At 34.2% G+C, this 72,089-nt stretch overlaps 3 protein-coding genes across 3 annotated transcripts; all 3 read left to right on the plus strand.

The window, feature by feature from the left end:
• The first annotated feature begins 11,659 nt into the window (after positions 1-11,659).
• LOC141670810 (G-type lectin S-receptor-like serine/threonine-protein kinase LECRK3) lies at positions 11,660-20,539 on the plus strand. Its single transcript, XM_074476816.1, has 3 exons — positions 11,660-13,923; position 19,370; positions 20,186-20,539. The coding sequence occupies exons 1-3, from the start codon at positions 11,749-11,751 to the stop codon at positions 20,359-20,361; spliced, it is 2,352 nt and encodes a 783-aa protein (XP_074332917.1). The 5' UTR covers positions 11,660-11,748; the 3' UTR covers positions 20,362-20,539.
• Positions 20,540-21,046: 507 nt separating this feature from the next.
• LOC141670717 (G-type lectin S-receptor-like serine/threonine-protein kinase LECRK3) lies at positions 21,047-23,503 on the plus strand. The gene has a single exon (XM_074476699.1). The coding sequence runs from the start codon at positions 21,064-21,066 to the stop codon at positions 23,413-23,415; it is 2,352 nt and encodes a 783-aa protein (XP_074332800.1). The 5' UTR covers positions 21,047-21,063; the 3' UTR covers positions 23,416-23,503.
• Positions 23,504-38,479: 14,976 nt separating this feature from the next.
• LOC141675189 (RING-H2 finger protein ATL78) lies at positions 38,480-39,437 on the plus strand. Its single transcript, XM_074481901.1, has one exon. It carries the CDS (start codon positions 38,584-38,586, stop codon positions 39,262-39,264), a length of 681 nt encoding a protein of 226 aa, XP_074338002.1. The 5' UTR covers positions 38,480-38,583; the 3' UTR covers positions 39,265-39,437.
• Positions 39,438-72,089: the final 32,652 nt, after the last annotated feature.

The following is a 72,089-nucleotide window of genomic DNA, read 5'->3' on the forward strand; positions in this document are numbered from 1 at the left end:
ATCCCATACAAAGTCCTTAATATTTTTTAGTGACTTAAAGAATGATAGGTACTTGTCTCCTGACTTGGAGATGAATCGTCCCAGCGCAGCAACCCTTCTTGTGAGCTTCTGAACATCCTTGACAGTTTTTGGTGGTTCCATGTCCAGGATTGCCTTTATTTTATCGGGGTTAGCCTCGATCCCTCTCTTGGAGACCATCAATCCCAAAAATTTTCCAGATCCTACTCCGAAAGCACACTTTGTAGGATTCAACATCATCTTGTGGTACCTCAGGACCTCAAAAGCTTCCCTCGAATGGGTTATATGATCAGTCTTTACTAGACTCTTGACTAACATGTCATCAACATAGACTTCCATAGTCTTACCAATAAGATCCTTAAAAATTTTATTTACCAACCTTTGATAGGTGGCTCCTGCATTCTTAAGACCAAATGTCATAACAAGATAACAATAAACACCAAAGTCAGTGATGAATGATACCTTTGGAATGTCATCCTTGTGCATCTTAATCTGATTGTATCCGCTAAATCCATCCATGAAGCTCAGCATCTCATGCCCAGCAGTGGCATCAATCAAAGTATCAATTCTTGGCAACGGAAAATAGTCTTTAGGGCACACATCATTCAGATCAGTGAAGTCTATACATATCCTCCATTTCCCATTAGCCTTCTTCACCATTACAGGGTTTGCCAACCACTCTGGAAATTGAATCTCTTCAATGAAACCAGCCTCTAAGAGTTTCTCCACTTCCTGTTTTATAGCTTCTTGCCTTTCTGGAGCAAAACTTCTTTTCTTTTGTTTCGCCGTCTTCCGATTTGGGTCTACATTCAGCTTGTGAGTAATCAATTCCGGGTCTATACCAGGCATATCAGCTGCTGACCATGCAAAAACATCACTATTTTCTTGCAAAAACTTCACCAACTTCCCTCTAAGGGGCTCCTTTAATGTGGCTCCAATGAAAGTCATCCTCTCAGGATTCTCGGGGTCTAAAGGAATCGAAACCAAGTCTTCTGCTGGCTTCCCCTTTTCTCATCATTTTCTCGGATATCCAGATCTTCAATAGGAAGAACCTGGCCCCCAACTCCATCTGCCCTCAAAGAGGCCACATAACAGCTTCTTGCCATTTTTTGATCTCCTCTTTCTTCTCCAATCCCATCTCGAGTTGGAAATTTCATAACTGAATGATAAGAAGAAGGGACTGCCTTAAAGGCATGTATCCCTGTTCTTCCCATGATAGCGTTGTAGGTTGAACTAGCCTTCACCACCACAAAGTCCAACATCTGAGTTGTTTGTCTTGGTTCCTGCCCTATGGTTGTTGGCAACTTGATTATTCCTTCTACGGGGCATTCTACTCCTGCGAATCCATATATCGGCATGTCAGTTGGGGTCAATTGTGAGTCATTATATCCCATCCTTAAAAAGGTGTCATGGAGCAAGATATCCACTAAAGCACCATTATCCACAAGGACCCTTCTTACCGGGCTGTTCCCTATTATCGGGGTTATGACCAAAGGGTCGTCATGGGGAAATTTCACACCCTCCAGATCAGAATCATCAAAATACATTGTCACTCTTGTCCTAGCCCTCTTCGGGGCTTCCCCAACAATATGCATAACTTCTCGAGCATACGCTTTCCTGGAGTTCTTGGATAACCCTACAGCAGTTGGTCCTCCAAAAATTGTGTTGATTACAGGCCCTTGTGGGTGCGGTCCTCTGAAGATTGAATTTATCACCGGTCCCCTAGGTTGAGGATTTCGCCCCTAATCTTCTTGATCTCTCCTTCGGTCATCAAAGTTCCTTCTCACGTTGTTGTTTCTATCCCTTCCTTCTCCAGTAATTTGTTCAATCTTCCTTCTCGAATCAGAAACTCAATTTCGTCTTTCAATTGCATACACTCATCGGTGTCATGACCAACATCTTTGTGAAATCTGCAATACTTGCTCTTATCTAGTTTGGCAGGATCATCCTTCAAGGGCTTAGGCCAACAAATATCTCTATCTTTCTCGATCTCCATCAAGATCTGGCTTCTAGGAGCATTCAGCTTAGCGTATTCAGCGAACTTTTGTCCGGGTCCTTCCTTCTTGGGGGTTGAATCAGAGTTTTGTTCGGTTCTAGGATACTTGTCCTTAGCAATATACTCCAGATCAGTTTTCCGCTTCTTGCCTCCAGTGGGCTCATTACTTACTACGGTCTTCCTCATGCTTTCTTCAACTTTGATATACTTCCCTGCCCTATCCTGGAGCTGCAACATGCTTTCGGGGGGACGTTTGGCCAAGGACATCTTAAAAAACTCATCCCTAGTTCCTTGTTGCAGTGCTATCATGGCTACCTTATCATCAAGGTCTGGGACTTTTAAAGCCTCCTTTGTGAAACGATTCAGGTAATCTCTCAAGGATTCCTTTGTTCCCTGCACAATGCTCATAAGAGATGCTGAACTTTTCTCATGAGCTGTCCCACTGATGAATTGCTTAATAAAAGCCTGACTTAACTCTCTGAACGACCCAATAGAGTTTGGGGGCAAGCGACTATACCACCTTTGAGCCATACCCGACAGGGTTTGAGGGAAGGCCCGACACTTAATAGCGTCATTCACGGGTTACAGCAGCAGTGCATTAGAGAATGTCCTAACATGATTAGCGGGATCTCCTGTGCCATCATAGGCTTTGATAGTTGGCATCTTGAACTTCCTTGAGATATGGGTATTCATTATCTCTTCAGTGAAAGGCGGAGTAGGATCATCAGGATCTCCAAGGGGAAGAAGATTGCTTGGATCAGTCCTTGGGACAACAGCCCTTCTCCGTACCGGACCATCCAGGTCTATGACAGGAGGAGGATTTCAACCCCTAGGAGGTACTGGGGGTCTAGTGGTCTGGTACGCCTCCAAGTCGCGTCTCAGCCTTTGAATCTCAGCCTCATGAGCTCTGATTCTTTCCTGCACTTCTTGGGGATTCGTCCCTGGGGTGCTTTGAGGACGTTGGCCTCCATCAGCCATCGGCTCTTTGCCAGCACGCCTCCTTCTTGGGGCTACTTCATCATCCGAAGATTCGGAGTCTCTCTCAGTGTAAGGACCAGAAAATTCCCGATCCTCGGGGATAGGAGCCAAACCTCGTATGTAGGGGGCGATTGCCCTCGTGCTTCACTTCGCCCAGCATGTCCGCTTCCTCCAACCTCGGGGTAAAGGGGCATCCCATAAGGGGGGTTAGTAGTAACAACAGTTGAATATTCATACCCGACGGGTCGAGAATTCACAGGTACATGTACTTGTTGAACTTGAGGATTCGTACCTTGAATAGTCGGGGGAGTCGTCCCTTGTGGCTGAGGTTGAGTTGCCCCTATCTGGGCTTCCCCTTGAGTAGATGCATAAGTTGAGTGAGGGGGTATCTCCACAGTTGACGAAATCACCTGGGTTGTCCCCGATGGTATTCCTTCCTCCAGAGCTCTAATTGTTCTCCGTCTTCTCGCCATGGTTGTTGTTGTGCTTTCCCACAGACGGCGCCAAATGTTATGGATAAAAACTAAGACTATTATTTGATATATTTATTGCTAAGGTTCGGGAGCTCAAGGCCTTTAATGGCTGCTCTCGTGTTTCATAGCTTAACTCTGCCTTTACGAGATGCCTACGTATCTCTGTGAATTAGAGAATCAAGCCAAAAAACGTATTTCTGATTGGTGGGGTGAGGCCCCTTATATAGATGCTGGTGGTCCTTGAATTGGACCTGATATAGGAGACTTGGTGGGCAAGCCTCATAATTAGAATGGACTTTGGAGTCCTAGATAGTAGGAAACTGATTCCTTATCCTTTTAGGTCCCCTTGAGGCTAATCTGCAAGGATTTATATCCTTATCGGGACTCTTCTCAATAGCTGATTTTTCTCTTATTAATTAATTACGAAATTAATTAATATACAGGGTTTTTGGGCCTTCTTTGTTCCATCAGGCCTGATCTGGTCCATCAAGCCTGATCAATGTGTTGACCTTTTTGGTCTGAATGTCATACCTCTTCTTAGTGGGCCTTGCAGCCCAAACCATTTATAATTACTGTAATATTTAATTATGTAATCAGGATTTATTTATCTCTATCAAACACGATTCTGGAAAAAAACTCGAACAAAACCGGCGAGAATCCGGTGAGTTCAATTAATCGATTTCCAGGAATCGTCAGTTACTCTACTACATACCATTCGATTGCAATTTCAACAAGGATCACAACCATATCAATGAAATTAACAGATAACCCCTAAACAAGAAATTCCCAAATCGAATTTAGAACATTCAAACCCTAATTTTATTATCTGAGAATCAATCATCAATTTCTGTATGTTATTGAACTCAGTTTTTGACATGTAATATACCAAATTGACCAGAAAAATATTATCTACACGATGGAATCATCAAATCATATCAAAAATATCAAGAACAAAAATTCATAATTTAATCCATAATAAATTCTAATTAAAACAATTAGATTGAAGATTACCTGATGTTTCTGAGTTTGATTTGATGATTGATTATGATTCTATATTTCGAGAGCTTCGTTTTGATATATTATACGCTTGAATCGGAGTTCGGTAACGTCCTCGTTCGTGCGTTTGATTTTCAGGAACGTATCGGTTTCTAGGGTTTTTCTCTGTATTTACTGTATTCGTATTGGGTTCAAATGAATAAACTAATAAAATGAAATAATAAATATGCTATTTATATTTACGGAATATTGGTTCATTCTGGATCATTTTGGATCGTTAAATTATTTACTTAGCCACTAAGTAACTGCAAAAACGATCTGATTTAATACCTGTATTGGATAATTATCCTAACCGGGCTTTTTATAAAACACTTTATACGAAAATAATGTAATATTATCCCGTCTTTCGAGAATACGGGTTTTGTTGATTCACCGAAATGATTATCGTATCAAAAATTTTGCGTCGGGCCGCGCGCGGGTCAAACCGTAATCCGGATCGAAAAAGTCAAAACATGAAAAATGTCTGGAACGATCATATTAGGTTAGGAAGGAGTTTTCAGAAGAGTTTCGGGTTGTAAAAATATAAAAACAGTTGAGGTTGGGCGATTCCCGGCTTCATAAAATAATTTTATAATTATTCAGAAAATAATTAATAAATTCAAAAATCAATACAAAATCATATAATATTCCAAAAATTACCAGAAAAATTCCTTAATTATCTATATTTTATTCTGGACATAATAAAATTAACATACTCACATTTTATCACATATATACATCTAAATATTATTATCAATCAATAGATAATTTACCAAAATTTACATAATAATTATATAAAAATAATTTATTGATAAAATAATTACACGTGATATCCCGGATATTACACAAGGTACAAACCTCTAAACCCTAATGGGAAGCCTATAAAAGGCTGATCAAAGGGTGTATTGGGGATTACTGAATCTTTACTATCTACACACCTATACACACACCACTATCTATCTGTTTAATTCCCATTTTGTCCTTTTTTCTCTGATACCCCTTCTCATTCTCACGTCGGAGGTGCCGCGTGGACGACACGACACCCCTTCAGGCTTTATTTTGTAGAAGGTCATCCTACAGCTACACTGCCAACACCATCATTTCCACATAAATGGAGGCTGAGTCCGGGTAGAAGGAGAAGAAGATCCCGGGGTGATCTGGAGTTCTCGGTATCAATTTTTGTAAATTGTTTTCAAATTTTTACGTATAACATGTATAATTCATAAATTTCTTAATTTATACTATACTATAATAACCAGAATAGGATATAATTTGATTCAACAATTATTCCCTAATTTTGGCTATTACAAAAATAGATAAATAGTATTATATATCCGCTAAACTACTAAATTATTAAACTACTACACACATAGTCTACTTATCCTACTAAATTACAATCACAACAAATCATATTATTTAAAAATGGAATAAATAACGTTATGTATCCATTAAACTACTGAATTGTTAAACTACTATATAGTATACTTATCCTACTAAACTACGACCATATTTTATATATTTATTATTATTATATATTTATATAAATATTTAAAATTATAATATGACGGGCTAAATAAAAATTTAAAATATTAACGAGTACCCGTGCATCGCACGAGATTTAAGCTATTAACAATAATATGGAATTCACGTGTATATATATGTGCACATAAATTACATAAATTTAGTGTAATGTTATATTATTCGGGAGAAGTTATGAAAACCTACATAACACTACATTAGATGTTTGTAAATCATTTCGAGGAACGTAACTGATAGAGTATATTTTTATATATGTTTTATATGATTTTATTCTCATATTAATTATATTTTGCACTAATTTGGATATTTATTTAATAGGTTTTGATGTTTTATTGTAGTTTACAAAGAAATTATAGACTTGGAAGGATTTGGAGCAAAAAATCTTATTTTGGAGTGGAAATAGAAGAAAAATCGTAATATTGGACTACACGGGCTACCAACACTGTTTGGGCTGTATCTTGAGTTCCAGAAGTCCGTTTCTGACGATCCTACAGCTCTCGCGAAGCTCACAGAATTCTCTTTAATTCAGAGATGGTCCAGTAAAGAGAATCCAACTGGAGAAGCCCAGAAGCTGCAGCGAATAGACAGCTAAGAATTTTTATTGAAGAATTCTACTCGGTTTAGAAGTCTCACTTGTAATTTTATTAGACTAGCTCTATAGCCCGTGCAATGCACGTGCATGTTTTATAGTGTGTGAATTGATGTTATTTTGATTGTAATTATCGACGATATATTCATGTTATTTCAGGTTGGATCGATTAACTAAATATCTCTCTTTATGAAATTGAGATCGATGTCTTACTTAACGTATTTTTTCTCAAAATGAATTGAATATGCGGAAATAAAATCGAAATATACGATCAAAATATAATACAAATGAAAGCACACATATCTAATGAAAATAATTACAACTCATAAGAATGAAATATTGCGGAGTTAATTAAAGAGTTATTATAGTTGTTTATATGGTACAATTAGTGATACAAAATATAATGAATATGAGGTAATCTTACTTTTCATATTAGAAAATGTAATGATTGGATCTGAAAGCCGACACATTAAATATAATATTGTACAATTGATAATATAAATATATTTTTTAATATACATCATTTTTTATGATAAATATATTAATAGATAGGTATGTAATCACTGGTAATGAAAATTGAAAAATGGACTAAATTGGTTGAACTACTGATTTACGGTTTATCAAAAATCGAGAATTTATCAAAATGCTAAATCGAAATAATATCGAACATATTTTATATTCTTTTTAAAATATATAAGTAAAATAATTATATTTGAGATGTGTAAAATTGCATTTGTACATCCATACTAAGTTTTAACATTATTTTGGGTGCATTATTTATTAAAATAATAAGAGTCTTAATCATCTTTACGCATCTCTCTTCTTCTTCCCTTATCTTTTCAGTTTCTATTCGGCAGCCGTCTGATTTCTTCATTTAAAATCGTCATTCTTCACCAACTCGATGCTGAGTATATTTTTTCTTCCTTTTCTTCTCTTCATAGCCTCAAATCGTGTGTTTGATTCGTCAAATTTTGACTGGAAAATTGCCGATTTTGATCAAAAATGGCAAAAATATTGCATGCTCCGATTTTGCTCAATAGATTGTTTGGTTGTCCTGTAGCAATTTATCGGCAAAATTTTTGATTTTCATACCACTGCAGTAATCTTATAACACTTTTACTTATACCTCTGAAAAAACTTTAAATTGGTTAATGTAAGAAAAATGATTTACCTTACTATTGTAAAATATTAATGTAATTGTAATGAACTTGATATTTTAATATTTTATTATATATATTCAAAATCTTCAAACTAGTCTTAGTTTATATTCGATTTGGTCATATAATAAGAATCTCAACTTTATTATAAACTCCCCTCATAACCCACTCTTTTATCCATATACAAAGAGAATATCTATTTCTTGAATTTAATACTTGATACACTAACATTGTCATTTTCAGATTAGCTAACATATTAAATTTATTTGCTGAAAATAAATTTATTTTATATAAAGTCTTCAAAAAAAATAAGAATTTAGTATATATACAGACAAATATTATTAAATTTTAGATATCTAATTATAAGTTGTTAATATTCAGTGATAAATGGTAACATATATAAAATTATTAATACTAATGAGTTAGGTGTAATTAATATATATTAATAAATATGGCAATTATTTATATTTATTATTAAGGAATAATAATGACTTAAGTGTAATTAATACATGGTATTAAATTTGATAATTATTTGTATTTATTATTGAGGGGTAAATTAGTAATTTTGAATGAATTGTCTCACCCAACCCCCTATTTGCTCTATTATATATATAATAGATTAGAATAAGAAAACGCTTCTATAGGAGAAAAGGCATCAGATTTTATTTATTAATTGATACATATTAGACACACGTATGATTGTAGAGTAGGAAAAGTTAAGGTTTTATATACAGAGAAGAAATCTATGGATTTTGGGTCTGGTGACAAAATTGAATATTACAGGTTTTCTTATGTGATTTTCTTACGTGTTCTTATTAGTTTAATTATGTTTCTTTATTGTCTTAGTTGTCTTACTTGTTTAATCATTAGTGAGTAGTCGTTTCTAGGGCATAAAGCGGAAGCCATGTTTGCATGATAATACGAGCATGATTTTGATAGTAATTTAATTGATTATGATTTGCTCTAATTTTTATTATTAATTTATATAATCGGCCGATATCATTAATTAATTATATGCAATAAGGATAATAGATCGGGAGATTTTACTGACTAGATGCACATATACAATTAGCAGAATTGAAAGTGAGAGCGAGAGAATCATTGAATTTCTAAGAGCGTTAATGCTCGGTAGAGATTAACAGTTGCTCTAATTACCTAACTAATTAAATTACTAGTAGAAGTGATAAATTGTGTAAGATTTCGAGAGTGTTAATGCTCGGGGGAGATTAACATACTTTAGTTATGTATCACATTTATTGTTTTAGCTTAGATGCCAATTATTATGTAAGTATGGTGGATCTGATTGCCCTAAATTTTAATATTCCTTATTTAATGTCTTGTTAAGTAGTGTTAATTTAGTTATAGTTATTAGTTAGTTAAATATTCTTCACACAGTCGTTTTTCTCTTGAAACTGTCTTGATTAATTGAGTCTGCTGGTTATCTACGATATAAAAAAAAGATAAAACTTGTCTCCTTGTAAATAAAACCTGCACTTGCCACTTTATAGTAATAATAGACATTGTACGCTACGGTTAGATATAAAATAACACATCAATAACGGTCAATTTGATGTAAATAATATTATTCAACATGCTTATTATTTTTCAAAAATTCTTCGCTTCTATTAATAATAGAAAACATTGTTTTTTAGGAAAACCAGGGACCATTTCAATTTTCAACAAAGTAAAAAACGTCACATTAGAGGTTTTAATTTAACATATGTTACGTACAGGCTTTAGTTTCTTGACATTATTTATTAATACTCCTTCCGTCTCAATTTATATATCTTGTTTGATTTTTGATGTTCAAATTGACTCAATTTTGATCATAAATATAAACTTATTATTTCGTTATTTTAAAAAACTGAAAAATACATATTTAAGTAGATTGAATATACTTTCTAATTATAAATATTTTTGATTATATAATATGTGCAATTTTCAGTCAAAATTAGGTTAATTTGATCGTAAAAAATCAAACAAGACAAATAAATTGAAACGGACTAAGAGGAACCTCCTTCAAAGTCGCATCTCTAAGTCAATGGTGTTGATATTTCTGAGCCGGCCACACAAAAGCAAGGAAGTGTCACTCGTAGAGTCACAGTACATCCTCTGTATTATAATATTCTGCAGATAACATTGTTTTATGGAATCCAAATTTTACTGGAGTCCTAAGTGCATATACAAGTTATATATTACGTAAAATATTGTAAAAACAAATTATTTTGCTAATTAAATTATATATATTATAATTATTTTAATGGTAATATTACAAATTTCATATATTTTACAAGTAAATATTGCAAGAATTCTACATGAAATCGGAATTTAGAGTTGTAAACAAGTACCATATCATTAAAAATAATATAGAGTGCTACGAAATTTAAAATTATTGTAATTATAATATGATTCGAACAGTTTATTATATCAGTAGAAAATATAGAAATCTACGTAAAATATAAATATCATGATTTTAATAGTATTTCAATAATTTTATTATTTCGCTGAAAGTAATATAAAATTTTATGTTAAGTAGAAATTTAGGGTGAAGCAAAATATGGTGAAATTAAAATAAGGTGAAGTATTATCTAAAAGAAGTTTCAGTTTTTAATAAAGATTATTAATAACTACTCCCTCCATCCCATTTTAGTTGTCATATTTCCTTTTATAGAAGTCAAATTGATTAATATTTGACCAAAAATTACACATTACTCTTATATTATTTTAAAAAACTTAAAATTATATATTAAAGTAGATTAAATCTGCCTTCTGGTAATGTAATGTTTTTATTTTGTTCAATTTATCAATTATTAAGAAATTTCGGTCAAATTTAAATCCATTTGACGGACACAAATTTAAATATGATAACTAAAATAGGGATGAAGGGAGTAATGTAATCGACACATCCAAAAACGGCAGAAACGATAAACTATACACATTTCCATATAGTTAGGAATTAGGATATAGGGGGAGATCTGGGATAATATCAACAGAAGTTGAAATCTTATGTGCACACTTTTTATAAAAAAATATTTATTCATATATGAGGTCAACTGAGCAGTGAGAATATTGGATTGTTCATGAAATTAATGTGAAAATTAACTGTGAAGGTCTTGATTTTGAAGAATTGCGTTGAATTGCTCAGAAAATCATTATCTTTATTTTAAATTTCTAAAATAATTATATTCATTTAGTTAAGTAAAACAACTAATTATTTAACTCGTATATATATTTTTAGCTTGTTTGTATGATCAGTCGGGGATTTGCTATTATTGAGTATCTTTCATTTTATCAGTGAAATTAGCTTTAAATTTGACAAAAAAATGTAGTCGCACATCAAAAATGGCTAGGATGTTTGAATGTTCCGATGTTTGAATGTTCCGTTTCTGCGTATTTTTCAGCTATTTTTTTAAATTTTAGTAATACTCGATTTGTTAGTGTTATTGTGACGGTTTTAGTATCGGAGACGTACTAACTTTAATCAAACCAAGATATTTAAAATTGAAACCGAAATTAAAATCAAACTTGAACAGTATGTTAGATGGTTTTCAGTTTTTAATTTTGAAAATCGAAAAAATCACTTTAAAATAATAGGGTCGAGACCAAAAAATTATTATTTTAGCGAGTTTATTATTTTAACGGGGTAAAAATATACTGTATTTATTATGTTGGTAACAGGAAAAAATATTATTTTAACTAAATTATCACTTTATCTATTATTATTTTAAATTGGGACGACTTAGTCACACTAAAAACATTTATACCAAAGAAGTAGGGTTCTTTTTGTTGTTCCTTTCAATAGCAGGCTGGAAGCTTTGATTTGCTTTCTTTATATTGCTCATTCTGATAAAAAAATATAATACGTTAACCTTCAAGTCTACCAGTCGGATCCACAGTTGCAAATATATAAGGAGACCAGAGCTAATCCAGTAAGAAAACCAGACTAACAAAATAAACAACTTCATGGAAAACTTTAGCTTCAGGCTTCTTGTTCTGCTGTCTGCTACATATTTTGTAACAGCTCAACAAAATGCAACCAATATTATAAGCCAAGGCTCCTCTCTAACACCAACCGGGAACTCGTCTTGGTTGTCACCTTCAGGCTTATTCGCCTTTGGATTCTATCCGCAAGGCCATAACCGCTTTGGTCTTGGAATTTTTTTCAATGGTCTTGCTTTTAATAAAACAGTAGTTTGGACAGCCAACCGAGATAATCCTCCTGTCTCAGACGATGTTACCTTGCGTTTAAATGAAGATGGGAGGCTCATCCTTCAACAACAATCTCAAGATTCAACGACAGATGTTGTTACAACCGACCTATCTATTTCTTCTGCTTCCATGCTAGACACTGGAAATTTCGTGCTCTATGGTTCTAACCAAGAAAAGATATGGCAGAGTTTTGATCACCCAACTGACACCATCTTACCTGGTCAGATTCTTTCAAAGGATCAAGAATTATTTTCTAGCATGTCGAATTCTGATTATTCCACAGGAATATTCAGACTTAAAATGCAGAGTGATTCAAACCTAGTGCAGTACCCGGTGCAGACTACAGATTCTCCCCAGAATTCTTACTGGTCAACTGACACTTATGAAAAAGGTGGGATAAATGTGACACTGAATCTTGATCCTGACGGGCATCTTTATTTGCTTAATAATTCAGTTGCCATTCTACTAAATCTAACCAGCGGGTTTTCTGAGACGCGGAAACTTTACCTCATGAAAATAGATTTTGATGGTATCTTGAGACTGTATTCATTTGGTTTGGATAAAAGAGGCAACAAGTCGTCAATTGTATGGATATCTTCGGGTGACAAATGTGATCCCAAAGGATTATGTGGTCTGAACGGATATTGCATTCTCAATAATAATGAACCTAAATGTGAATGTCCACCCGGATTTGATTATGTTAGTCCTAGCAACTGGACTGCAGGCTGTCATGAGCGGGTTAATACTGCTGATAGTTGCAAGGACCTGGAGCCAAGGAACATATATAACATAACACAAATGGAAAATACTTGGTGGAAAAGTGATCCTTATTCTGTTTTAGAAGTAAAACTTAAAGACGAATGTGAAACGGCTTGTTTGGAGGATTGCAACTGCCAAGCAGCTATGTTTACAGATGGAGAGTGCAGAAAACAAAGGCTTCCACTGGAATATGGAAGAAAGTCATTGACTGAATCTAATATTGCCTATATCAAGTGGGCTTCCTCAACCCCAGAAATAGAAGCTCCAGCTGATCGTAAAACTGAGAAAAAGAGTGAGGGTCACTTACGTATGCTTCTCATTATTGTTTCCCTTGTTGCCTTTGCCTTTATGGTCCTTGTGATTTTTGGATTGTTTGCATATAATCGTTCATGGAAATTCAAAAAGATTTTGGTAAATGGAAATTTTGAACTGATGGAAGATATTGCTCCGAGATCATTTACTTTTGCAGAATTAGAGAAAGTGACAAATGGTTTTCATGAAGAGATTGGAAGAGGCTCATCCGGGACAGTTTACAGAGGGACATTAAACTTAACCAATCAAGTGGTAGCTGTCAAAAGATTAGTGAACATGTTAGAAGAAGGAGAGAAAGAGTTCCAGAACGAGATGAAAGTCATAGGAAGAACCCATCATCGTAACCTTGTCAGGCTTCTTGGCTACTGCAATGATGGACCACAAAAGCTTTTGGTTTATGAATACATGGTTAATGGATCACTTGCAAATATTCTTTTTGATGCCCAACACCCTCCTAGATGGGATGAAAGAATTAGAATTGCCCTAGAAATTGCAAGAGGTATCCTTTATCTGCACGAAGAATGTGCAACCCAGATTATTCATTGCGACATAAAGCCTCAAAACATACTGATTGATGAATACATGTCAGCAAAAATTTCAGACTTTGGATTGGCAAAACTCCTACAGGCAGACCAGACAAATACAAATACAGGGATAAGAGGTACGAGGGGTTATGTTGCGCCTGAATGGCACAGAAAGATGGCAGTTACAGCTAAGGTAGATGTTTATAGTTTTGGGATCATGCTTTTAGAGATCCTATGTTGTAGAAAAAATATCGTTCTCGACCTGTCAGAGGAGGAAGCTGTTCTTGAAGATTGGGTCTATCAATGTTTTGAGAATAATGAACTTGCGAAACTAGTAACTGTGAAAACAATCTGCGATTAATACAAATAATCAAACAAGTGTGTGCGTGAGTAAACGAAATCAAACGGAGGAAGAAAAGATATAAACAGAAGAGAGATCCTCGAGTCCAGTTGAAACTGTCTCCTTAAAGCTATTTCGCCTCTCACCGTATGTGCGAGTCGATAGCCTCCCAGGATAAAACGAGGTAGCGGCGGCGTTACGGATAACGAGCACCTTCAGCGAGCTTGAACGGGCACGAAACTATCACCGAGAGAGAGAGATTTGTGTTTAGAGACGAATATGTTTTTGGTGTGTCTAACCCTAACGCCTTAGAGGTGTTTATATAGGTGTAGATAGACTTGTGCGCTACTCTTTTCCATAATTAAATATCATTAATTATGGAATCGGTGTAATACTTGCAAGCTACTCTATTCCATAAATAATCTGAAACAGAATCAGATTGAATATATCAAGACATACACCATATCAATTAATCTGAAACAAAATCAAATTAATTTATGCCATAATATTTGAGCCAAATTCTAATGGAAAATAATAATTTCCATTATTAAGAGAATATCATCATATCTCACACATCTTTTAGTCATAATGCTCAAAAATATGACTTACCAATATGGGACTTATACCCATATTTTCCAACAATCCCCACATGGGTGAGATTGGTAATCTTAGTAGCACACACCAGACAGACAGACAGACAGACACGGAGTTTGACTTGGTGATAGTTTCTTCGATCAGATATAGCATACGATAGGTAGAGAATGCTCCTTGAACCTTCGCTCGAGTAAGCATACCGACTTTACTGGTAGACAGTAGACGTGCTTGTCCTTGAACTGTTCGACCGTTTATGTAAACGATGATATACTTATCACTATATCGTTTCTGACTCGTTCAGCTCTCATGAGTATGTCCATTTTGGCCATGGAACATCGTCCTGGTTCTGCAGAAGTTTCTAAAGAATTGTGCCTCGCAATTCTCCTTTGAAGCGGCCCCACTTCTCTCCCACATAGGTGATCTTTATCTTATAGAGTAACCCGCGTTTACTCAACTGAATTCCATGCGTTCACTCCTGAGCTCCACGTATTCATCAAAGATCATTAAAGGCTCAAAGCTTAACCTCGTACCTTACGGGTCTCACTGTTTCCTCATCATAGGAACAGGCCAGGGGTTACCCCCACAGTGATTTGGTCATCATGATTTAGTTGTCCCATTGAACCAAGTTCTTGGGATCTCCAGTCAGCAATGGTTGGGTGTCCACCATGATGCCGTTAAGCAATAGGCTTAAGGCCCATCCCTCTCGATGATTTCTCAACCACTTCTCTTGATAACCCTTTGGTTAGTGGATCCGCGATATTATCCTTTGACGGTATATAGTCAATAGTGATAATTCCGGTTGAGATCAATTGTCTAATGGAACTGTGTCGTCGTCGTATATGACGAGACTTTCCATTATACATCGTGCTCTGTGCTCTGCCAATAGCGGATTGACTATCACAGTGAATCCCTATTGCAGTTACAGGCTTTGGCCATCTTGGAATATCCTCCAGAAACTGACGTAGATATTCAGCCTCTTCGGCGCATTTATCTAGTGCCACAAACTCAGCTTCCATCGTGGAATGAGTTATCACCGTTTGTTTTGAGGATTTCCATGATATTGCCGCTCCAGCTAATGTAAACACATAGCCACTCGTAGATTTAAGTGCTTTCTTGCTAGATATCCAATTTGCGTCAGTATATCCTTCTAATACTGCTGGGTATCTGCCATAGTGCAGTCCATAGTCTCGAGTTCCCCTCAAGTACCTTAGTACCCTTATAATCGCTTTCCAGTGATCAGCTCCCGGATTACTCGTAAACCTACTCAACTTGCTAATTGAGTATGCAATGTCTGGTCTTGTACAACTCATGAGGTACATCAGACTACCAATTATCCTCGAGTATTCCAATTGGGAAACAGCTACACCTTTGTTCTTGGATAGGTGCAAAGTCATATCTACAGGTGTCCTAGCTTTCTCAAAGTCATCCTTAAGAAACTTCTCAAGGATCTTGTCAACATAATATGGTTGACTTAATGCGAGACCCTCTGATGTTCTAGAAATTTGAATTCCCAGAATTACATTTGCTAGTCCCATATCTTTCATGTCGAACCTTGATTTCAACATGTCCTTTGTAGATTTGATAACTTTATCATTGCTTCCAGCAATAAGTAGATCATCTACATATAGTGTCATCATGACATAGCCATTGTCATTCTCCTTGACATAGCTGTTCTCGTTATCCTTGTAATAGGCACAGCTATCACATTCATTGATTTTAAAACCATTGGCCAGCACGACCTCATCAAATTTTTCATGCCATTTCATAGGCGCTTGTTTCAAACCATACAATGATTTCACCAATCTACACACTTTCCTTTCTTGTCCTGGGACAACAAACCCTTCAGGTTGTTCCATATAGATTTCTTCATCTATGTCTCCATTTAGGAAAGCTGTTTTCACATCCATTTGATGTACAGTTAGATTACGCATTGCAGCAATAGCAAACATCATCCTTATGGACGTTATTCTCGTTACAGGAGAATATGTATCAAAGTAATCAAGGCCTTTTTGTTGCTTGTATCCTTTAATTACAAGTCTGGCCTTATACTTATCAATAGTGCCATCAGTTTTCAACTTCTTCTTGAAAACCCACTTGCTACCTAATGGTTTGCAACCAGTTGGCAAGTCCACTAATTCCCAAGTATGATTTTGCATAATTGAATCAACTTCATTCTTGATGGCCTCTTTCCACATAGGTCCATCAGGTGAGGTAACCGCCTCCTTATAAGTTTTTGGGTCACCTTCTTCGAGCAAATAGGTCATAAAATCAGACCCATAGGATTTCTCCGTTCGTTGTCTTTTGCTCCTTCTCACTACCCCCACATTTTCGTCTTCACTTTCGTCACTCTCATTATCGTCATCTACAGACTCATGAGATCGTTTAGACGTCGTAGGTTGTTGGTTTCCTGGATTACAGGGAAACATCGTCTCAAAAAATGAGGCATTTCTTGATTCCATAATGGTATTCTTTTGAATATCAGGAATCTTGGATTCATGAACAAGAAACCGATATGCAGTGCTGTGTGGAGGATATCCGATGAAGACACAATTCACAGTCTTAGGACCTATCTTCACCTTCTTCGGTGTAGGGATCAGTACCTTTGCAAGGCACCCCCACACTTTCAGGTGTTGGTAACTTGGTTTCTTTTTCTTCCACATTTCATAAGGACTTACATCCTTATTCTTGCGCATCGTAATATTTAAAATATTATTTGCGCTTAAGATGGCTTCTCCCCACATCGATTGTGGGAGCCCAGAGCTTAACAACATCGCATTCATCATCTCTTTCAGAGTGCGATTCTTCCTTTCAGCCACACCATTTGACTGAGGGGAGTATGGTGCAGTGACCTCATGGATTATACCATGTTGTGAACAGAATTCCCCAAACGGTTCAACATATTCACCTCCACGATCACTTCGTATCGTTTTGATTTTCTCAGTTTGTTGTGTCTCAACTTCTTCCTTATAGATTTTAAATTTATCTATAGCTTCGTCTTTGCTTTTCAACAAATATACATAGCAGTATTTTGTACAATCATCAATGAATGTAATAAAATACTTGTTTCCTCCTCTTGTTGGAGCGAATTTTAAATCACATATGTCGCTATGTATTAGGTCTAGCACTTTGGTGTTCCTTTCCACACGTTTAAATGATGATCTCGTTAATTTTGCCTCAACACAAGTCTCACACTTATGTTTTGGATCGATAGTAAGTTTAGGTATGTATTCTTTTGCACTTAAACGTCGTAAAGTGTCATAATTTACATGTCCTAATCTAGCATGCCATAAATTAGGAGACTCAAGCAAGTAAGCAGAAGAATTCTTCATTTCATTATCGTCCTTAACGGACATTACATTGAGCTTAAAAAGCCCATCAGTTAAATAACCCTTGCCTACAAACATACCACTCTTAGACAAAATAACTTTATCTGACTCTATTACAATGCGAAAGCCATGCTTATTCAACAGAGAACCAGACACAAGGTTCTTGCGAATATCAGGCACATAAAGTACATTCTTCAAAGTCAGATTCTTCCCAGAGGTCATCTTCAGGATCACCATGCCTTCACCCTCAATGGTAGAAGTTGCTGAATTCCCCATGTAGAGTTTCTCACCAGCATCGGAAGCTTTGAGGCTAGAGAAAACCGCCTTGTCTGAGCAAACATGCCTAGTAGCACCAGTATCAATCCACCATTCACGTGGATTAGAACCGACCAGGTTCACTTCAGAGACCGTAGCACAGAGGTCTATGTCACCCATCTCCTTGGAGATATTCTCTACCATGTTTGCTTCTTTCTTCTTGTTGGGCTTCTTGGGCTTCTTGCAGTCAGAAGACCTATGACCAACTTTATCACAGTTGTAGCACTTCCCTTGAAATTTCGACTTCGAAATCCCTCCCTTGGGTGCCAGCTTTGCCCCTTTACCAGAATTAGCCTTCTTGGGCTTGGAGCTTTGAGCATGCTCCACCATGTTTGCCTTCTCAGTGGCAACGTTAACTTTCTTCTCGGACCCTCTGTTGTCTTCTTCAATACGAAGTCTAACAATAAGATCCTCCATAGACATCTCCTTTCGCTTGTGCTTAAGGTAGTTCTTGAAATCTTTCCATCCAAGTGGAAGCTTTTCAATAACAGCAGCAACTTGGAAAGACTCACTTATGACCATTCCCTCAGCATGAATGTCATGAATGATCACCTGCAGTTCCTGCACCTGACTGACCACCGTCTTAGAGTCTGCCATCTTATAATCAAGAAAGCGGCCAACAATCCACTTCTTTGCCCCAGCGTCCTCGGTTTTATACTTATGGTCAAGTGACTCCCATAAGACCTTAGCTGTTGGCTTTGCGCTGTATACGTTATACAACGAGTCAGACAAACAATTTAACACATAGTTCCGACAGATGTAGTCGGAGTGCTTCCAAGCATCAGCAGCATACACAGTCTGCATGTTACTCTCAGCAGTGAGCAACGGTGGTTCTTCCTTAAGGAAGCGATCCATATGCAACGTGGTCAGATAAAAGTGCATCTTTTGTTGCCAACGTTTGAAGTTCGTTCCGTTGAACTTCTCAGGTTTTTCAGCATGTGCAGCAGGCACAGTTGGCATAACAGGTGCAGCAGGCACCACGGGTGGAACAGATGGTACGTGCGTCTGTACTACAGGTGTATGCACACCAGTAGGCACCGCAGGTATGATCGGAGGAGTGAATCCTGCCGATATCTGTCCAAGAGGAACACTAAACTGTCCAATGACAGTGTGTCCCACAGGCACATGTCCCGAAGGCACATGTCCCGAAGGCACATGTCCAACAGGCGTTTGACCCCCATCAGATCGTACGATCCGTGCGTTAGGGTTAATCGGCTGCTGGTGAACCCCATCAGATCCAGTGATCTGTGCGTTGGGATCAGCCGTCATGTTCATCGAATCGTTCACAGTTTGGTTCTCCATCGATCTGTTACTCAACAAAACAAGCAGATACAGATGTATCAGTCACAGATGTATATAAAATAAATAGCTTTAAGATTGTGAAAACAATCTGCGATTAATACAAATAATCAAACAAGTGTGTGCGTGAGTAAACGAAATCAAACGGAGGAAGAAAAGATATAAACAGAAGAGAGATCCTCGAGTCCAGTTGAAACTGTCTCCTTAAAGCTATTTCGCCTCTCACCGTATGTGCGAGTCGATAGCCTCCCAGGATAAAACGAGGTAGCGGCGGCGTTACGGATAACGAGCACCTTCAGCGAGCTTGAACGGGCACGAAACTATCACCGAGAGAGAGAGATTTGTGTTTAGAGACGAATATATTTTTGGTGTGTCTAACCCTAACGCCTTAGAGGTGTTTATATAGGTGTAGATAGACTTGTGCGCTACTCTTTTCCATAATTAAATATCATTAATTATGGAATCGGTGTAATACTTGCAAGCTACTCTATTCCATAAATAATCTGAAACAGAATCAGATTGAATATATCAAGACATACACCATATCAATTAATCTGAAACAAAATCAAATTAATTTATGCCATAATATTTGAGCCAAATTCTAATGGAAAATAATAATTTCCATTATTAAGAGAATATCATCATATCTCACACATCTTTTAGTCATAATGCTCAAAAATATGACTTACCAATATGGGACTTATACCCATATTTTCCAACAGTAACTGGTGAGGAAATTGATATGATAACATTTGAAAGAATGGTGAGAGTTGGCCTCTGGTGCGTTTTGGATGAACCATCAATTCGCCCATCCATGAAGAAGGTTCTTTTGATGCTAGAAGGCACCGTTGACATCCCAGCACCTCCTGTTCTCCGTACATATTTAACAGCCATTTAGTATCTATTATTTCCTTTGAGATTATACTCTTCTGTACAATTTCACATAATACTGGGAAAGATAGTTTGAATAAGATACTGTGACACTACTGTTATGTTCTTCATGCTCTAACTTCATCAACATAAAAAAAAAACCATACTTCCTTTTTTTTCTTTTTTTTTTGCTCTTCCCTTGTGCATCGATATCATTATAACCTCAACTCGTATTACAGTCAATAATTACTAAACACACAAGCTCGCTGGGATTATAAATTAAGATACTGAGCTAGTTGATACTAGTTTTTCTTTGCTTTTTGTAAGATGAGACTGAAGCATCTAGATGCCCCATTTTCATGGTAACATATAACTAAACTTGTGCATTTGGACCATTTCAACAACAACAAAAAGATCCTATGTAAACAATACGTAAAGAAGTTGCATTCCTATGACCTGTTCAAGTCATCGGTCTAGTTACACTTTTGTTTTGTTAAGGACCTCTGAAGATGTCGGTAGAAAGTCACCGAGTCGAAAGAGGCAATTTTTGCCTCCAGATGATGAACGCGACAACTTCAGTACATTTCTCATTAGTCTTGTCATCATCAGATATGATTTCTTGATTTTTAGAAAAATTTAAGTTGACCTTCAAATCTAGTGTTCTAGTCCACATTTGCGTTTTTCTGAGACCAGAGACTGGCGCTTTTATATCAAACAATAAAACATATTCATGACTAACTCTCTCCTTAGCCTTCTTGTTCTGCTGTCTGCTATATATTTTGTAACAGCTCAACCAAAAGCAGCTAGTAGAATAGGCCAAGGCTCCTCTCTAACGCCAACTGGAAACTCGTCTTGGCTGTCACCTTCAGGTTTATTTGCCTTTGGATTCTATCCACAAGGCGATAACCACTACCGTGTTGGAATTTTTTTCGCTGGACTTGCTGTGAATAAAACCGTTGTTTGGACAGCCAACCGAGATGATCCTCCTGTTTCTGATGATGCAACCTTGCATTTGACAACAGAGGGGAGGCTCATCCTCCAACAACAATCTCAAGACTCAATTACAGATGTTGTCACAGCTGATCAATCTATTTCTTCTGCTTCCATGCTAGACTCTGGCAACTTCGTGCTCTATGATTCCAACCAAACGATGATATGGCAGAGTTTTGATCACCCGACTGACGCAATTTTACCTGGTCAGATTCTTTCAAAGGGTCAAGAATTAATTTCTAGCATGTCGAATTCTGATTATTCTAAAGGAATATTCAGACTTATAATGCAGAGTGATTCAAATCTTGTGCAGTATCCGGTGGATGCTACCAGTAATTCAGAGCATGCTTACTGGAAAACTGACACTTATGGAGTAGGTGGGGTAAATGTGACACTGAATCTTGATCCTGATGGGCATCTTTATTTGCTTAATAATTCAGCCACCATTGTAATGAATCTAACTGATGCTTTTCCCGAGAAACAGAGAATTTACCTCATGAAAATTGATCCTGATGGTATTCTTCGACTGTATTCTTTTACTGTCGATAGAAGAGGCAACAGCTCATCAGTTGTATGGCAATCTTCCGTAGACCGCTGTGAACCCAAAGGAATTTGTGGCCTGAACAGTTACTGTACATTCTATGATAATGAGCCAAAATGTGAATGTGCACCTGGATTCAATCATGTTAGCTCTGGCAACTGGACTGCGGGCTGTCAGAGGAATTATACTAACTATAGATGCCAGAACAATGAGCGGAGAATCCAATATAGCATGCGATCATTGGAGAATATTTTTTGGGAAGATGATCCTTATTCTGTTCTCAAAGTGGTAAGTACAGAAGAATGTAAATCAGCTTGTTTGCAGGACTGCAACTGTGAAGCAGCCTTTTATAAAGACGGCGACTGCAAAAAACAAAGGCTTCCATTGAGATATGGAAGAAGGTCATTGAGTGAATCTAATATTGCCTACATCAAATGGGCTCCCTCAACACCCGAAAATGAAGCTCCGATTGATTCTGAAAATGAGAAAAAGAAAGAGCGTCAACTGCGTATTCTTCTCATTAGTGTTTCACTTGTTGCCTTGGCCTTCATGGTCGTTATGATTTTTGGATTTGTTGCACATAGAAAACAAGTATGGGCTTATAAAAAGATTTTGGCAAAGGGAAGCATTCAACTAATGGAGGATATTGCTCCGCGTTCATTTACTTATGCAGAATTAGAGAAATTGACAAATGGTTTTCAGGAAGAGATAGGAAGAGGAGCATCCGGGACAATCTACAAAGGGACATTAGAATTCAACAATAAAGTAGTAGCTGTGAAAAGATTAGAGAAAACTTTAGAAGAAGGAGAAAAAGAGTTCCACAATGAGGTGAAAGTCATAGGTAAAACTCATCATCGTAACCTTGTCCGGCTTCTCGGTTATAGTCATGATGGACCAAAAAAGCTTCTCGTATACGAGTATATGGTCAATGGATCCCTTGCAGACGTTCTTTTTGATCCCGAAGACCCACCAAGATGGGATGAAAGAATTAAAATTGCGCTTGACATTGCAAGAGGAATCCTCTATCTGCACGAAGAGTGTGAAACCCAAATCATCCATTGTGACATAAAGCCTCAAAATGTACTAATAGATGAATACAGGTCTGCCAAAATTGCAGACTTTGGATTAGCAAAGCTCCTAAAGGCAGACCAATCAAATACGTATACAGGGCTACGAGGTACAAGGGGTTACGTTGCACCTGAATGGCACCAAAAGAAGGCAGTTACAGTTAAGGTAGATGTTTATAGTTTCGGGATCATGCTTTTAGAGATCATATGTTGCAGAAAAAGTGTCGATTTCAGGCTGTCAGAGGAGGAAGCTGTTCTCGAAGAATGGGTGTATCAATGTTTTCAGAATAATGAGCTTGCTAAGTTAGTTACTGATAGAGGGACTAATATGATAAAATTTGAAAGAATGGTGAGAGTAGGCCTGTGGTGCATATTAGATGAACCGTCGCTTCGCCCATCCATGAAGAAGGTTTTGCTGATGCTGGAAGGGACTGTAGACATCCCAGTACCTCCCAGTTTTAATTCCTATTTAACAGCCATTTAGTATCTTTTTTTTAGTTTCCTAGTGATGAGATTCTTTTAGTTCATATTTGACATTTATGATATGAAATAAGATTCCTCGAATTTCTTTCTACAGATTCCAGATTGTTTTAAGCACAATAGAAAGAATTTGAACAACTGGATATTCTGTTCTACTGCATTCAAGTGAATGATGAATACAAGTACATAACAATAAGGGTAAATGGATGTAAACTGAAGTTAAATTCTAGCTTAAAGGTTATTAAGCATGGATAACAGATAACATAGACATTGATATAAAGAAACGGTTAGAGGCGAGCTTACTCGCAAAAGCAGTTATATCTCTGTAAAAAGCTTCCGAACACTTCTGTTATTAAACATTATACCCATCACCCAAGAAAAATCAAATTATTTAACCGGTGACAAGAAAACAGGAAATACATTACTGTCTAGCCTCTAGATACAAGTATAATATCACAATGAGTAATGTAACATACCCTAAAATATATCAGGAAAATATTTTCAAATGACACATAATGTTTTTTGTGGGATTCATATGTATGCAAGAAGGATGCATCTCAATTATAGGAAACTAGCTAATAAAATTGCAACAACTCAATATTTAAAAATGGTTTTGGGGAAGAATTCGGGAACTTCAGCATTTCTCTATCATTTCTCTATCAGAAGAGTGATGCTCATACCCCAAAATGAATCCCGAAAATATTCATAAATGACACATAACGTGTTTTTTTTCATGGGATTCATATATATGTACGAGGGGTCCATCTTGGAATATAGCGAATAAAATTGCAACAACTCAACATATGGGAACGGTTGTAGAAACGAATCCGGAAACTCTAGCATTTCTATACCAGAAAAGTATTGCTAGACACCTCAAAATGAATCCCGAATTTGATTGGAATTTGGTTCAAATCCATGAAATATAATCCAAAAATTTAAAATGTTAACTAGCAGTATTCAAATTACAAACTGCACTGAAAATTGACAACCAGAGCACATATCAACTAGGATTTCAGCATGCATCATCTTTGCGTGATAAAGAAGTTGCATTCCAAAAGAGCCTAGTTGTTCGAAATGCGCTAGTATTGGAGTAAATAGAGGCACTTTTGCCATCACTTGAACACTTCTTCATCCAAAATAGGAACCTAAATATACTCTAAACTAGTCAATGCCTAATTTTGCTTGCACTGGATTACTAATTAGCACGACTGATTCATGTAAATAAACATGATGACTTGGTCATACAGATTAAGGGTTTCAATATAATAACCATGTGTCCGGGTCCTCAACCAATCCTGAAAAGGGTTACCCAGTATTTCACCGTCATGATCCCTACTTAAATCCGTGCATCCACCGGAATCTAGGACCATGGATGGTTAGTCCCTAAACTGTAACACTATTCCTGACTTGGAAACTAACTTTTTAATCAATTTAAAAAATTAGTACTATAGATGATATTAGAAAAATTCTACCGTACTTGATACTTCAATAATTATTTTGAATTTTAACTACAATTAGCCAACCCACAAAATGGTTCTTAAAAAGAAATTAATACATAAGAAGTTAAACAGAAGTTGACCTCAAGTCATCAGACTGGTTCAGCTGGGTGTTTCTGAGAAGTAGACATGTTTAGGATGGAACTAGTATATAGATTGTTAAGTAGCAAGAGCAACAACACAAACAATTGTAATTCACATTATCAGACACTATCATCATGGCCACTTGTTTATTTACTCCTCTTGTTCTGCTTCTTGTTATGTTGTCTGCTACATCTATTGTAGGATCTCAAATTAATACTGATGGATCTGTTATAAGTCCAGGCTCCTCTGTGACGCCAACCGGAGACTCCTCTTGGTTGTCACCTTCAGGCTTACTTGCATTTGGATTCTATCATGTGCACCTTTATTTCTGGGAACTGGCCCGTATGAAGTCGCCTTCATTGCTGGTTTCTAGTCATTTGAATAAATGTAGTGTGCACCATGCAGGTGTATCACCCTTCTGTCTTTTAGTAGTTCTAGTCTCGTGTCTTTTGTATGCACTGTCAAGTGTAGTTAAGTCATTGTTCAGTTTGTTAGGGAAGAGACGTTGTTGATTAAACACGACGCAACACATTGGTGCGTGGTCCTTAATGTAATGTTACGAGCATTTTCTGGATTTTGAATTAAGTATTTTACATTTAGTTACCGCTTGCTTGTATAATATTGTCTTTAGAACTCAAGATCGAAAATTAAACTTTGGTTGAGATTTATGAAATTTAAAGTTCATAGCACAAAAAAACTATAGCAGCAAGCAGCAGAATCTTTGGATATTGGTTCATGGTGGCCAGGATTCATGCTCCATAAAACGTCAAATTTTGGTAATTTATTGCATTTTAATTTCAAATGAAGCACTAAATAACCAACAAATGTAGGAACGACATCTAAATATATGGCTAATGCAAGAACAAACACTTTTATGATCTAAATCTAAATATATGGCTCAAAATAAATATAAAATAGATACCTCAAAATATGTGCTCGGGAATTAAAATTTATTTTATGGAGTTCTAAATATTTTTCTTTAATCTTATTACAACGGAATGAAAAGTTATAAATTCATAATATTTTAGATAATTTTGTGAGATTTTTAAAATTTTATCTACTAATTATTTTTATTTAAATAAAGAAAATGACTACGAAATTAAAAATAAATAGTAGATAAATTTTTAAAAATCTTACTATATTATATAAAATACTAGAATTCATACATTTTTCATTTGATTGTAATAGGATTCAAGAAAAATATATAGAACTCCATAAAATAATTTTTAATTCTCAAACACATATTTTGAGTTATATTTTCGATATTTATAATGACTTGAGTGATTCAAACGATACCCCGATAAGTTTGATGATTAAACTGATATATAACCTTTAGTTGAGTGACCAGTTTGATATTTAACCCGTTTAATTTAGGAGGGGAACTTCAAAAAATCAAGAAAAGGTTGATTTTTTCTCTTTAGTTTCATTCATTATTTCAAAGGAGAAAATTCAACAAGTTGTCATAACCTTAGCTCTGCTCCCAATTCACTTAGATGACCGAATGGTTTAAGGTTTTGAGGTGCTAAAGAAGAGATGGTCTATGACAGGTGTCGTTTGGATCATGTGATTTTAACCGGGTTAACAAGAGATTGCAATACAAAAGTATATTAAAATTTCATTCTCATTTCAGTTAATCGGGTTGTAATATCATGATCTAAACGCTCCCTTAGCTTAGAGAAATTATTCGAACCTTATCCCACATGCATCCCTTAATATTAATACTGAGAACAGAACAGCACTAAATTATCAACCAAACAAAAAACAAACAAACCAACCCGTAATATATGATAATGTAATTTTATATCATGGAACACACACACGCAAAACAAGGAAAAAAAACAAAGGGGGTCAAGGCATTACCTCAGTTGATAAAGTGGTATCACAGTATGTTCATAATTCATCCCAGAAAATATGAAAGCATACTTGTATTGTATATTTTTCCACTGTAGTACAAAGCCCATGGGCCGTTTGTGCCTACAATTAAAACAGGTATCCAGAACATAACTAGGGTTACAAGTTCATATCTCTCACCAATATGGGCCTTGAATATACAGACTCCAACATAACATTTGTCCATAACTTGTGCCATAGTTTTTTTTTGGACTTCTATTACCAGACATTTTTTTAAGCAGTTAGATTAGGTGCGAAGAGTATAAGATCATGTTGAGTCTACTACACCTTGTTTTAGATCGACAGGTTAACAAAGTGTATATCATATTCTCCTAGGAGCATTATGATAGGATTACAGGTTCGGGTTTGATGTGGCTGGGACTACACACTACGCATGTTTGCTACACAATACTAATCAACAAATCCTTCACCAAACGAGCTTTAAAAGTTTTGTTCAGTTTTCTTTTGTATATTTAGTTATTCTTTTATATTTAAAATCCATAATGCAGTATAAGGTCTGTTAAAACTTACATTTCAAGATCTTCATGTTGATCATCTTAGCTTAATTTATAAAACTAGTTAGCTCAAGTACAGATGGATTTGGTAACTGACTCATTGATAAATAGCTATATTTATTCACGATAATTGCGTAAAATACTTTTATTGCTTCAGCATTGTTGCTTAATTTTTGGATTAGTCAGTTATCTTGCTGATAAGTACTACCAGATCAACTACTAATGTAGTATTGTTGTATATCACTCTCTTCTCTTCGTATTGTCTTTTTTTTTATCAACCGATAGCTCAGTTTTCTATTGTTTGCAAATGTTTTTGTTAAATAAAATTTGAAAAAAATTGAAATGAAAACCAAAATGAAGAATCATACTTGTACATAGCAGTAGTTTATATCTGTAGGATTTAAGAGGTGATAAAAGTGTTTTCTCTTTTCTATCTTTTTTTGTTAAAACACTAATATCATAAACCAAGGACAAACAAAAATCGTACAAATTTTTCAAGAAAAATCAAATTTGTATGGGGCTGACAATTCGGATAATCGGATCGGCTCAATTTCGGATCAGATCCATTTTCGGATTATGATATACTTTGAGGCCATCGGATCGGGTCGGATGTGATTCGGTTTGGTCGAATTCGGACTAAAATTAGCTGAAATTCAGATTAAGATCGGACAAAATTCGGTTTGGATTCAATTCGGTTCGGATATTTTTGGATCATAACTTATTCATTTTTTCAATTTGTGGGAATTCAATTTTTTTATATAAAATGTAGTATTATCAGTATAATATAATGTACTTTTACAAACATTTATGATTAAATATTAATGTATCTTAAACAAAAAAAAGTAAGTATGAAATTTGCTTATTTCGGGTCACAGTCGGTTCAAATTATATCTTATCGGTTTTTTTCGGTTCCAAGTTATTATCGGATCTAATATTTTGAATCATTTTCGGGTAAATTTTCGGTTCAGATAATTTTCAAATCGGTTTAAATCCGTTTACGGATTAAAGAATTCGAATTTCAGATGGTATATCGATTTCATGAATTTCGGTTCGATTGATTTTTTGAAATCCAGACCCATTTTATCGAGCCTGAATTTGTACAGTGAGTGCGAATAAATAAGCACAGTTTCTTAACAAAAAGAAAATGTTGAGTATGGTGCAAAAACACTTTTCTTAAATGGGTTGTGGTCCCTCGCATACATTGATATAACCATCACTCCGCGAAAAAATTCCGTCCAAATCAAGGGACACCTCACTTTATCAGTATTTTATTTTTTGATTTTTGAATTTTTACTATTTATAAAAAAAAAGGCGGCCATAGGTTTGCTTACTATCGGGTATATACTTATTATTACGGGTATATGCAATTCGGATCAGATTATTTTTGGATTAAAAGTCGAATCGAACCGCGAAGAGCGATTTTAGATAATTGTCATTTACAACCGCATTTGTGATTGCTGTTAACCGCGTCAATTGCGGTTGCGAATTTACGGTTATTACGGATCGGTTTGCGGTTCAACCACTTATTTTAAAATAATTAATAATTTGCAAAAATATAAATTCAGAATATTAATAATCAAATTTAAGTTACATGATAAATTTACATTCAAAAATAAAATAGAGACTAATGCTCTTTGTGGAGCAAGAATATTAAAAATATACAAAAATATGGAGTTGGAAGGAAAAAAAAAGATAAAAATAAAATTACATGTTCATTATATTTTCCATTTATTTTGGTTATATATCTTATAATGATTGTGAATCTAATAAACGAAGTCTTAACAATAAACTAAGATTAGTTAATAAATATGTATACATACAAATTTATTAATAAGCGAAACAATGTATAATTTGGTGCTAAAAGTACCAAAGTACCAAATTTGGTACTAACATGATATAAGTCGACTTTTATTCTCAATAAACTTTGTTTTTAACACAAAACGACTTATATTATTTATAAATTTTATTTTCTTTTAGTTATTGTTCATCGAATCGTAATTTTTATCGATAACTAAGTAATATTAAATAAACTATATTGCAAAAGCTAATTATAAGATAATTATCAAATTATATTAATTACTAATAAATTATCTAAATAACAAATACTTGGTTCATAAGATAGTGATACAATTCGTTTCACAAAAATAAAACTAATATGTTAGATTTTGTATATCAAGTAAAAAAATGCAAAATTAGAATTATGGTGGAAAATTTCATAACTGATTTGATTCTTTTTAACCAAATAACTATTTTTTACAAGTACCAATTTAATATTGATATTAATATATTAATTTTAATTTATTAATAATCGAAATAATGTATAATTTGGTGCTAAAAGTACCAAAGTACCAAATTTGGTACTAACTTGATATAAGTCCATTTCTATTCTCAATAAACTTTGTTTTTAATACAAAACGACTTATATTCTTTGTAAATTTTATTTTCTTTTAGTTATTGTTCATCTAATCATAATTTTTATCGATAACTAAGTAATATTAAATAAACTATATTGCAAAAGCTAATTATAAGATAATTATCAAATTATATTAATTACTAATAAATTATCTAAAGAACAAATACTTGGTTCATAAGATAGTGATACAATTCGTTTCACAAAAATAAAACTAATATGTTAGATTTTGTATATCAAGTAAAAAAATGCAAAATTAGAATTATGGTGGAAAATTTCATAACTGATTTGATTCTTTTTAACCAAATAACTATTTTTTACAAGTACCAATTTAATATTGATATTAATATATTAATTTTAATTTATTAATAATCGAAATAATGTATAATTTGGTGCTAAAAGTACCAAAGTACCAAATTTGGTACTAACCTGATATAAGTCCATTTCTATTCTCAATAAACTTTGTTTTTAACACAAAAAGACTTATATTCTTTGTAAATTTTATTTTCTTTCTAGTTATTGTTCTTCCCATCGTAATTTTTATCGATAACTAAGTAATATTAAATAAACTATATTGTAAAAGCTAATTATAAGATAATTATCAAATTATATTAATTACTAATAAATTATCTAAAGAACAGATACTTGGTTCAAAAGATAGTGATACAATTCGTTTCACAAAAATAAAACTAATATGTTAGATTTCTATATCAAGTAAACAAATACAAAATTAGAATTATAGTGGAAAATTTCATAACTGATTCGATTCTTTTTAACCACATAACTATTTTTTACAAATACCAATTTAATATTGATATTAATATATTAATTTTAATTTATTAATAAGTGAAACAATGTATAATTTGGTGCTAAAAGTACCAAAGTACCAAAGAACCAAATTTTGTACTTACCTGATATAAGTCGATTTCCATTCTCAATAAACTTTGTTTTTAACACAAAACGACTTATATTCTTTGTAAATTTTATTTTCTTTTTAGTTATTGCTCATCCAATCGTAATTTTTATCGATAATTAATTAATATTAAATAAACTATATTGCAAAAGCTAATTATAGATAATTATCAAATTATATTAATTACTAATAAATTATCTAAAGAACAGATACTTGGTTCATAAGATAGAAATACAATTCGTTTCACAAAAATAAAACTAATATGTTAGATTTCTATATCAAGTAAAAAAATGCAAAATTAGAATTATAGTGGAAAATTTCATAAGTGATTCGATTCTTTTTAACCACATAACTATTTTTTACAAGTACCAATTTAATATTGATATTAATATATTAATTTTAATTCGTGTTTTGTACGGATTATGAATAATTTTCTACAAATATTAATTCGATATTTTTAGTCTCGGGCCCGTGTGTCGCACAGGTTATCAACTACACCCTCCGTCCCTAAAAACGTTTCCTATTTGTGTTGGACACGTTTGCCAATGCACACTTTTGATTGTTAATATCTTTAATCGTATTAGTATTAAATATAAAAATTTCATTGTATTAAAGTACTCATAAATACGAATTCAACAAGATCACTCATGACTATATTTGATCTTAATAGATTAGACCGTAAATTAATAGTCAATCGCTTATCATGAACAGGGTTACAAGTCAAAATATGAAATGTAAAAAGGGACGGAGGGAGTATCTATATTAATAAGGAAATCATGTTTAGGTCCTAAATCTTGGTACTCAATAGAAAATTATATAATTATTTTTAAAATTTTATGTAATAAAATCTCAACTAACAAAAATTAACTTTTACTCTCTGTAAATTTTATTACCCTTCAATTTTTATATGTTGCTGAACATCCAAACGTCGATTTACTTTAAAATAATTGTATTAGTAAGTTAACATGTCATTTATATAAGTAAATAATTAGGTGCATGCATAACTAGAACTATATGTTGAAATTTTAGAGTTATACTTAAATTCGACTTTTTTAACTACATATTTTATCAGCATTTTATATATTATATTTAGATATGTATTTTGCACGGATTATGAGTTTCAGTTTTATACAATTAATAATATGATATTATTATTTTTAATTTCGGGCCCGTGCTTCGCACGGGTTACTAACTAGTATTAATTTATATGATATATTAACTACATTTTTGAAAATATATTTTATTATAAATATATATTGCGAGTTGCGGTTGCGATTTTTAAGAATTTAAAATCGCATTCAAACCGTAAATAAATGGTTTTTAAAAGTTAAATGCACAACCAATTCACATTTCATGATTATCCGCACAATACGGTTCGATTGTGACCGGTTGAGCGGTTGAACTGTTTGTATGGACACCTATCAATAAATGTGGAACAACACCCTTCTTAAATATATTTTGTACTTTTAGTTCTCACGGTTTTCTGAATTGCCCCCGATTCCTACTCTTGCAATGTGTAGGTGTATCATTTAAGCTGAATGAAAATCAGTTACGTGAGTATTAATCACGGCACTCGTTTTTTAGTGGCACGCCAACTCAAATCCGAACTCAAACCACATATTTTAGTTATTGACTAAAGACCATCTCAAGTGTTTCAATCACTAAATACCAGTGGAAATGAAGACTTTTTTTTATTAGAATGAGCAAAGACTGGACTTATATTAAGAAGTGAAACACATAAATCTTCATATTATAATAGAGTTTAGACTGCAATATCATCCAGACATTCAGCACAAAAAGGAAAAGACCTCACAACACAGAAGCATCAAGCAAGCACATGGAGTATTAGCAAGTTCTGTTACTACTAGGGTCCAGACTCCATACCAGATACAAGTGCAGAATCCATGAACAGAGAACGCGGAGTAATTATACTTGACTTGACTTCGATTCTCATCTTGTTTCGAGGTTGAGAGTTCAAATATCGGGTTTGGAATGTGAGCGTCTAGCTAGATAACAACGAAATTTCAGTAAGAGGTCGAGAATATTTAATTCTCACGTAAGTGAAAGTATTTAAATTTCTGCAACTATCGATATCTATATATGCATAAGAATTGAAAATGTAAATAATTAAGGAAGCTGATCCACAACAATCGATCGTTAGCAACCAACCATCTAGTACAATTTTTGCGGAGGGCAAAAAATCCTAGAAGTGGTATATTAAGCGCGGATAGATAACATGCGCCCTGCATTGACAAAAACTTTCGATACTAAACCTATTCGCGGAAAATTAGAACGGATTGATTGTTGAGGATCCCTAAATTAAAGTATATACTAAAATGATACACAAGTGAATGAACCCTATTGCTGCTAAAGTGCTAATAGCACATAGACATTTGAAAAAGGTTATACTGAGTATTAAAAGGAGTTGACCAATGACCTTCAATAGCTATCACAAATACTTTTCACTAACATAGTGCATGAACTTATTGGAGACAAATACATATAATATATATCAGAATCGAAAACCATTAGAACCAAATCAACCATAAATTAATCCTGTCAATTAAACAACACAACCACCCCAACTTAAGCAAATTTAAGTCTTGATACGGAATTACTGTTCTACTAAAGTCATTAAGCAAATTTAAGCAGAACAAACAAAGAGAAGGCTTACTCGCCGACATGGAGACAGTCAGATTTAGACATGAAAAGTGCGTAAATAATGATTAAGTTACTTGTTACTTGTTATCTACTTCCGATCTGCTTACGATACTCTTAGAATATCGAGGGTGGCAGGGAGTCGAAAGTGAGTCCCTTGGGAGCCCCTGAGCTATGTATCATGTTAAGAAACTTAATCATTCTTCACTGCTACAATCGGTGCTCAAAGACAGACACTAGTTTTTTCATCACATGTTCTGTCCTTTTTATCACAAAAAGACACTTTCCACCCAGATTTCATATCCCACAGGCTCTGATCTTTTCTCATTTGATCTTTATTTCACAGCACAGTATGGCCTATGTGCATGCCACGTTCATGTTCACTGTAGAACTACGACTATCAACTATGAGGGACTTTATTAATATAGGTATTAATTTAACAACATTGTTATCTACTAAAGCAAATGAATCTACAAATTTAGTATTCTATGTCCTTGATTCTCAGAGTTTCTTTCATCCCAAAATCACGTTCACTGGGATCTTATGATGTTAAAAATGTCAAGAAATCGAATTTAAACAAAGACCCTAATATTCAACCTTCCTCTTTCTTTCGCAGAGACCACCGGTAATTCAATATATTTCATTTCTGCAACTGGTTTATATTTGCAAGACACTTGGTGCCCGTTTGGATAATGGAATTACAACCCAAGTAACAGAAATGAGAATGAAATTTCAATACAAGAATCTAATATAATCTCTTACTCATTCTCGTTAACCAGGTTGAAATCCCATGATGCAAATGGTCCCTTAGCTTTTTTCCTAAAACAGCAAATATAGTAGTAATCTTCTTTAAGAATTAAACAAGGACATGTGTTGGCATGGTCATTAGGACTATCCCACTACTGCAACTATTTCTATATCCTAAATCATGAATATCTACTACTAGTGAAAATACAATCTTTTTAACCAGTGATTGTCCCAGTAAGTGTGATTTGATTCGGATTATTATCTTCTTCTTTTTTTCTCTTTCTTAATCTTTAGTAATAATGCCTGCAGAGTACGGACAAGTACATAATCCAAGGACATTCCACTTCATTTTTCACGCTTCACTTTTAAGAATGTGATATTTTTTAAATTTGTTGCTAACCACCATAAGAAGTAAAAAGTAAGCGCAATACAACCTCAAATTGGGAGTAAACAATATAACCACCTTAAGACTGTTATAAGAACAGTTGGAAGTGATAGTACCTTGTTTGATCCCAGTTTATGGCAACCAATCCAATGGAAGCCAGCATAATGAATTTACACAACATAATATATAGTCCATGTTACTAGGATTCCACTGGAATCGTCCAACACGGGTATTTATCCAAGTATCGGATCCTCCAAATTTTTAAGTATTTTACATTTTTAGCTCAAAAAAGACACCGAGTTTTTATACTCATGTCAGTGTGTCGATAAATGTAATTCTAACGAAATATAGAGTCAGGGACAGGGTAACATAGCTGTTTTTAAACATAAAACTTCTGCAGAATTCTGCAAATTACTCACAGATTGAAATTCTGTTAAACTACAATTTAATTAATACTTACAGCGTCCAGAGGTTGAGTTCCTGGTAACGAATTGCAATAATGCAACGGCCACTGCCTATAAATTATAATGATTTTAACAATTTCTCGTGTTAAACTTAAGATAACCTTAGAATTATTACAGAATCATAATAATGCAGGTAACAGTTATGAAAATGATTGTAAACATGAAACAAAAGAGATAAGTAACACCGCAATATCTTTATCATGATGAAAAGATATTTAAAAAGTGTAAAAAGACTAAAAGTCGGCCTAGTTAAAAATGACAAGGCACCTAGTAAGATGATTTTAGCAGATTGCTGCAAGGTTCAGCTAATGCAGTTAAGATTAATTTTAACTTATATATTAATGATTAGTTTGTGGATGAAAATATCTTAAGCACAAACAAGATGGGAAAGGACTAGATGAATGCTATTAAATCTTAATATAATGATATATAAAATAAACGAATAAGACACCGAAGATCACAACTGAGCAAAGGTGAGCCTGACTACACGCGAACAAGACTTGCGCGCACAGACCCTATACACTCAAGGCCCCAAAATTACCAACTCCCTTAGTGAATACATAAAAAATTGCTTAGTATATATATCTTAAGGCTCTATAAACTGATTTCGACTAAAGCCCCGCAAATCTTAGGGCCGACCTTGCAACTGAGGTTACCATAAATGCTAAACTACACATGTTGTCACTAAGTTTCTGCATATTAAAGGGGAACCCTCTAATAAGAAAGGTTAAGTAAAGAGATAGACTTCACTGGAAGATGGAAAGGAGAAATAGATGCTATAAAATACGAAAAATAGAGAGGGCAATGTTAAAAGCTAAATCAGCACTAAAAAATAAAGGGCGGCCACACTCCAATCCCCGGAAAGGAAAGTGCAAATATCAAAGCACATGTTGTATGGGCTCCTCCATCCCTTAGTACATGAATGCATCCCATCAAATTTATAGTTGGGAAGATTCTGTTAATGCTCCAAAATCTTGTAGTTGAAGAGCCACTTTACTGCTCCTCCCACTTATATTTACTTATTTATCATACTTAGAGTTGGGACTGGGATACCACAGAGCACCTAAGTTAGCTGCACCACCAACACAACAACCAACGGCCGTCAATCGTAATTACATATCAACTATGTCTCACTCGGAAGTAAGGCCTACACCTTATTTATTCTAAACATATGTGTTCTTCTTTCTGCCAAGTCCCCTGTATTGCTATCTCATACATCTGACACATGTCATAATACTTAAGCATCAACAATAATGGGTAATTCCAACTTATTTAAATAAAGTAAGGCTTAATGGCCTTTTAAGCCTTAAGGTTTGCACCAATATACGCATCAGCCCTGAGTTCAAAATTGTTTCTTTCTTTTTACCCTTGGATCGGACATGGGCTGATGTGTATATTGATGCAAACCTTAAAGCTTAAAAGACCGTTAAGCCATAATTAAACATATCAAGTATAACTCACTCAGAATCAAGCTCTGACACCTTATTCCGTCTAAATATACATGTGTTCCTCTCTGCCAAGTCCCCTGAATTGCTATCTCATACATCTGACACATGCCGTAATTCTTAAGCAGCAACAGTACTTATAACAGAAATTTAAAAACTTTCGGGGACTCATGATTTGAACAGCCTAGCTACTAGTCTATTCCTACGCTATGATCGTGCAATTTAGGGCTCGCACTCGCTGGAGATCCGTTCTTTCTGCAAAATATCCTTCCCAGGTGTTTCAATCTACCTGTCTTCGAAAAAAGTGATAAAGGAACAACAACACACAACTAGAAAAAGCTGGGAATCTCTCTGAAACAGAATGTAATGTACACCTACCTGGCTACTGCGGACTTAATACTTTTCTTCATATTGCTAAATTTCTGTAATCTGCCAAGCTCCCCATTAAATTCTCAATAGTTCTGTTAAAAGTAATCATATCTTCTTATCTCCTGAAAAGCTATCAGTATTTAAGAAATTAAAACCAAAGAGTGGACACAAGATATTAAAAGATAATAGGCTAACCAAGTCAAACAAAATGTATTAGCACTAGCTATAATACTAGAATCAATAGAGATTATCTCAAGATTATGGGAAGATTAGTAGCAAGAAAAGTACAACTAAGCTAAGCTTATAAAAATTCAAGGTTATGTTTACGGAAACATCAGAAGAGAAGCACGTGGATCATGTTACTTATTAATCATATGAACAAAAACTATCCTTCCCACTTCCATCTTTCACTTTCGTAGAGTGGAGCCACAATGCAAAGAATTAGTGTAGTCCAGCTTCGAAGATAAGGGCTCAACTTTTAGTACTAGACTTGAAAACAAAAGAAAAGGCACATCTATAATTTTTTATAGTTACCATGTCTCAAAATGTTACTATCTATTTATGCAATCAACCCGAAATGTATGCTTCAGATAACATAAAAAACCTGCAACTGCCTTCTGCATCTATATTCTAATATCCATCTTCCAGGGATTCGATGTACTTTCGAGTACCTTGGAATAATCTGGAGTCATGACAGGCTCAAAGGATCAAGATTCAAATCAACCTTACAGCAAAACAACTTGCCAACAGTAACAATTTTTTAATTGCAGACAATCTTGTAGATCTATCAGATAACTATGATTACTTACCAACCACAAAATTAGATTATCGCTTTTAGGCAAGATTATATTACAAATAGACTACTTGCAGAGCATGTAGGCTGTAGTACTATTACATGGATAAAAATCATGGTTTTTCTGGGGACCACAGCAGTATCAGATCCTTATCAATGCAGATTAGTATCAAGTATTTAAAATAGACAGGCACTTGTATTAATATCAGTGAAAATGAAAATAAGCAGGAAAAGTACACGGTACATCAAAAGGTAATCTAGTCTATTAGGGTTGGTATCGATCATAATAAGATAGTGAAAAAGTACAATTATCAAGAGCTTAGTTTACTTGTGTTGTTATTATGATTCTATAACACAGACACTTAAAAGTACTTCAGTAGAAATGTAAATGAGAAGCTGTAGTTTGTCCGTTAAATGCTGTAGTGCTATTTTCGCAAATATCTGGCATAAACACGAATAAACAAACTTTTAAGAGTAATTGTTCATACGATCGCTGAAACTACAGTTGGAAATCAGACTATGGACTTAGAATCATATATCGAAAACTTCAGAGTTAGAACCAGAATAGAGGAATACGCACCAGTTCTGAAAACTAAAGTGAATGGAGTTTCCATGTCATCTAATATTGGGAAACTTCCTTACTCCTTCTTGAGCATTGGGAGCTGGGGGCCCTTATCATTAGAGATATGCTTTAACAAAAGGGAAGTTCCAGATGGCATTCTATGCCAGGAAGAAAGTGGGATGGGCCCATTGATTAGAAAGGGCATTAAACTACAAGATACTTGGTGGAGGAACCCAGTGGTGCAAAATATTTAGAAAATCCTCAAGTTGGCTTTAATTTCATAACCTCAGAATATTCTCAAAATCTTGTGAGTTTTTTTAATATAAATAAGCCTTTAGTATCAAAACTCAAAAGCAAAATTCACATTTCAGTCTTTCCTCTATATAATCCCTGAAATACAGACTTCCAAGTATTCCATCCAAAACACTTGCATTCTACAACATGTCTATTTCTACTTTAACCACTGCCACAGTTGTCTTTCAAGAAGTTCAAAGCCACTTTTACTCAAGAAGGTTACTATTACATACCCCTATGTATCAACAACAGGTTGCAGCAAGCCCTCCAGTAAGTGGCAACCGACACGTCGCATCAGAACCTGTTCCAGGGGATAATAGTTTTGACGCGAATGTTGTGATGGTACTGTCAGTCCTCTTGTGTGCTTTGATTTGCTCACTAGGTCTGAATTCTATAGTTAGGTGCGCGTTAAGGTGTTCAAGATTAGTGGCCTCTGAAACAAGTGAAAGCTCTTCGGCTCGTTTAGCCAATACAGGGATCAAGAAAAAGGCTCTTAAGACTTTCCCGGTAGTAAATTACACAGCTGACTTGAAGCTACCTGGATTAGATGCCGAGTGTGTAATATGCCTCTCAGAGTTTGCTCCTGGTGAGCGTGTGAAAGTTTTGCCCAAGTGCAACCATGGTTTTCACATCCGATGCATTGATAGGTGGCTCAATTCCCATTCGTCCTGTCCTACTTGTAGACAATGCCTGATTCAGACATGTCAGAAAATAGTCGGCTGCAGCATGCCTAGCCCACCACAACCAATCCCACCGCAACAAGAAAGTATTACTATCAGAATTGCACCTTTGGAGCCTGAGGGCGTAGTACGTAGTTATCAAACATAAGTGCTAGGTAATTCTTAGTTCATTATGTTATATACTCATCAGAATTGTTTGAAAATATTAAGAGATAGGCTATCAATTCCTCGGGGACAACAGGTTGCCTCATAGTTGGTCCCCAGAAGGAATGTAATGTTTCAATTGTATATTTGTACAAAATTCTCAGATTGTGCTTTTAAGCCTCTTCTTGTTTCAGTTCTAGCAGTCCTACAGAATCGATCAACTGAATTTGTATATGCAACTACTATGCAAGTGGTTTCGATAGATATTAGTCAGATGTATAATTTCAGTTAACAAAATTTTGACCATCCCTGACCCTGTGGACAAAATATAATAATGAAAGTCATATAAAGTGTTACAAAGGACAAGAATATGAAATGGACTAGCAACTGAACTTTTTAATTTTGTCAGCTGAGTCGACAATCACATTGTAAAGGCGTGGGATATTAGAACTCAAAAGAGTTGTTTAGCCATTCAACTCAACATATTGAAATACAGTTAAAATTGGTTTTATGTAAACAAATATGGTGTATATTTTTTATAAGAATAAAATGTAGGATTCATTACTTTACCATACGTTTCTTTATAGCATTTAGTCAATATCTATCCTAAGAGTTAAACAATTCCAACAAGGAAAATCACCACAAAGAAAATCTGTAGAAGACAAGTCTGCAAGAACCAGAGTTTGGTTAGCAGGACATTAGAAGTCGAAGGTTACTTTCAAGCAAAAAGTAGGCGCAGGAGGAAAAAAATGGCCTCTAGTGTTTATGGATAGGAGGTCGATCTTCACAAGTCAGCCATACTTTTGGATATCAAAGTTGACGTCTGTTGAGTAACCCCAATAGGATCATATATTTAACAACGTCCTTTGGGGAATGCCCAACTGTTGCTACTGCGGGGTGGATATGGGCTTCTTCGCTAGTAACATAATTGAAAGCTAGTACAGTATAGTATTACAACACAAACTCTGACAACTAGAATACTCAATTCCTAAGCTTTTCTGGAGATGGGGAACTCCAGAATTATCAAATCTCCTACTTCACATTAACTCTTCTGGAATGACCTTTACGACTTTACTTCCCTTGACTTAAGCTGTGTACGCAAGAAATAAATAAAATTCCCTTTTCAGGCTTCCTAAATATCACTTGAATCCATACATAAAGTCACATTGACTCATTGCTCCAGCTCAAGCAGTTCAGTCCAAAGATAGATGCCTGCCTTCGCTCTCTTGCTCAACCCTAAAGCTCAGAATTTTAGCTCAGATCCCATATCAAGTAGTAAAGATCCAGAAGCTATTTTTGGTTTCATTAATTTAAGTCTTATTGGAATGAATTTAATGAGTAAGCTTGTGGACTAGTTCCTCGAAAAAATGGTAAAATGAAACATTTAGATACTTTTGAACTTAATTGTGGTAGTTATTGTGTCATTCAACCTAAAAAATTTAAAAAACCAAATGATCTTAATGCGTTAATCACTAAGCATCAGCTCATTCTAATTCATTCCCTTCAAACCAATTGGCTCCCTAGACTTGGATGCAAATGATTCTTAAAAAGGTTTGCTGCTGCTGTTCTAGGGACAACTCATAATGTTCATATAGATCTATTCTTTTCCCTGCTCACTAATTAAAACATGAGAAAAACCTCAGGCTTATAAAATTTACTGATTCAAACTTTAAAAAGAAATTGTATAAAGATAATACATTTGTGCCACGTCAGTAATGATTAAGACCTAAAACTAATGCGATTTGCAGGGATTTTCTTCATACGTATTTATTCAAATGTATTGAAATGTATTACTCATGAAGTTACTATCATGTTATATAGGTTATTGCTGAAGCAACATATTCGCGGTTATTCTATTTAAAACGAAATCCAATTTATGCAATGACACATGTGTTGATGTACAACATGACAATTCGCAACAAAGAATTAACACAAAACTTGAAATATTAAGGTGGAATCAACAGTCTGTAAAATGTTTAAATTCCGACGAGTTTAGTTTAAAAGCTATCAATATTTATATATATCATCTCCGAATAATTAAACCAAGCAGGGATGAAATGGAGAGTAATGTGTAAAAGTCAGAAGCATCTCTGGCAAACTGGCATGTAGATAAAGTGCAAAGCGGATACTATTTTACAGAGACACTTGGAGCACTTTAGCACATGGCAACAAGAGAAACCACTTAAAAACTCTGCTGGAAAGTAGATCTGACATAGCTTTAACTCCTTTGTGTCTCTTTTACTAGTAACCCGGCGAAGATCAAAATATTAATATTGAATAATGATTATAAAAATTTATTTTAAATTTTTATTAAAATATATAATAAATAAAATTGTACAATTATTGTAATTTTTCTTTTTAAATTATATGCAGTTTTTATTAACTCAAATTTTATTAGAATAACAAACTCAATGTTATTATGTATCTGTTGTTCAAAAAGACATAACTAATATTTAACATCAAAAATTTAGTCAAATAATGAGCAACACGATTGACAGATAATTTAACAAAAATTTAAAGTAATATACAAATAAAAAAAAGAATGAAAATGGTATATTTAAAGCTAAAGTAAGATTTAAAGGGTGAAATCAAAAGTTCGTAAAACCAAAAATGGGTGAAACCAAAAGTCCGTAAAAACAAAAATGGGTGAAACTAAAGTATCTCTTAAAAGATGCGTTCCTTATTAATTAATAACAATGTATAAAAGATTCCATTTTATTATTTTAATAAAAAAATAAAAAAGAATTCTACGAAAATAGAAATATCGTAATTATAATATGATTCCAATCTATATTTTGTTAAAAAACAACATAGAACTCTACATGAAAGAAAAATATAGGGTGAAACCAAAATACGGCGTAATCGTACTAAGATGAAACCAAGTATCCCATCAAGTACACAATTTTATTATTTTCTAGTGGTGAAATCAAAAATTATAGTTTTATATTATTTTATTAAAATGGAATTCCACCAACAAATTAAAAATTTCTAAATTAAAAATTTCAATTTAAACATATGGTCTATTTACTTGGTCGTGGTTGATATTTTTCGGAACATATTTAGTTGGGCCAATTTATGAACTTTTTATTTTAAAATATAATTAAAAATAGGATTTAAACCTGTAAAAATAATAAAAAAAACACGGCTTATAAAATTTAAGAAATGATTAAAAATAGTACATAGAGAATTATAATTCATATAGGAATAAAAAAGAATAAAAAGAATACACTTAGAGTTATAATATGAATCATAAAAGATGAAATCAAAAGGCCGCAAGGGTTGGCTCAGTTGGTTAATGAGAAGATAACTATCCTCTTGGTTACAGGTTCGAATCTCACGGGAGGAGAATTTATAATAATGCCTCATGAGTCAGAACATGTCGCTTAAATGTGGTTTACCTTGGTTCACGTGGTTTGCAGGCTATTGCGTGAGCCCGTAGAGTTTACCCTATGCGCACCCGAAGGGTAGCGGCTGCGGGTTACTTACGATAAAAAAATAAAAAAAATAATAAGTGAAACCAAAGTACCACTTAAAAATAGGTTTCGTTTATTAATAAAGAAAAACGTGTAAAATTAATACATATCTATATATTCTTAATGACTACTCCTTAATTTACACATTTTCCAAATGGGTACCCATAACCCATATTAAGTATAAAATCACTAGATCCATGGATATATCCACAAAATTTACCCAATGGGTAAATAAATTTACCCATGACCCATATTAAGTATAAAATCTATATATCCATGGATATATCCATATAGTTTACCCATTTTTTTACCCATCAAAACACTAAGCATGGAAATTTTTTGAATTTTAAAATTTAAACATCTTATCTAAGGAAAGATTTGCATGATTTTCTCACATCTGTTACAACACTAATTCAATGATAATTATTGATTTCCTTATTCTCTCTCATCAATATATTCTTAATGTGTACTAGAACTAGCTTTTTTATTTTTTCAAATTCTGGATACTATCCAAACCCATGAATACTATCCATTCACTTTTACCACTATTTTTACATGTAAACATGGACTATCCATTTTATAAAAGGGTTATGGATTTTTTTACCCGGTATAATATGGACTATCCACAAAATTTATGGATCTTATACACCAATCTTCAACGTAATTCTAGCAACCCATCTTAACTACCAAAATTTGAACTCAGTTTTGCAGCCGATAGGCTTTTATCACGCTCATCACACAGATTTGAATTACTAGACATCAGTTATCCGCACAAACACGGTAACCATCACATGTTGATTCATCTGTGTCTATTATGCTTCTTATCGGATAAAACCTAATTTTTGAATGATTCTCTATTCATACAATCGTGTCATTTTTTCCTTCATTTTTCTTTCATATTCTTTTAGCGAATTTTTATTATTTATGTGTTCATATATGTGTATGTGTATAAGATATTTGTTGTCTACAAATGTTTGTTTGTTTGTTTGATTGAATTTACAGGATGTGAAATGAGGATGTCTTACAAAGATTTTCGATGGAGACAATTTACCAGATACAAATTCTAACGGATTGTGGGTATTTCTTGCTTCTAAAATCCGTATTTCCATAACATATATGTGAATCCAATATTATCTTCTTAGATTATTTTCAGCATTCGAGCTTCTCAAGTATATTATGGACCTATCACACCTCATGTATTGAGTTTTGATTTGGATTTTTTTTTAGTACATACAAATATTATACTCCCATAAAGTATGCTCGATTTAGATAAATTATTGCTTGCATATGCGAATTATAAGTCATATACTAAACATAAAGTTTAGCTTAATTCCAATCTCAGTATGCTCACATTTCGATTTTCATCATATGACTGGATTGTGATATGTATATACATATTGTATTTACATTACTACTTACGTAATACAGGTGAAGAAGTTCGAGAATGTGGAGTCCACTTCTTGAAAATGAAAGCATCCTTATTCAGATGATGGATACAGTCACTATATTGATGATGAATTATCGTTTATTTGCTAAATCTAATACATGTATATGTTCTTTAGCACTTAACAATATTTTAACTTTTATAGCATCCTCTATTTGTTTCCATTCCTTATTATTTTTCTTTTGACTGTTACTCTCTAATTTTATAATTTACTACTCTAGTTTGTTAACTTTTGTAGATTGAACAGAAAATTCATATAATTTCAGATATTTAAACTATTCTCATATTTCAATTCACGTTTAGTACTCTATATATAAGCAAGCATGGGCAGATGCCAAAAAACATATAGAAATATAGTACATTAGAGGCTTCCTCTCATGCTGTATTACATTAGAGTCTTATATGTATAATTCCTCTCTTATGTAGTTCTATGTCCAGACACCAATAGTGCAATACAGGTTTGTAACTAAATTGATGCACAATTGGCTATAATTTATATCTAATGAAGAAACTAACCATATGTGAAACCCCTCTCATATTGTATAATTTTGATGGTCTTTATATCCAGGAAAAAATAGCATTGATGGTAACCAACAAAGCTATCTCACACCACTGCAAAAGGAGACTTAGTGTCGTTAATCTGTCTGGTATGTTATTGAGCTACAATAAAAAAATTATAATATGTTTATGTCACTTAAAATTAATTAACAAATTCTATGATTACCGTCTATCCATTTTATGTGTGATTGTGTGTTAAGAACTATAAAAATGGTAAATATATCAAGCATATACACCCGTGTACACTGACATTATATACCGACTTGCTGTGATCATGTTTGTTATGATGACCTTTTAATGCAGGATAAATTAACACTGGTGATAACCAACAAAGCTATCTCACACAATCGCAGAGATGACTTAGTTCCTTTATTATGTCTGGTATGTTCTAGAGTTGCAATTAGACTTAAATTTAGTAGTGAGTATGTAATTTTAAATTTACAATTTATGATTTATCCTAATCTGTCTATGTGATATTGTTCAAGTTTAACCAATCACACTCTTTTGTAGCAAGTAGCTTTAAACATAAAAATACAAACTACATTAATAAACAATCTTAATAAACTAAACTCAATTGTGTTATTTGCAGCCTCTACATTTGTCCAATTCAATCTACTAATTGATGGTTCGGGTTAGAGTTGTAATTATTTTTAATCTATATTTGAATTTTTCCGTTTAATCATTATGGTCCTATATTGAATTGTGTTATTTTTTATTTTTCAAGTAAGGTGTTAGGAATATGTGTATTAGTTTGATGATAAGTTAAACAAAACACTTAAGTAGAAGTCTAGTGTTTGTAGCCTCAACGGATAAGACCATCTTGGCTATCCGTTGAAGGAGTAGCTTTACTTAGCAATAAGTTTAGTATTGTAGCACATTTCATTCTCTGGATTCAAGTTGTAATTCTTAGATGTTGTAGGAAATTATCAGTCATGTTGACTACTAGTGGATATGCAAATAGGAGGGCTAATTGTAAATATTTCATGCCTTGTAATTTTGTATAAGTGAAGAAGTATCAACTGATATTGAAGACCTTCAACGGATAAGAAACAAAGCTTCAACGGATGTCTCTAAAACTTCAACGGATAATATCCATCAACGGATAAGTGCTTCGACGGATAAAGACTTCAACTGCTAATGCATCAACGGATAAAGCTTCAACGGATAAAGCCTCAACGGATAAGGCATCAACGGATGAAAGCTTCAACGGATGCTTAGTTCATTAGCAGTTGATAGTGACAATTCATAAGCTGACAGAGGCACATGGGTTGACAGAGACAAACTGGAATGTGGAAGCCTCTAGGAGGAATCAAGAAAATACAGCATTTCCATTCTGGTACAAACAAGGAAGTATTCAAAGATTAACAGCTAAGGCTAAATTGCATTGGATAGAGAAATGAAGAAGAAACATGTGAAGAGCCTTTTTAATTGTATTTTACAGTTTTGTCTTCACTTGTAAACTTGGTGATATATAAACCAAGTAGCAGCTAGTAATTAGGTGTGAATTTTCCAAAGCTGTTTAGAAAAATCCAGAGAGAAAATCATCTAGTTTGTACTAGGAAGCAGCTGTGATTTAATTCTTTGAATCACAGATTTTCTGAAATAACACATCTCTGGTGGAACAACAAATCCACCAGAAAAGTTTTTAAGTTCTTTGTGTTCTCTACATTTGTGTTTGAATATATATCTGTCTGTATTAGCTTCAAGCCATTCACACACATTTGCTCACTAAAACACTTAGCCTTAGAAACTACTCAAAACTTGAAAAAGTTTTGAGATTTACATTCAACCCCCCTTCTGTAAATCTCATTGTTAGTCCACTGGGAATAATAATTGGTATCAGAGCAAGCTCTTAACATACAAAGAGTTTAAACATCTTTTCTGCTAACATCATGAGTAAGAAGGATATTGGTGTAAAGATTCCAATCTTGGAAAGAGATAACTATCATCACTGGAAAGTGAAGATGCACTTACATCTTCTCTCTCAAGATGAAAGCTACATCAACTGCATTGAAAATGGTCCTCACATCCCTCACAAGGTGGCCACAGCTGCTACTGCAACAGTTGCTGTTGGACAGTCTATTCCCAAGCCAAAAGCAGAATGGACTGTTGAAGATATTGAAGAGGTTCACAAGGACAAAAAAGCCATGAACATTCTGTTTAATAGCCTAGATCAAGATATGTTTGATAATGTCATTAACAGCCAAACTGCTAAGGAAATTTGGGATACTGTGCAGCTTATCTGTGAAGGCACTGAGTAAGTTAGAGAAAACAAAATGCAGCTTCTCATTCAACAGTATGAATATTTTCATTTTGAAGAAGGAGAATCATTGAATGATACCTTCAACAGATTTCAGAAACTGTTGAATGGATTGAAGCTGTATGGCAGAGTGTACCAAGTTAAGGACTCCAATTTAAAATTTCTAAGGTCTCTACCAAAGGAATGGAAGCCTATGACTGTTTCTCTAAGAAATTCTCAAGATTATAAGGACTTCACACTTGAAAGATTATATGGAATTTTGAAGACATATGAACTTGAGATGGAGCAAGATGAGCTGTTGGAAAAGGGGAAGAGAAAAGGAGGATCAGTTGCACTTATAGCTGACAGTGAGAAGGTTGAAACCAGGAATGAGGAAAAGACAATGCCAAGTCTCAAAATTGGCACAATCAAATCAGAATTAAGCAAGGGTAAAGAGCAAACAGCTGAGGATGAAGACAATTCCAGTCAGGATGACTCTGATGATGTTGATGAACATCTAGCTTTTCTGTCCAGGAGGTTTGCAAAGATGAAGTTTAGGAAAAATATAAAATTCACTAAGCCAAACAAAAACATGGTGGACAAATCCAAGTTCAAATGTTATAACTGTGGCATTAGTGGACACTTTGCAAGTGAGTGTAGGAAGCTAACCTCTGATAAGAAGAAATTTGAGCAAGTTGATTACAAAAAGAAGTATTTTGATTTGCTCAAACAAAAGGAAAGAGCTTTTCTCACTCAAGATGATTGGGCAGCAGATGAAGTCAATGAAGATGATGATATGGATTATGTCAACCTAGCCCTGATGGCTAATTCTGATGAAAATGAAACTAGTTCATCAAGCAACCAGGTAATTACTACTGATCTCTCTCAGCTTTCTAAAAATGAATGCAATAAAGCCATAAATGATATGTCCAATGAATTATATCATTTACGAGTTTCCCTTAAATCACTAGCCAAGGAAAACACTAGGATCAAAGAGAATAATGTGTTTTTAAGTGATAGGAATGATGTGTTAGAGGATCAGGTAATTGAGCTTGAAAAGATTAAACTTAAATGCTTGACTGTTGAGAGTGAACTAGAAGAAGCTGTTAAGAAAGTTGAAATTCTTTCTAAACAGTTAGAAAGTGAGCAAGAGGTAATCAAGGCCTGGAAAACATCTAGGGATGTTAGTGTTCAGATTGCCAAGGTTCAGGGAATTGAATCATTCTGTGAGGATGCCTGGAAGAAAAACAAAAAGGAGTTGGAATTAATTGATGGATTATCAACGGATGTGGAATCAACGGATGATGAAAGTTATCCGTTGAAGGAAGAAAAGGAGCATCCGTTGAAGGCTCATCAATTAAAATAGGCAAGTAATTTCAAAAATAAAAATCTCAATAAGAAGGATGGTTCAACTCTCAAGAACTTTGTCAAAGAAGGAGCTAGCACATCCAAAGATGCCAGTAAGGTGAATATAAGACACATGACTTTAGATCAGCTGAAAAATAGGCTTAAGTTGGTTGAGGATAAGAAGGAAACTAAAAGAAAATCTAAAAGAAATGGGAAGGTAGGGATTAATAAACATAACAATTACACACCTGATAGGTATGCTCCTAGAAAAAGCTGTGTGCATTGTAAAAGTGTTAATCACCTATCTGATAATTGCAAATCTGTTAAAAATGCTCCCATGCCTTCAAATCCCTCCATGCCTAACATGTCTATGTCAAATCTGCATGCTATGCCTGTTATGTCTCATCAGAATCCCCATGAACATTTTGCAAACATGCCATATATTAATAATCCTTATTTTACTGCATTTAGTATGCCTCAAACGCCATACAATATGCCTATGTGGAATAACATGTTTGCACAATCTATGCCTTATCAAATTCGATCAAATGTGCTAAATGATTCTGTGACTAACCCTACACTTCAACCAACCACATCTGAGATCAAGGTTGACCCAAAGTTACCTAAGTCAAAAGATGCAGGAGGAATGAAGTCTAGGAAAAAGACTAACAAGGCTGGACCCAAGGAAACTTGGGTACCAAAATCAACTTGATTGATTTTGTTGTGTGCAGGGAAAAAGAAGGAATCTATGGTACTTGGATAGTGGCTGTTCAAGGCACATGACAAGAGATTTCACCCTGCTCACAGAGTTTAAGGAGAGAGCTGGCCCTAGCATAACCTTTGGAGATGACAGCAAAGGATTCACTATGGGATATGACTTGATTTCAAAAGAAAATGTCATCATTGATGAAGTTGCATTAGTTGATGGTCTCAAACACAACTTATTGAGCATCAGTCAATTATGTGACAGAGGGAATACTGTTTCCTTCAATTCTGAAGCCTGTATTGTCACAAGTAAGAAGGACAATAAAGTGGTTCTAACTGGAGTTTGAAAAGGGAATGTGTATTTAGCTGACTTCAACTCTACAGATGCAGAATCTATAACTTGTCTTCTCAGCAAAGCAAGTTCAGTTGAAAGTTGGCTATGGCACAAGAAGCTGTCCCACTTGAATTTCAAGACAATGAATGATCTAGTCAAAAAGGACTTAGTTAGAGGAATGCCTCTAGTAGAATTCACAAGGGATGGACTGTGTGATGCTTGTCAGAAAGGAAAGCAAAAGAAAGTATCATTCAGTAAGAAGCTTGAATCTACAATTGATGAACCATTACAACTGCTACACATGGATCTTTTTGGACTAGTCAATGTATTGTCAATTTCAAGGAAAAGATATTGCCTAGTGATTGTAGATGATTTCTCAAAGTTTTAATGGGTTTATTTTCTTGGATCAAATGATGAAGCTAGTGAAATCATTATCAATCATATCAAGCAAGTCAACAATCATCCTGATTTCAAAGTAAGGAATATTAGGAGTGACAATGAAACTGAGTTCAAAAATTCAACCACGAAGTTGTTCTGTGAAGAAAATGGGATCATGCATGAGTTCTCAGCTCCAAGGACTCCACAACAAAATGGTGTGGTGGAAAGGAAGAACAGATCACTAATTGAAGCTGCAAGGACAATGCTTGAAGAGTTAAAACTCCTAACTTATTTTTGGGCTGAGGCTGTTAACTGTGCATGTTACACTCAGAATATTTCTCTAATCAATCAGGCAAAAGGCATGACTCCCTATCAATTATTCAAGAGAAGAAAACCAACTTTAAACTTTCTGCATGTCTTTGGTTGTAAATGTTACATCTTAAGGAATCAATCTGATCACAAAGGGAAGTTTGATGCAAAGGCTGATGAAGGAACATTTGTTGGTTATTCTGCTGGAAAATCATATAGGGTCTACAATCTAAGAACCAACATTGTCATGTAATCTGTGCATGTTGTGTTTGATGATAAAAAGATTGATGGACTAACAGATGAGGGACATCATGAAGGACTCAAATTTGACAATATTGAGATATATTATGATGATAGTGAAGATGAGAATGATGAAGAAGGCATCTCAAGAAGAATTCAAAATCTGCCTTTGGATAATGCCCAGAATGCTGCATCCGTTGAAAGTCATAATTCAGCTTCTGTTGAAAGAAGCAATGCAGCATCCATTGAAAGACAAAGTGCATCATCCGTTGAAGTTCATAATGAAGCATCCATTGATCACAGTCTGTCAACGGATAATCAATTCACTTCATCAGTTGATAGAGCTCCCAATTCCTTTCAAAGGATCAGCAACTCAGGGGGAGTTTCAACCAATCAACATTCTATCTCACATCATGACAATACTGAGGCAACCTCATCTAGAGCTAATCTACCACCTCAAAGGAAATGGACCAAGAATCACCCTTTTGAACTGATCATTGGTGATGCTGCATCTAAAGTGCAATCTAGAAGGGCTACTCAAGATGAATGTCTGTATAGTAGCTTTCTATCACAGGAGGAACCTAAGAGAGTAGAAGAAGCTCTATTGGATCCAAATTGGATTTTAGCAATGCAAGAGGAGCTAAACCAATTTGAGAGGAACAAAGTATGGAAGCTGGTACCCAAGCCAAAGAACAAGCATTCTATTGACACAAAATAGGTATTCAGAAACAAGATGGATGAAAATGGCATTGTCATTAGGAATAAAGCCAGATTGGTTGCTAAAGGCTATTCTCAACAAGAGGGAATAGATTTTGATGAAACATTTTCTCCAGTTGCCAGACTTGAGGCCATCAGAATCTTTCTAGCCTATACAGCCCATGCCAATTTCAAAGTCTATCAAATGTATGTCAAGAGTGCATTCTAAATGGGGAATTGGAGGAAGAAGTTTATGTAAGCCAACCTCCAGGATTTGAAGATCCAAACTTTCCAGACTATGTGTATTATCTTTTGAAAGAACTCTAAGGACTAAAGCAAGCACCTAGAGCCTGGTATGAGACTTTGTCAAAATTTCTTCTAGATAATCACTTCACAAGAGGTACTGTTGACAAAACTCTTTTCTTTAGAAATTTTAATGGTTCTACAATACTTGTTCAAATTTATGTAGATGATATTATATTTGGATCCACAGATGATAAGCTTTGTAAAAAGTTTGCTAAGTTAATGCAAAGTAAATATGAAATGAGCATGATGGGAGAGCTAACTTATTTTCTTGGTTTACAAGTTAAACAAGTTAGTGGTGGAATTTTCATTAGTCAAACTAAATATATTTATGATCTTTTAAAGAAGTTTGACTTAATGGACTGTTCATCTGCAAAAACTCCCATGGCCACTGCCACCAAGCTTGAATTAAACAAGGCTGAAAAGTCTGTGGACATTTCAAGTTATAGAGGCATGGTTGGCTCACTTTTATATTTTATTGCTAGTAGACCTGATATAATGTTTTTTACATATCTCTGTGCTAGATTTCAAGCTGACCCTAAAGAATCTCACTTAGTGGCTATTAAAAGAATCTTCAGATATCTCAAAGGGACTCCAAATCTAGGAATTTGGTACCCTAGAGAGTCTGGTTTTGATCTAATTGGTTACTCAGATGCAGATTATGCAGGCTGCAAAATAGACAGGAAAAGCACAACAGGCACCTGTCAATTTCTAGGGAACAAGCTTGTGTCATGGTTCAGCAAGAAGCAAAATTCTGTTTCTACATCAACAGCTGAAGCTGAGTACATTGCTGCTGGTAGTTGCTGTGCACAGATACTATGGATGAGGAATCAACTATTTGACTATGGACTAACTGTTGACAAAATTCCTATATTCTGTGATGTACCATTGCCATTACTGAAAATCCAGTGCAACACTCAAGAACCAAGCACATTGACATCAAGTACCACTTCATTAGGGAACATGTGATGAAAGGTACAGTGGAACTTCATTTTATTCCAAGTGAAAAGCAGATTGCAGACATATTTACCAAGCTACTTGATGAATCAACATTCACAAGATTAGTAAGTGAGCTAGGTATGCTTAATTATTCATAAATTTATGTCCTCTATATAATCTGTCTTGAAGCCTGAAATGAATTTGCTGCAAGAACAAAGTTGGCTTTAAGTAAGACTTATTCTATCAACGAATATTCCCTATCCGTTGAAAGCCAAAATTGTTCTATCAACGGATGTTCATTATCCGTTGAAAGACAAATACATTTCTGGTAATTTTATCCCTCAACGGATAAAATAGTGTTGATCATCAACGGATAACTATTTACCTTATCCGTTGAAGGGTCACATCAGTTACTTTAAGTGAGTCACAGCCGTTGATTCTTTTACTTAACCATTGATACAGATATACACTGTTGTATGTATTTGTATTAAATGCAGTTTTCAGAATTTCTACAGTTTTCTTTATTCTTAAACGGCTGTAATTTGTTTAAAAGTATCATTCAATCATTTTATTTACGTTTTAATTCAAGAAAGTATAAAAGCCCATTGAATTCTTATTTCCACTTTACGCTTTCTTGCAATTTTTATTCTCCTTCTCTCCCAAAATTCTCTAGTTTTTCTCTGCAACCTCTACTCACAACAATGGCACTAGTAGTCAAAATTATGTCTCAATCTGGATTTGTTTATGAAAAGAATAATTTCGTAGCCTTGGTTGAAAAGAATGAAGCCCATTCTGATTATCACAAGATGATGAACTTCATCAAAAACTGCAAACTAAGCTATGCAATGCTGGAAGCCCCAACCATCTACTGTGAGGTGATTGAGGAGATTTGGACAACTGCAGAGTTCAACTCCACATATATGACTATTGCCTTCTCTCTCGAAGGTAAGGATTATGGCATTAACTGTGATGATATACAGTCTTGCTTTAAGTTGCCTGAGAATAATGCCATGACACCACACCCTGATAAAGATGTATCTGCTATGTTAGATTCCATAGGCTATGCTTTTGATTCTGCTAGTTTAGGTAGTATTAGAAGGAAGGGCCTTAGGAAAGAATGGAGTTTTCTTGGAGATGCCTTTATCAAGGTTTTCTCTAGGAAGATTAGCAATTTTGATGCCATAACTTCATCTCTTGTTAATATGCTCTATATGCTAGTTTCTGATAGATACTTTAATTTTAGCAACTATGTCATGCTAGAATTAGGTTCCAGATTAGGTAACAAAGCTAATAGACTACATAACATCTACTATGCTAGATTCTTTATGTTATTGGCTAATCATGTTGCTGAAGGATTGGTTATATCTAATGAGAACAATAAACTCAAATGCTGGGCACAAGAGAAAAGGGTCCTTGCAGACCTTTTGAGAATGAACCTCAACAGCCAGGTGCCATTGATATATTTGCCAATCATGAATACACCACAGGTAAGTGAGGTAAACACTTCTATAACTCCTACTATTTCCAACCCCATTATTTCTTTGCCTTCCAGTGTGGCAATGGAGTCTATGTCTTTGTCCAAACAGGTTCCTACCAAAGCCACCAAAACTAAAATTTCAAAACACAAACCAAAGAAAACCACCTCTGTTGTCTCTCAAAAGACAACAGTTGTAACAACTACCATAAACCCTGAAGGGAGTGAACAGGGTGTGAGTGGTGAGGGGAGGGGTGAACATCAAGAAACCCCCCAGGATAAGGTGGGAAAGGTGAGTGGTACCCCAGCCAGCCAAGCCACAGTCTCTCAAAAGACTGTGGTGGTTCAAAAGGAGTCAAACACATCCCTAGTTGCAACCTCCCAAAAGGGTGTAACTATTGAAAATAGTCCCCTACCAGGGACACAGAACAAAAGAGGGAGGGACACTGAAGCCACACATTCACCAATCAAAGCCTTTTCAAGGAAGAAGAAGGCCAAGACCCTAGTTTCCACACAAGGGGCACACACAGCACAGATACATCCACCTGTATCTTTGCCTTCTCAAATTCAGCTTGATGTGACTCTAGCAAATGTGGAGTCACAACCCCATTCTCTCATAATAGAAACACATCAATCATCAAACTCTCCATCACCCTCTCTGGATGTGGATATGATATTCACATCAATTCCTGATTCTCCCTCATTAAAACTCAGGGAGGAGCCTCACTCAAAACCTGATGATCATCATCTTTTAGATGATTTGTTGGATCATCAGCCAATTCTTTCAGATATAGTTGAAGAATCTATATCACCTCACTTAAAATCAATTCACACAGATTCAAAAATTATATCACTTTCAATATCTACATCTTTTCCTTCTTCAACGTATATCTCTCATCCGTTGACAAGTGGTTGTTCTTCGACGGATTAGCTTAACAGCAGTTATCCGTTGATACCATCAGTTTCCACTTCAACGGATATTCCCTATCCGTTGATGGTCTCTACACATATAACAGAAATAATTCCAACTGTAGAGGATATGGTTACTGTACAATCACTTTTAGGTTTGAGGGAAGGGAGTGATAATTTGAGTGAGAGGTTGGGTTGCTCCCAGGCAAAAGGAGAGGTTGAGAGTCATCATATGCATGCTATTTCTTCCAGCATGGCAAAAGTGAGTGAGGGGAGTGCCACCTTAGAAGGTGAGGGTGAGGGTGTGAGGGTGTGTGTGAGCCATGGGGAGCCCCTGATGCAAGAAAATAGAGAAAATGAGAGAAAGGCAGGTACAGAAGCTATAAGGGTGGATCCAGCCATTGCTAGTGAGTCAATGATAGTGGATGATGCAGAAAAGGAAAGATAATTTCAGCAACATTACAAAGCTGTAATTGATAACATTTCCTTGGATGCTGATACTTTTACTCACCCTGTTCCAGCCTATCAATTATTGGCTGCTCAGGGCAATGTGGAGGCAGAACAAACTTTAAACATTGTACACACTTCAGAAACTCTTCTCAGAGACAAAGCTGCTGTTAATAGGCTGCCTTCTCAAGCTGGTGAGCCATCTGAAGAATTTGGAGTAAATTCTAATGATGATGACTCTAATTCTTTGGATGAGAGCATGAACTTAGGGGGAGAAGAAGGCCCAAGTTCTGTTCCAGATCTACCTGATTGGGCATGGGCAAAAGCATCTACACCAGGAGAGTTTGGTGTAACTTTGGTCAGGCAAGTAATGACTATTCAGAAGGTCCTTCAGGAGACTACAGATGCTGGTACCAAGGCAATTTTTCAAGCTCATCTGGACTCTCTGCATCTCTTGCAGTTGCAGTATTTCAAACAGAATCTAAGTGTGGATGAACTCAAGCAGGACATTACTGATCTGAAATCCTACAATGCTGAGAAGATGGATTCAGTCAGGCCTTATGGTACTATGCAAGATTTGTTGGGGAGACTGAGGAAAACATCTAATGCTGACAAGAGGCTGGCCAGGTTGGAAAACAGAGTTCAGATCATTGAAGACTCTATAGTCACCATTCTTCAGAATCAACAAACTCAGACAAATCTACTCATGCAGCTAGCCAAAGCACAAGGCTTGACCCCTACCTTTGATGATAACAAAAAGGGGGAGAATAAAGGGGAATGGGAAGGAGAGCCATCAACAATAGTTCAAATATCTCAAGTGCTAGTTCCTGCCATCACCACTTCTCCAACTATTCAAATCAAAGGAAAGCTTGATGGAATTGATCTAATCCAGATAGCAGCAGCTGAATTGCAAGTCAAAGAGCAAATGAGGAAAATTGATGAAAAGATGTAACAAATTTTTGGTTCTACAACTTCTAAATCACAATCTGTGAAGCATAGCACAAAGGTGGAACCAATTATTATGGAGCTCAAGCCAGTAAGGAGGAATAAGGTTGGAGAGACTTCTTCCAAGAATATGAAACCTATGGTTCTCAAGCCCAACAACAGATCCAATAAGGACTCTACAAAGAATCCTCTAAGCCTTGCTCAGATGAAAGAAGTGGATTTTCCTCTTCCAAAGCCTGATGAAGACAAGGTTTTGGGTAGAAGTATCATAAAGCACAAAGTGACCATGGATGTGGTTGAAAGGAGGAACATGGCTATTATCTTTAGAGAGGGAAAGAGCATTTGTGTGATGTAAGGACATCCCAAATTCCCAATAGCCAAGAGGGAAGAAGCCAGAAGGTTGAAGGAAGAAGCCAAAAAGCTAAAGGCTGACAAAAGAGCGTAAGCAAAGCTTGAAAAACAGCTAAAGTCAAGTCAAGCTGAAGAAAAGAAAGAAATTGAAGACAAGAGTGAAGATGTAGGTATGGGGGACATGGTTGATAATGACATGGAAGAAAGAAGTAAGGAAAGAGAGGAATGGCAGAAAGGGAACAGAAAGAAGGCCAATGCAAAGAGAAAGATGGTAGATGAGACTGAAGAAACCCAATCAAAATCCAAACCACTACCTTCTATTCCTGAACCCATTGTGCCTGACCCCTTCATAAACATTCATGGTGAAACAATCATTCCTAAGGAGGAACTAATTGATTGGGACACCATCAAATTGCCCACCTTCTTAACCTCTTCTCCACCATCAAAGAAGCAGAAAAGAAGAATCAAATCAACACCTCCTAAAACCTCAATCAAATTCACTCAGAAGCCTAAGCCTAAGCCACAAGCCTCTAAGGATGATTATGTTCACATTTGTGACATAAAAGAATTTTCAGATATTGAACTCTATCTGGATGAGCTGGAGGAAGTAAGGGGAATAGCTGCCTACAGACAGCTACCAGAAAGACTAGTGTTCAAATACAAAGGAAGTGGGGAAAGAACTTGGCCTCTCTACAGGATCTTGAATGAAGGCTACTCTACCTTGGTTAGAGTCTACTCAGCCATACAAAGGGATTCTGGCTTTACCAGGACTGCCAAGACTGAGATTCTCAACAAGATTGCCAACATAAGGAAAACTTGGTGGGAGCCCAATGCCTTGCCTAGAATATTACTCATTCAAGAAAGAGGAATTACAGTTCACAAATCACCTCATTGGTTGATGGAGTTCAGAGACAACAAAGGAGTCAGAAGATTTTTCAGACTTGAAGATCAACTCAAGATTTCCAGTAATGAAACTCTCAAGGATATGCAATCTAAGTTGGACATCAATGAAGAAGATGAAGCTGAGTTCTACAGACAACTTCAACTTCAAATAGAGGAGAATGACAGGAGGCTAGGAAAGAAAACAAGGGATCAAAGGAAAAGAAATTAATCTGCTCAAGCTAAAGGAGCACCCTTGGAAACAATGTAATTCTTCAATTCCATCTCAGCATACACATTTTTGCCGCACTTTTGAATTTCTGCTTTATTACAGTTAATATATTTGTCAAGTGTTTTGTTATCATCAAGCTAAACCCAAATTTATGCCTTCAGTTCTAGTAGACATAAATAGGGGGAGATTGTTAGGAATATGTGTATTAGTTTAATGATAAGTTAAACAAAATACTTAAGTAGAAATCTAGTGTTTGTAGCCTCAACGGATAAGACCATCTTGGCTATCCGTTGAAGGAGTAGCTTTACTTAGCAATAAGTTTTGTATTGTAGCACATTTCATTCTCTGGATTCAAGTTGTAATTCTTAGATGTTGTAGGAAATTATCAGTCATGTTGACTACTAGAGGATATGCAAATAGGAGGGCTAATTATAAATATTTCATGCCTTGTAATTTTGTATAAGTGAAGAAGTATCAACTGATATTGAAGACCTTCAACGGATAAGAAACAAAGCTTCAACGGATGTCTCTAAAGCTTCAACGGATAATATCCATCAACGGATAAGTGCTTCAACGGATAAAGACTTCAACTGCTAATGCATCAACGGATAAAGCTTCAATGGATAAGGCATCAACGGATAAGGCATCAACGGATGAAAGCTTCAACGGATGCTTAGTTCATTAGCAGTTGATAGTGACAATTCATAAGCTGACAGAGGCACATGGGTTGACAGAGACAAACTGGAATGTGGAAGCCTCTAGGAGGAATCAAGAAAATGCAGCATTTCCATTCTGGTGCAAACACGGAAGTATTCAATGATTAACAGCTAAGCCTAAATTGCATTGGATAGAGAAATGAAGAAGAAACATGTGAAGAGCCTTTTTAATTGTATTTTACAGTTTTGTCTTCACTTGTAAACTTGGTGATATATAAACCAAGTAGCAGCTAGTAATTAGGTGTGAATTTTCCAAAGCTGTTTAGAAAAATCCAGAGAGAAAATCATCTAGTTTGTACTAGGAAGCAACTGTGATTTAATTCTTTGAATCACAGATTTTCTGAAATAACACATCTCTGGTGGAACAACAAATCCACCAGAAAAGTTTTTAAGTTCTTTGTGTTCTCTACATTTGTGTTTGAATATATATCTGTCTGTATAAGCTTCAAGCCATTCACACACATTTGCTCACTAAAACACTTAGCCTTAGAAACTACTCAAAACTTGAAAAAGTTTTGAGATTTACATTCAACCCCCTTCTGTAAATCTTATTGTTAGTCCACTGGGAATAACATAAGGTGTTGTCAATTAATGCTAATCATTTTGGATTTAGTTTTAAGAAGTAATTAATGGTTTGTGTTTATGGTATTTCTTGGCACTATACATTGAATCTGAACTGGACTGAATTGCTTAGGGAATGGATGTTAACTTTATGTGTGAATTTTGAGCAAAGAATACAACTAAAGATATTGTTCCAACCGAAGAACTTACACATGGAAATGATGATCATACCCGTTCTGAGGTGGTTTCTCAGACTCAAGGATTGCCTGTTCAGAGATAACAATTTAACGTTTCTCTCTACTTGAGAAAGCTTTAATAAACAATTAAAATAGCCCTTTTTGTTTCCTAATGTAAATCTATATCTTATGGAATAAATGTAGATGATAAGATGGAATACCTCGATTTTGTATGGCATTGTCAAGCAATTTGAACGCAACAAAATCTAAGCAGCTGCATCTGAAAAGAGGTAAAAACAGAAAGCAGTATTTTAATTTAGCAATGAAAAAAAGCACTGTTCTAATCACTTTCAGTGTTTATGCACATACGTAGTGATATACATATGTGTATATATATTAGGCATATTAGATTTGATATAGATTTTGGTTGTTGATTTGGGGATAATTTTTGTAATTGTAGGATAGTTATTGTAATGCATTGTGATTGAAACAGAGATGAACTAAAAACTTTCTCGAAAGAAGTGGGTCATTTTGGAAATATTTATTTTTGAAACAGTTAAATACAGATGAAGCTGAGACCATTGGAGTTGCAATCTTAAAGTCTCGAGGTTTCTAATTCATACTGGTATTGGATAGCGGCAGAGGCATTTATTGGATTTATTCTCATACTTAACATCGGCTACACGCCAGCACTTATATATCTCAATCGTGAGTTTTTTAGTTTGATCTTAATTTAAATAGTTAATTGTTATTAGCAATTATGGCTTTTGATTTTGGTATTTTATTATGGTTCCATTCCAGCTCATGTTTTTGCTGCAATAGCATATAATTTTATGCATTAATGAAAGCGTGAAAGATTTATTTAAAAAAATCCTAACTAAAAATGTTTATTGTTAGTTGTACGAGTTATTCGTCCTAATTTTATTAATGTCCGGTCATGTGAACTCAAAATTTCATTAAATTAGATTGACGGCACAGAGTTATGACACTTTTATCTACTTTTCAATAATTTCATTAACATTATATTTGCATATATTTTTAAATTCAATTTGAATTCAAAAACTAAAAATCTACGGGAGATTCAACTTGCTTGATCCTCCTGCTTTCTCTTATACTTCTGGTGTACCCAACGAAGCCATGTCGAAGAGGCGGAGAGAAATGCACAACCAGGGTTTGTTGCACAGAAGAAAGCCTTTTTTGAAGCTCATTAGTCTCATTACAGAAGAATTGCTGCTACTAAGAAGGTAGCAGTTTTACACTGTTTATAAGTAAAACATTAGTAATAAATATCTTGTTCTGCACTGTTTATCCGTTGGTGATCCATCATAGCTAGATTGTATTGAGATATGTATGCCATATCCTAAAGTGAAATATTTAATTTTTATAAATTCGGGAAAATTATGATGAATCTAAATTATGAGGATTATGGAAATGTGTTTAACCTACATTGATCATGGTAGGTAAAAAGTATCACTAATACATATTACTCAATGATTGATGATTGCTCTCACCAGGACATGTAGACCAATCCTTTCTTGCAGTTTGTGCTTTATGAAACCTTATTGAAGAATTTAAAGAAAAAGTGTTCTCTGAGAAAAAATGCTAGAAAATGGGTAACTTCATTGGAGGCAAGTAACATTTATAAACTTCTGTTGGACTGCCAGTTAGGTTTTGAGACTGTTTTATCATTCTAATACTCCAGTTACTGCAACTATTGAACATATTACTTGCTATTTTGCTAGATATTTTGCTTGGGGATTTCGCTAAATTTAAAAAGAAGCCTCCAATGGCAAATATATGAGTTTGAAGTGAATAATCATGAAGATATAGAATCAGAACCTCATAATTTGTTCTAAGAAGGTCCAACTTAAAAGAGAACCCATTGGCTCTTTTCATGCTGTTAAACATACCAGTTGTTTTATCACCTGGAAATTCAGGTTCTCAGGTAGGTACAATAACTAACATAGCTCCCTGGCAATTCACCATTGGAGCCAGCACTGTAGATCGCGAGTTTCCTACTTATGCTACTCTTGGCAACAAAATCCACTTCAAGGTTAGTTTTTGAACTAACCTCATATGTTTCACTCATAACAACGTAATTATTTTTCTGGATATAAGTATTGTAGTTAAAACTGAACATGTGCATATTTTTCTAGAACATAAGGTATGTATGTATGACACCCTTAATTAACCCGGCTTGAATTTTCTTTGAAGATGTATCTCATAAATATAACTTTCTGTTTTCAGGGACAAAGCTTACCTAAAGCATTACCAAACAATTTTATCCATTTATTAGCTCTAAAGGTGCTAAAGCTGCAAATGCCACTCTACAAGACGCGTAAGAAAACACATAAGCTACTAATATATCTTTACAAATACTATATGTGTAATGAATTAAATCAACTAACAATGACAAACTCAACGTTGGGTGAATCCTGTTATTTAAATTTTGCAGTAAGCTTTTTAATCTGTTGCTCTAAATTACGAGCAAAGTAGCTACACAATTTGATAAGTTCCTGAATATTTCCGCCACCTTCTCTTGATGCATATGCCTACATATATAGTATATGGAGATATAAAAAGGGTTACTGCAGTATAGTAAAAGTCCATTACCGCTTGCAAGTTAAAAAATCTACATTCTGCAGCTAAGAATCACATTATAACACAATGTTATGAGAAGAGATAATGATACAGGATAGATTCTAAATTACTGCCAATTCTATCTATCTGATTGATAAATATTAAAGAAAAACCCTTCTTTACATGTACTGCCACTGCACATAATATGCATTGTGTGAGTGTTCTAAAGTAACGGGCCTGTGTAGATAATGCGGGTATCGAACTTGAACATCAACCCTATAGTATTTCTAAACAAGGATGATTGAACCCACCTAAACTCTTTTAGCAGGTCCAGTTACAATGGTCCTTGCCAAAAATGATCCTTGCCCTTCCTTAAACAATTCAAGGAGGAACAGATTGAGGAGAATCGTATTGAAGCTCAAGTTCGAGGTATATTTGTTTGCTCCATCTTCCAGTGCAGTTAATTTTTATAATGGAAAAAAATTCAATATCAGTTGAACATGCATGGACAGTAAATGGATCAAAACAGGTTGTGAATGGCTTAAAACCGGCTGTCAATGGTTCAAATTGGTCCATATAGGTAAGAAGCTGAACTCAACTTTTTGTATCTGTTCTTTGATATCCGTTACATAATTATAAATGTGTCTTCTATTTAAAGACGAGATGTTTGAGCTGTTTTTGAGTCCAATTTTAGATTTAAGGTTGGTATGCATTTATTTGTTGTTGAGCTTCTTTTGAGTTCAAATTTTAGATTTTAGGTTGATTTGCTATTTTGAGTTCAATATCTAGATTTTATAAAATTTTGGATTTTAGGTTGTTGTCTGGTAGGTCTTCTCATAACAGCATCTCATGTCGAGGTCCACATGCTTCTCTCATAACTACACAACTTTACATATGTTGTATACGACCCTGATTCTTCTTTTTAATTAAAAGCTCCATTTTCAATATTCCAGAGCTTTACTTCAAAGGTGAACTGATGGCAGGTTGTGATATAGTAATGAAGGTAACAAATAATGGTTAGCTTAAATATACTTTTTCCGAATATGCAGTGATATTAATATCATACTAATGGGAATATTCAACAAATCATATATACTACTTCCTATACAAATAAAATTTATAAAAAAAATTGAGTGAAACCTTACAAATGGTGGAAAAGGTTTATGGGCAAGAGTCTTGGCCACTCTAAGGATTTTTAATGTGATGTCCTTAGATAACTAATCAGTTAGTTGGTTGCTCAGTAAGTTGGTTGCAGTGCTAGATTAGTATGTTGGTTGCTCAGTAGCCTTCATACTATGAAATGTACTTGGTTTCTATGTTTCAGGAGGATATAATTAAAAAGATGACTTCACCTTGCCATTGTTAGTATGATTATATTTTAATAATTTGACCTCATTTAAGCACAAAAAATTTAAGAAATGAATTAAGATGTAGATAAGTATTGCATCCTTTAGATTTTCCTGCAGAAGGATTGGAGGATTTCCTAGCTTATGGTTATAATGACAGAAGTATCTCCAGACCCGCCTTGATACAGTGTTAGTCTACTACAAAAAGATATTCATGTAGAGAAAATCTCTTTCACTATATTAGACTGGACAAAATATAATGTCATAAAAATAGTTTATGGATTACATACTTTTCTTTGACTTCTGATGACTATTTAAAATGAGGATGATACATTAGAGTTTGTGAGGGAAAGTGATTTACTACTACATGCAGGAAAGACACAACCCTTAGTGACACATATCAACATGATTTATGGAATAAAGGACTTCTATTAGAAAATCCGGCTGCCCAGGTTGTTTATGGAATTAAAAAAGAAGTTCAATTCTTTTTCATAAAAATTCAAATTTTGTCATATATGATATTTCATGATAAGTGACTGTTATTTTGATCTCTGTGTCCTGAGCAACAGTTTTTTAACAAAATTATTAATTTCAAATAGTATAATTTCAAAGTAAACAAAGATTAAAAAACAAGTGAACTACGTGCAATTTTTGCAAGTAAACAGGGAAAAATAATTGATGAATATGACTACCTTCTATTCTTCTATTCACGTTCAATTCTTTCAAACTCTCATGGTAACTCTATGGTGACAATGTTGGTGATGCAGTAATCTTTGGTGAAACGGAGAATCCTAAGTTTGGTTCATAGTGGATCAAGGATGGAAAGATAGTAGGTGTATTCCTGGAGGGTGGTTGTCAAAGAACAAGGCTATCGCCAAGGTGGCCATGGTGCAACCAACAGCTGACAATCTGGATGTGTTGACAAAGGAAGACCTCATGTTTGCTTTGAAGATCTAAAATTAAATATTTCAACAGTGGGAACACGTTTACTAAAATTTATTTGTCTGTCCTTCGTTTTCCATATTTTACACACTATTTACTTTTTAGATGTCTTTCGGACAAAGTATTTATTCTGATTGATTTGTGCAAGTGAGAAGGCTATTTTCGACGCTCTTATAATTAAACAGAAGGCACTATATTACTCGACTCAAATGATAATGAAAACACGACGACAATCACAAGACCATAGAAGAGACACCTACTATACTAATGTTTGACAGTGCTGAGGATAAGCGGCTACAAGATGTGGGATAAGATGGCGGAAATGAATCGTGGTCAAATAATTCGAGCTCATGTTCTCAGCTGGTACTGTAAATTCTATTCTTTTGGCTTTTTGTTTGGTGTATATTTAGTTCGAGTCTGAATAATTATGAATGGCTACCTCAAGGGTAAGTATGTTTGTCAGACAGTAGTTTAAGTCAGTTTATGGTGTTAATTTTATTTTGTACTAGATCTAAGACTTCGCTTGGGTCAAATGGGTGCTCCGGATGAGAATATATATTGAACTTAATAGTTGCTCTCAATGTTGATGTTCTGCCGGGGTAGATATCGAGGAAGATTTTTTTTATGGGAGAGTTATTTTTCTTGAAGGTAGTACTTTTTTAATGGGAGAGTGATTTTTCTTGAAGGTGGTACTGTTTTCACATGTGATAATCAGCTAGAGGAGATGGACTAATTTCAAGTCTGGAAACAAGCCTTTCCCCGTATTCTCCGTTATAAAATATTGACTATAAAAATAGTGTTTATTTTAATTATGAATTAATGAGTTAAGGAAGGATACAAGTTAGATTGTTGATTCATATATCTCATAAATTTATTCTAAAATATATAAAATAATTAATTATTAAAATTAAAATAACAATGAATAATTACTATTAGATAATACTGATAAAATGTGGAAAGTACACAATGAAAGAAATAAGTGAGTTCAGAGTCTCTAACAAGGGAGTTTACTTTATTGTAAAAATTAGAGGCTGTTTGAAGATTATTTAATATGTTCAAATAAAATTTTTGAAGTATTAGTTTTTACATTTAATCTTTTAATATGTGCATGATTGTTGATTAATGAAATTTATGTCATTTTTATCATATCTAAATTAATTTATTATGTTACCTTTTTAGAAACCAAAACACTTACTTGAAACTTAAAATTATTAGATTTGTTACTGACATTATAATTTTAAATTTCGATAATTTAAAAGATGGGCAGATTTACAAAAGAGGTATTACATGCATGTTTTGCTTCTAAAGTAAAATTTTATCTTATACTTTTAAAGATGGAAAACATTATCTGTTAAGAAATACGTCATTTTGTCAATTTTATTAAATAATTTGAGATAAATGAATAAATAATAAAATACCATTTTAAGAAAATATCTACTTTCGAATAATTATTCATGACGATACTTCCTTACTTCTCACCATTCCTAATTTTAATTTAGGAATGAATACAGCATTTAAATTTTTTAATAATAATTTAGGAATGAACCAATAAATATATTTTTATTGTATCACTAAACAATTTAAAAATTATTTAATTTAATTACGTAATAAATCAAATGAGATATGTTGAAAATATTTGAATTTTACATAATTATTAGAATAAATTTAAAATTATTAGAAAAATATTGATTAACAATTTTGTAATAAAAATATATTACATAATTTAGGAAAATGTAAAAAAATAAGCTTTTGGCATTTTTTAGAATACAATGAAAATTATATGAGCTGTGGACGAATTTAAGTGTTTGCGAGAAAACAAAATCCTTTCTATGAATCAATAATTTTTTTTATTGTATCACTAAATAATATAAAACTAATTTAATTTAATTACGTAAAAAATCAAATGAAATATGTTGAAAATATTTGAATTTTGCATAATTCTTAGAATAAATTTTAAGTTATATGAGTTGTGGACAGAATGTTGTGTTAGCGGAGAAAAAAATAATGATTACTAATTTTATAATTATAATATATTACATCATTTTTGAATATAATACATAAATTTTTACAACTTTAAAAATTAAGACATTAGCATTTTTTTAAGTAAGACTTTGGCATTTTTCATAATATAGTTAAAATTATATAAGTTATGGACGAATTTTTGTGTTAGCGGACAAAAAAAATATTTACTGGGTTTTTTTAAAAAGTATTTAATTTAAAAAAATATATACTCAATTTTGTTGTACAAATTATTAAAATACTGACTACTAAAAACGTAAAAGAGAAATGTTAAAATATGAGTTAAGAGACTTTTAATTGGTTAAAATGTGAGAGAAAGAAAACTAAAATAAAATACTGAGATTTAACGTTAAACTATAATATCAATTTTATATTTCAAAATAAACGAAACCTAAATAACTGTAATAAATAAATTAAATAATACTAGAAGATAACCGTTTATGTTATAAAAATTACAAATTTCGAGAAAAAAAAATTTAAAATTGAAGAAATTTGGAGCGCGCGTAGCGCGGGCAAAGAGTCCCTAGTAGAATTATAAGTCGTATAGAAAATCAAAAAGGATAAAAAACAATACACATAGAGTTATAACATGAATAATTAAAAAAGATAAAAATAATACGCTTAGAGTTATAACATAAATCATAAGAGTGAAATCAATAGGCGTTAGAACCAAAATATGAGTGCAACCAAAATACCACTTAAAAAGTTTATTAATAAAGAAAAACGGGTAAAAATAATATATATAGAATTATAAGTCATATAGAAATCAAAAATGATAAAAATACTATACTTAGAGTTATAACATGAATCATAAAAGGTGAAACCAAAAGGTGTTAGAACCAAAAAATAAGTGAAACCAAAGTATCACTTAAAAAGTTTATTAATAAAGAAAAAACGGGTAAAAATAATATATATAGAATTATAAGTCATGTAGAAATCAAAAATCATAAAAAGTGAAATCAAAAGATAGTGGTACCTAGACCTGGTAAATCGGATAACCGGATCGGTTTCGGATCGAATCTATTTCGGATCGGTTCTACTTTCGGATTATGATATAACTCGAGGTCATTCGGATCGGATCGGATGTAATTCGGTTCGGGTCTAATTCAGATAAAAAACGGATGCAATTCGGATAAAAATCGGACAAAATTCGGTTCGAATTAAATTCGGTTCGGATATTTCGAATCTTAACTTATTTATTTTTTCATGTTTTGAGACTTAAAAAAATATTTTTTTATTAAATGTAGTACTTTTAATATAATATAATGTACTTTTACATTATTTTATAATTAAATAATTAAATTATCACGAATATAAGATACATTTAAGTATGAAATTTGCTTATTTCGGATCATCTTCTGTTCGAATATTATATGAATCGGTTTTGTTCGGTTCCAATTTATAATCGGATCTAGTATTTTAGATTATTTTCGGTTAAATTTTCGGTTCGGATAATTTTCAGATCGGTTTAATTTGATTTTCGGATAATTATCGGATTATATAATTCGGATCTCGGATCCATAGATTTCGGTTCGGTTATTCGGATATAGACCCATTTTGCCAGGTCTAGTGGTACCAACAAATAAGTGAAACCAAACTACATTAAAAGAGGTTTCTCTTATTAATAAAGATTATTAATGCAAACATGAAGCAGAAGCACTCTGGTATAGCTTACCCGCTGTTCTGGTTATGTCATGTTAACTGGTTGTACTACCGGCGGAACATTAACAATTGTCACAGATTGTGATGTAACTTAATAGTGAGACAAATCAACTATTCAAGGAGCATAAAAATTGTAAATAAGCGTTATTGTGACTACGAACATGACTATAGTTAGACATGCGCATTCTCTTGCACCAAACAAAATGCGTAGGGAAAGATAGAACACCCTTTCACCTGGGTTTGAGCTATGGACATGATGCTCCAAAAAGAAGAAAAAGGCAATGTAGCTTCTGGTGCCCTTTCTCGAGGTAATTGTTAAAAAGTATAAGATCCTGTTCGGGCTTTCCTCTACCACTTAAGGTTTTAGAGCGATTAGTTACTTAACATGGTATCATAACTCGTTTTAGGGAGGGACTCGAGGGGCCTTCTTCTACCGCCTTACGGTTTTACATGAGTTGGTTACCTAACTAATGTAGGTTGTAAAGCACACGAACATTGTGATCCAGATAGTGAACACTTCAGCAGCTTTTATAAATCTGCAATTTTACTTGAGAAGTGAGCACAATTACTGTAGGCCAATCTAAACACAGGTGAAAAGTATGACTCTTAACGGACCTTCCGGACAACTTCTTGCAAACAACCATTGTAATAAAGCTTCGTTTACTAGTGGACTCCTTGGTTATTCCCTGAATACTGATTATAGCTCAACTACTTCAGTTGTTAAAGTTTTACTAAATAGGAGGAAACTATATATTACATGCTTGCAAATTAAAAATCAAAAGCCTCTCCATGTTCATATCATGTTACAAATTGATTTGTCGTGGTAAGTGATTATCCTGGCTCAAACTATCGTATTACTTTTTCTTGATTCAGAGGATGAACTAAACCATGATACATGAGACATATCGGCTCAAGTTGGCAAATATATATATAGCAAAATTTCAATTTTACGACAAAAAAATTCGGGGTCTCAATTTGGCCGGTTTTAAATCGGAGAATCTCAAATTGACCACTTTTCAAGGAGGTCATAAGACATCATAAATTTTATCACCGAAATTTAGCAATTTTGGGTAAATATTGATCAATTTGAGAACCTGGGCAATAAATTTAATAATTTATTTTATACTAACTTAAATCCCGTGTGATGAACGGGTTGACATTAATATTTAAAATTTTTATTTATCTCGTTATATTATAATTTTAAAATACTTATATAATTATATAATAATTATAAATTTATAATAAAAATAATAGGGTAATGATCGTAGTTTAGTTGGATAAGTATACTATATTTAGTAGTTTAACTGATATATAACACTATTTATTTATTTTTTTTAATAATAGAATAAGTTGTAGTTTAGTAGGATGAGTAGACTATGTGTGTAGTAGTTTAATAATTTAGTAGTTTAACAGATATATAACACTATTTATTTGTTTTTTTAATAATCAAAATAAGGGAATAACCGTTGAACAAAATTATACCACATTCCGTATAGATAGTATAGATGTGATACTTGACCTCTCAAATAACTAACTTACGGTTAAAAGCCCTCGCCCTATGTTCTAAAAATCACCAATTTTACCAATTAATCACCTGATTAATCATTTCAATATGTTATGTCGATTTGATTTTTAAATCCAAATAATCATTGCACTTTTTTTCTTAAAATAATATATTTAGTTTAATAAATTACTCCCTCCGTCCCCCTCAATTCTTTGCATTGGGGGATGGGGGCTCGGCACGCACTTTAATGCTCTTATTAAATGTAGTTGTATAATTTTTTTTTAATTTTTTTTCTTCTAAATAAAAATATAATGTTCAAATTTTAATACAAAAAAAGAAAATTTTAAAAATAAATTACGGAAACATACTTTATAGTTGCCTTAAAATGCGTGTCAAACATGTGAAAAAAACTGTAAAGAAATGAGGGGGACGGAGGTAGTAATTATTTTTATATTTTATTAAAAATTATTGCTCTAATTAATTAACTGAATTAATCTCCGATTATCCGATTAATCACTGAAAAATTACTCAACCGAACAATGCCGATTGTTGCTTTTTAGAACAATGCCCCCACCGCACCCCACCCCACAAATATACATGTCTAAATAATGTGTGTGGTCTATATTAAGGCTACGGGACTTTTTTGGCACACTTGAACGAAAAGTTCATTTTTATGGGACAGTCACCCAAAATCTTCCAAAAAGGGTACATAACGCCACTACTTTTGGGGTTCAACCCTAGAGGCTCTGAAGTAGTGGCGTTCTGGGGTTTATATATATATTTTTTTCTTTTCATCCCGGTTTGTGACTTGTGTGTTATTTTTGAAGTAAAAAAAGTCTTGTGGAGGTCATGTTTTGAGCTCTAATATTAAACTGTAAAAAAATTATTTTGGTTTAATTTTTATTTTGCTGGTGAGTCATGTAAACCTATTTTTAGTGTATATTTTTTATTTTAATAAAAAAGTTGTAAATATTTGACTTTTGTAGCTTCAAAAAGGGTGTCATGCGAGCCGAGTGTGCAATTGTTACGTGAGAGCATGTTTTGGAACGCTCATATTTAATTCCCAAAAAATTATTATGGTTTAATTCTTTTTTTGTTGACTAGTGATGTAAACCTATTTGTAGTATGCATTTTTTTAATTAATTTTTAATTTTTTTGTATGGTTTTAGTTCCTTGGAAAAAGGTATCATGGGGGAATATATTTTTCTTGACCATGCCTCATAATCAAGAATTTTAGAAGTGTAGTGGTAAATAATTTATAAAATGTTCTTTGTTTGATGTAGACGTACATTTGGTGTGTTGTGAGCATTTAAAATAAAAGTAATTTCAAAAAAGATTGAAAATAGAGCAATTTACACCGTCTGAAAATGGAACTGCAAGAGTGTGAAATAGTTCATTCATAAATTAAAAATGGAACTATGAAATGGGAGGGACATTCATGAAACTGTTGAAAGTAGTAATATAACATAAAAAAAGGAAAATATTTAAGTCAAATTTGTTCATCAGACATGTAGTGATCGAAAATGTAATCCTAATTTTGTAATAGTGTGTGTTGTTCCACTTCCGTAAGCTCTCTACCACAAGCACGAACTAAATCTTGTGCTAGTTCAAACATATAATAACGACTCCTACGCAACAACATTCGATTATTTTCCTTCTAAATACGAGTTACAGCTTTAACCACTTTTCGCCTAAATTCAGACGAAGGAAGATTTTCCTCAGGGTGAGGATATGTAGATAGGGAATGACGAAGTGGAACCCTTACACTCATCGCAATCAGATCATGTGTAAGACTTTCAGATTCTTCACGTCGAAATGCCAATTCTCGGCGTACTCCAGCCAAGTACTCCACTAGATTGCTTCCCCTAAGACTACGATAATCGTCATCTCTTTCTCGTAGCAACTTGTGATTTGTGGACGATGACATCGTAGTATTGTTTGGATGAAATGTGTGAGGGTATAAAATTTATATAGTGCAAGTAGTTGGGTGATAATGAAAAGTTAATAAGCCTAATACTTGTGGATGAAAAAAGTAATGAAGATGTAAAGGCTGTTAATTTTGTTGATGTACGTGTCATTATTTCCAACCATGTGAAATGTGACAATAACTCATAGACCCTTATCTCGTGAGTACACAGTAGAAATCACATGCAAGCAATTTTAATAATTTTGAGAAAAAAATACTGAAAAGGTCCATGTGGAAGGACACATGAAAAACAGCAATGACAAGTCAAATCATATTAATAAATACAAAGGAAAATATAACTATTTGATAAAAGTTTTGACTTTTTACAAACAAAATGAAATAAAGTCATTGCATTTACTTGTATCAGTGTCAAGTCATTTCGTGTTTTTATTATATACAAATGAAAGCCTGGAATTAGGCCAGAAGTCACATGTAAACTTATCCCATTAATATCTTGAATCTCCTATTACAACCACATATTTGGCTTATAAATACATCCTTCTATGTAACCCAAAACCACAATAATCTCTCATATTGAAGTAAAATCTTAGAAACCGATAAGGGGAAAAGAATTGCAACCTCTACAACATTTTTCTCAGGTACTCGTCCAAAGAAGAAAAATGAAATTTCTAAGAAGAAATTGATTGAAGAAGAAAAGGCTAAGAAGTGAGCCACGTACGAACAAGAGAATTTCATGAGAAGGATGCGAAGGATGAAGGCTAGAGAAGAGAGAAAAGGTAAAGTCAGGGTCCCCAATCATGATGAGTTCTATGGATTTGGAATGGTGAACTTTAAATTGATAGACGACTTCATAGAAGAATCAGATAAACTTGAGAAGTCTTATAAAGACTGTTTCATTATTAAGGAGGAATTTTTTTGTGGGAAGGAAGAAATACATGATAAGTACCATCGAATGCAGGAAGAGATGATTGAAAGAGAAGATGCTGAAATAGCACAGTATGTTGCAGATGCGGAAGAGGCTTAGGAATTAAGAGAAATCGAGGATCCCAAGAAACGCGAGGAAGAGAAGGTTGCGGATGGAGAGTATGATGAGTATTATGTTAACCTTGTGGACCCATGAAGAACTGTAGCGTTGATGGTGGTCATGTTGTCATTGTGTTTCCATTTCATTTTTTTGTTTTAATTAATGTATGA

The sequence above is a fragment of the Apium graveolens genome, chromosome 7 (assembly GCF_009905375.1).
Source record: "Apium graveolens cultivar Ventura chromosome 7, ASM990537v1, whole genome shotgun sequence".
In the NCBI taxonomy this organism is placed as follows: Eukaryota; Viridiplantae; Streptophyta; class Magnoliopsida; order Apiales; family Apiaceae; genus Apium; species Apium graveolens.

What these genes read in the sequence shown, in the direction of transcription:
- LOC141670810 (XM_074476816.1), top strand. Translation starts at nt 11,749, where the DNA reads ATGGAAAACTTTAGCTTCAGGCTTCTTGTTCTGCTGTCTGCTACATAT.
- LOC141675189 (XM_074481901.1), top strand. Translation starts at nt 38,584, where the DNA reads ATGTCTATTTCTACTTTAACCACTGCCACAGTTGTCTTTCAAGAAGTT.
- LOC141670717 (XM_074476699.1), top strand. Translation starts at nt 21,064, where the DNA reads ATGACTAACTCTCTCCTTAGCCTTCTTGTTCTGCTGTCTGCTATATAT.